The sequence below is a fragment of the Ictidomys tridecemlineatus genome, chromosome 4 (assembly GCF_052094955.1).
Source record: "Ictidomys tridecemlineatus isolate mIctTri1 chromosome 4, mIctTri1.hap1, whole genome shotgun sequence".
In the NCBI taxonomy this organism is placed as follows: domain Eukaryota; kingdom Metazoa; phylum Chordata; class Mammalia; order Rodentia; family Sciuridae; genus Ictidomys; species Ictidomys tridecemlineatus.
The window spans coordinates 87,220,178-87,281,125 of NC_135480.1; the positions used below are offsets into that span (position 1 = coordinate 87,220,178).

Below are 60,948 nucleotides of genomic sequence, written 5' to 3' on the forward strand. Positions count from 1 at the left end.
CTGCCTGGTTATATGGCTGCTATGTAGTATACCCTGTAACATTTGGCTCCCCTACTGCCTGACCTCCAGGGACTTGGGTCTATTCATGTCTCATCTTCTGCTGCACCACAGGGCTGGCTCTCAGCTGGGGCCTCTCCTCAGGCTCTTACTCAGATCCCATTTCCTCATAGGAAATCATGGACCCACCTGTTTCATGCACCTCAGCTTCCAAAGTGCCAGAGTGCTGCTCCAAGGCTTCTTGCTTCTCTTGGAGGGCACAGACCTGAGCGATGTCCAGCACAGCCTGGTCTATGTTTGCTTTCAAAATAGTGAGAAAAATCCACCCTACTTGCCCTGCAGCTTCCCAGGGTACACTATCTTTTAAGTGGGAACTCACAGTCTGCAAAGTGTCCTTTAACTCACAGGTGACCCATCTACTGTATCCCAACTCTCCTTTAGAACCTGTGTCAATAGGACCATGGCAACCATAGCAACCATCCATAGCTATAAAATAAAGGTCCATCAACAATGAGAGAGAGAGAGAGAGAGAGAGAGAGAGAGAGAGAGAGAGAGAGAGAGATTAAGTTAGAAATCAACAACTAAGATCTCCTCAAATATTTGGAAGTTAAGCTAGGCATGGTGTTGGATGCCTATAGTCCCAGTGACAAGAGGCTGAGGATCAAGTGTTCAAAGCCAATCTCGGGCTACTCTGTGGCCAGAGATTGGTGCATCTCTCAAATACACTGGATCCTGCCAACTATGCCAGTTGTGGTGCAGGGGCTCTGGCCCTGAAAACAAGGTTCAGGGATCTAACACTTGAAAGAAGATGGGAGGTATGGTAGGAATATTAGTCATCCTTTATTTGGAGCCATCCACAGCCATTAGCCAGCCCCCTTCCCCAGTCATTTTTCTAGGCTTTTAAAAAAATATACAGCTCAAATAAAGAAGGCACACCACTAATAGGTTATGTAAGGGTGGGGAATGCTCACAAGTTGTTTATGACCTGGGTCTATACCTGAATCGCAGTGTCTCTGGCCTTGACTAACCATAACATAGCTAGTTCCCAGCCCTGGCTAGACATTAAAAATATAGCAGAGCCCAATGGAAGTCTCAGTGAGGGAGCCCAACTACAGCCATTTGGGGGCCTACCTACTTCAGCATGGTGTTACTTTGACTTTAGATAAAGTAGACTTCAAGAAAACAGTATTATTACAAGCAGAAAAGGACCTTTCATAAGGATAAGAGTCAATTTATCAGGAAGTTACTACAGTCCTAGTTATATAATATAGAACCCAATGACATAACTTCATGACACACTGACAAAATAAAAAAATAGATAACTCAATAATCACATTGGATATTTTAACACTCCCCTTTCAATAAATTATAAAAGAAGCAGACAAAAATCCATGAGAATTTAAAAGATAACAACCACTTCTTTAAGCAATTTAGTCAAATTGAAATTTATAAAAACTTACACTCAACAACCATAGAATGCACATTGTTTTCAAATTCACATGAGAAATTCACTGAATTAGAAAAATAAGCCATATGTTGGGTAGTGAAGAAAGTGTCAATAAAATGCAAATGATTTAAATCAAATAGAGTATTTTTCTGCTCATAAGAGATTAAGTTAGGTTTGAGGTTGTGGCTCAGTGGTAGAACATTTACCTAGCATGTGTGAGACACTGGGTTTGATTCTCAGCACCACATATAAATAAATGAATAAAATAAAGGTCCATCAACAACGAGAGAGAGAGAGAGAGAGAGAGAGAGAGAGAGAGAGAGAGAGAGAGATATTAAATTAGAAATCAACAACTAAAATCTCCTCAAATATTTGGAAGTTAAGCTAGGCATGGTGATGGATGCCTATAATCCCAGTGACAAGAGGCTGAGGATCAAATGTTCAAAGCCAGCCTCAGGAACTTAGCAAGACCCTGTCTCAAAGTAAAAATAAAATAGGTCTGTGGGTGTAGCTCAGTGGTAGAGTGCTCCTAGGTTAAATCTCTAGCACTGATAAATAAATAAATAATCTGGAAGTTCAATGAACTTTAAAAAACCATATAGGTCAAAACATAATCACAATGGAAATTAGAAAATAATTTGCATTAAATGAAACCAAACAGATGAAATGTAAAATTTTGTGAAATGAAACTAAAAAATTAATGCTTATATGGAAATTTATAGGTATTCATGCTATACCAGAAAATAAGAGGGTTTAAAATAATAATCTTATCTTTCACCTCAAGAAGGTAGAAAAGAAGCAAAGGAAACCTTTTATAAAGTGAAGAAAAGAAATAATAAAGATAAAAGTAGAAGTTAATGAAATAGAAAATAGATAATATAGAAATATTAACCAAGTCAGAAATTGTTTCTTTGAAAATTTTGATATGTCTGAGGAAAATACAAATAAAATATGAACTGCAAGTATCAGGAGGAAAGGAGGAACATCTCTGTAAATAAATATTAAAAAGATGATAAAAGAAAATTGTGAAACTTTATTCTAATGAACTCATCAAGTGAGGTAAAATGGGTTAATTCCATGAATGCATACTTACCAAAACTGCTGCAGAAAGAACTGAGAATCTGAATATATTTATAAATTGAATTTTATTAAAAAATATTCTCACAAAGAAAACTCAGGCCTGAATGGCTTATTGGTAAATCCTACTGAATATTTAATGAAGAAATAATAATAGCAGTCCTACACAAACTCTTTCAGAAAATAAAGGAGGAAGAAACAATTTATTTTATATAATTTTATGAGACCATCCTGGCACTGATGTTAAACCACACAGGAAGGCATTAAAAGACCACTACAGACTAAAGACATAAAAATCCTTAACAAGATACCAGAAAATTAAATTCAGCAATATGTAAATAAAGATATGAAATCATGACTATTTAGGAGTCTATCCTAGGAAAGCAAGGTTAGTTTAGCACTCACAGCTCAATGAACATAGTTCTCCATATTAATAGAGTTATGGAGAAAAGCTGTGTAATGATCTATATAGATACAGCTTTCATTCATGATTTAAAACAAAATCCTTAGCAAACTGGTAAAGAAAAAAATTCCTCAGTTTGATAAAGAGTATCGGTGAAAAAATATAATTAATGTCACTTGTCCTCTAAGGTCAGGAATAACATAAGAATGTTAACTCTGATCACATCTATTCAATGTTATAGGTGAGGTCCTACCTAGTACAATCAAGGGGAAAAAATAAAAGGAATACAGATCAAAAAGGAAGTAATATAATTGCTTTTATCTCTGGATGACAGGATCATTTACCTACAGTATCCAGAAGAATCTAAGAAACAACAATAAGTGAATAGAGCAAAGCAACAGGATATAAGAACCACATACAAAAATCAATTTTATTTCTACATAGTAGTCATTACTCATTGAAAATGAAATTAAAAATACTAACATTTGAAAAGCTTAATTTTAAAAATTAATGTTTATAATAACATCAAAAAAGTGTGAACCGATTAGAAAAAAAATTTAACAAATGTAAACCTCTCCAAGAGTCCCATAGTCTTACTAGTTTCAGCATCACCCAAAAGTTTAAGTCCAAGGTTTTATCTGAGTTTCCAAGAAAACTCTTGGCTGTGAGTCCCTGTAAAGATCAACAACAGTAATCACATATACAGTGGCACAGAGTAAACATTTCCATTCCAAAAGGGAGGAGTAGGAACCTAGAAAGAAGAAATGGGGACAAAACAAGACTGAAATCAAGCTGGACAGGTCCTAGAACTCACCAATAGCTCTGTATACAGCATCTAGGACACATGGTGGTACAATGTTATTTCCAAAGAGCTTGTTGGGCAGTCCCACCCCTTTGACCTTGCCAGTTGAAATGCACAATGGCTCTCTTTTAGCTTGGCTCTCTTTGCAGCCAGAAACTTCTTGGCAACTAGTTTATGTTAACTGGCATCCTTGGTCTCCAATCCAGATTTGGCTTCATCTTCACAGCTTCATTCATTACCCTTTCAGAAACAGCCTTTAGGAACTCTGATCCACCTATACTTTGCCTGATCTCCCAGGCCTTCTTTTGAAATCTCAGTGGAAGCTTCCATGACTCCTTCACTTGAGCAGCCTGTACACCTGTGGAACTAGCACTATGTGGATGATGGCAAAGTCTTTTGCCAGCTCACTCAATATCTGGGTCTCCTAGAATAATGTCTGCAGTGTTTTTTGAGTGCCTACATGGCTCATCGTGGCGAAGTAACATCCTAGGCCCCCCTGTGCTAGCAGGGCAACCCAGTGATCTCTTTTCAAAGAATTTTTCCCTTCTAGACTCTTGATCCTGCAATGGGTATACAAGGAAATGGGTCTTGCAAATTTCTGAGATGTCCTCAAACCATCTTTCCTATTGTCTGTGAAAAGTACTTAGCACCTCTTTAGGTGCTGTAATCTCTTCAATAAGCCCAACTTCCTTAGCCCTAGCTTTACATGCACATTTTTGGCCAATTGCAAGTTTTTAAAATACTTTATCTCTGCTTTCTGCTCCCAATTCTCGAGTAAATCCAGCTAAAAGTTGCCTGTAACATCCGTGTTACTAACTGAATGCTGTGTTGCTGTGAAATATCATTCACCAGATTAATTCAGCCTCACACAAAATCTCAGGACATGGCAAAAGGTAGCCAAGTTCTTTGCCAGAATATAACATGAGTTGCCTCTAGTCCAGTTCCCAAGAGAGTCCTTATTTCCCTCTGAAACCTCATGAACACAGTCTGCATTCCTATGGATGTTCTGGACTTCTGAGCTTCCACCAGAATTGACCATTAAGCTCTGCTTACAACATTCTAAAACTTTCCCAACTTGCATCTCTAAACTTTTCAAAATCACTCCTGCCAATTAGCTCTAAAGGCTTCTGAACCACATGGTCAGATGAGTCATAGAAATAACTCCACTCTCTGTACCAGTTTCTGTTTTTTGTTTTTGTCAGCTTTTCATTGCTATGGCCAAAATACCTGACAAGAACAACGAAGAGGAGAAAAAGTTGAATTGGTGCCCACGATTTCAGAGGTCTCAGTCCACAGATGGCCAGTGTCATTGCTCTGAGCTCAAGGTGAGGCAGCATGTCATGGCAGAAAGGTGTGGCAGAGGGAAGCTGTTCCCCTCATGGCAGCTGAGAAGGAGAGAGAGAGAGAGAGAGAGAGAGAGAGAGAGTGCTGAGGGCCATTGCCAAGTAGGAATGACGCATCGAAATTTCCTTGCCAGCGTACCCCATGTTAAATGGACTTGCCTTGGACATCGCATGTGTCTTTGAGAAAGGTGACCCTGCTCAAGGACCAGGGTGGATCCAGGATTAGGGTGTATCCTGCAGGTTTTAGGAAGTATCCGGGTTTAAGATAATTTGGGTTTAAGGCGTTCCCGGTTTAAGACAATCTGGGTTTAGAGGGAAGTTCCAGGTTTAAGATTATTGCTGCTGGGAATAGGGCGTTCCTGCTGCCTGAGTTCCCGTTGAGTTCTCTCGGAATTCAGAAAGTATTTGGGACATGAATTGTGCGGGCAGATTTTAGATTGCTCCTGGACCTGTGTGGAGGCGGTGTGAGATGGGGAATAAAGAATTGCTGTTTGAACCTACAAAGCTGTGTGGTGGCTCGTGATTCTGTGCCAAGCCGAGACATTGGCATTTGGCAAGAGAGAGAGGGAGAGATAAAGATAGAGATATAAAGGGGCTGCAGAAAGAATAACCCTTTCAGGACATGCCCCCAGTAGTCTACCTCCTCCAGCCACACCCCACTTGCTTCCAGTTATCACCCAGTTAGTCCATTCAAAGTAGGATGAACTAGATTAGTTTTCAACTCTCATAATCCAATCATTTCACCTCAGAATATTTCTGCATTAACAGGAGCTTTTGGGGAATACCTAATATGCAAACAATAACATGAGATGATAGAAAACAGTTTCTGATATTGCTCCTGGTTGATAGTGACCCGAGCATATCCTCTGTCAGAATTCATAGAAATGTATACTTAAGATGTATACACTTGGCATTATGTAAATTATATTTTATTATAATACTGTCAGGATAAATTAAAATAAGCCACAATTTATAAGTGGAAAACTTCATTTTCAGAACAAGTTTGTGGCACAGCATGTCTCTTTGTAAATTTGATCTTCACTAGCACTTGTTCAAGGATGGTATAAGCATATTTTATCTATGAGACAACATGAAATTGTCAATAGACTGGGAAATTCCCAGTATCTACAATGACTCTCGTACTTTGGAATCAGAACAGAATGTTCTCTGTTACATTTCACTTTCACTTTCAGTTCTGGATTCCTGGGTAGAATCTCTCTCTCTCTCTCTCTCTCTCTCTCTCTCTCTCTCTATATATATATATATATATATATATATATATGAACTTCCAGTAAAAAAAGAACTAGGCTGGAACTGATGTCTTCGGAACATTCTTATTACATGAAATTCCCATTTAAAAGATCATGATTAGTCTCAAGGGAAAAATACTTTTGATTATTTAATAATAGGATATTGAAAATCCTTCACTATTAAAGGGTTATCAGAGTTCTAAGCCAAGAAAGAGGTGAAAACCCCTCTCACTCAGATTTTTGCTCACACATGATAGTAATAGAAAGCTGGCAGAAGAAAGCTGGCAGGCTATATGCCAACATTGTCACCTTCCCCACACTTCCTTAATTGTTTCTGTCTCTAAAAGAGTATTTACATGGAAAATATATTTAGGTAAAGGGAGTTCTTATACAAAACATTTGCAATATCAAAGGGTTAGAAGGAAACTTCCTAACCCTATACTATTAAAAATTTGAATGCTGGTTGAAAATGAAGAAAGCCTTGGTTAATTTTTGTTAGTCAACAATGGTACTATGTGCAAATGCCCTGCTAGAGAAAGAATAAAGCAGCGAACAAAATATATTCTGTCTCTGCCCATATGCAGGTTAGAATTTATCCAGGAAAACAATTGTTTTTTTTTTTAAATCAATAGTCTTGCAAAATTGCAAAGGAGATGTGTTGATCAGATACATCTGATCCTACCTCTCATCAGTTTGAAAAATTCAGAAACCTTAATTATTTCAGGGATTTCCTACACTGTGGTCTGTAAATGGGGATAAGTGTCCCCTTGGGTGGTAACACTTACCATTAGGTAAGTGGGAACTCAGGTTCACTTCTTACCCACCCTCAATTTTAAAGCAGTATATTGGCCCTGAGTGTAAAGACTTCCTGAATAACTTAAAATAATTCATGTTAGCATTAAGAAAATTAATTATGTACTCTAATATTTGGGAATAAGATAGCCAGATAAAATACAGGAATTACATTTTTATTTGAATTTCAGCTAATAATTAATAATAATAATAATTAAAATATTTAACATTGGTATGTTCCAAATACTGCAAGGCACATTCTTTTTTATTTTTTCATTTTTGTATTAGGGATTAACCCAAAAGGTGCTTTACCACTGAGTTGTATCCCAGTTCTTTTTAGTTTTTACTTTGAGACAGTCAGTGTCTTACAGAGTTTCTGAAGCTGGCCTCAAACTTGTGATCCTCTTGCCTCCTGTGTCTTAGGGATTACAGGCAGGCTGTGTTTTAATTTGCTAACTCTGGCAACCCTAATCTAGGTAACAAAAGTTTAGTGTTTTCCGAGTCACTGATTTCAACAAAACTTGAGTTCCCCATTGATAACGTTTTTGATTATATGCCACTAAATGATTTCTGGGATATAAAACAGATATTCAAAATTATGAAGAATTTTGCTATAATTATTTTTCCTGGGCCTCTCTACTTATTTGAAAAGTCTTCTTCAAGACTTATGATCTATAAAAATGCAAAAAAGGAATAGAATCTGTGCTGAATCCTGTTGTATTACAGCAATGGGTAAGATTTATAAATGCACATTTGAATGACTTATTGAAAGATAAGCTGCATCCACTTTAAAATTGCATTTGTAATAAAATTTTAATTTGTCTTTAATAGCTACTAACATTTGTAATATTTTTATATTGTTTTGACCAAATTGTGTACTTACAGTAATGAATATAAGAAGAAATTTTTTTGTTGGGTGTAGTAGCATACGCAGCTTTGGAGGCCAAGGCAGGAGGATTGCAAGTTCAAAGTCAGTCTCAGCAACTCATTGAGATGCTGTCTCAAAATAAAAAATAAAAAGGGCTGGGGATGTGGTTCAGTGTTAAGCATCCCTGGGTTCAATCCCTGGTATAAAAAGAGAAGAAAAAAAATCTATGTTTACATTTTGTAGATCCTTTGCAAGGACAGCAAGTTTTATGTTTTAATGTTAAGTTAAAAATGGGCAAGGGAGTTGGGCACCATGTCACACCCCTACTCAGGAGCTTAGGCAGAAAGATCCTTTGAGACCTGGAGTTCAAGGCCAGCCTGGGTAACATAGTGAGACTCCTGTCAACCCCCCACTAGCACAGACACAAAAAGGCCAGGGAAGTTTTTTTTCAAAATTCTTCTGGTGTAAGGGTCACAAAAATATTTCAATAATCTCAAGAGTGAGCCGGAAATGGTTTAGAAAGTCTTTAAGGCTCGAAAATGGATTGAAATCTCCATGTGACAAATGAAGTTAGTCTTTCTAATAGTTGCATATGGAACTTTAGCTGTTAAGAACAGTCAAATCGACCTTAACCAGAAGATGTCTCAGCACAGTCCAATTTTGTGTTGAATGTGCTGTATTCCATGCCCATGGGATGATGAAAATACTGCATAACCTTTATGGTTCTGTCTTTGATTGACTTTAATCCACCAGAAGACACAAAAATCAGATGAGCTCTCTCAATCCATTTGTTAACCTGGCATGTAATGTTCTTAGATAAAATTGCTTACCTTTACTGCTTAAACAGAGAATGTGGAGGGAAATATGGCAATGCAGTTAGACTCAAAGACTTCAGGTTTCTGTGAGAATGTAAATGTTATGTCCCAGAGACTTCTTTTGTAACACAAGAGGCTAAAAGGAAGATTTTTCCCCCCTAGGTCAAGCCATCCTTTATATCATCTGACAGAAACAACGCACGTATTAAGACAATTCCAACCTTTAAAACAGTGAAAATAAACTATAAAGGAGAGTTGCATGATATCTTTTTACATAATCCTATGCTTCTCCCCCGCCCCCCTTTGGTACTGGTGGAGATTAAACACTTGGCTTCACACTTGCACAAATGCTTTTGTGTTGAGCTACAAAGGGTCTCCCTCAATTGCCCTGGCTGGACTCCAATTTGAGATCCTCCTGCCTGAGCTTCCTGAGTAGCTGGGATTACAAGCTGCAGCCACCATACCCAGCTCTTAGGCTTCCTTTATGAAGCAAAACAAAAAGTGAAAATAATTAGAAAGATTTTGCAGAGTTTCAGTTTTTTTTTTTTTTATGTCGAACTTTTTGTTTAGTAGATTGGAAAAATCTAACATTTTTGTCTGTAAAGTACACGGTGGATGGAGGCTGGGAGGCAGAGGCGTTGACTTCTTCCAGTCAGGCTGACCAATGATCTCTATATCGGTTGTCAAGATTTCCTCTGACCCAAGAACAATGAAGCAAAGGTCTTTCAGTAAATGCCACACGGATATGTGACAGTGAAGTCAGGCATGTGGAGGGTCATGGAAATCCCCGAGTGGGTTTGCCAGGCCACTGATTAAGGGGAAGTGCGTGTGGTTATTACCGCTGGAGTTCCCCTAAATCTTAAAAGGAAAGCACCGGCGCACATGCAAACCACTGGGAGGACAGCAGGACGAGGGTGTGTGTAGGTGGGGGCGGGGACGTGGGGAGTCGGGGCGCGGCCTTTAAAGGCCGCACGAGACTCGGGCCCGCCCGAAACTGGCCAGGCGACTGGTGTACTGGGAAGACTTGGCTGCTCGTCGCCGGTGCGCGTCGGCCTCGGTGGCGAGGGCTGCTGTGAGTGTGCGCGTGTGCAGTGCATCCCGGCCTCCCGCGGGGGTAGGGGACGGTCTGCGGGGGCCTGGGGTCTCGGGGCTGGGCGCGGAGGACCAGAGTCCAGGGGTGGCGCGGTACCAAACACCGCCTAGAGGTCTGCTGCAGATTGGCTACGGAGCCGTTCGGATCCGATCCCGGACTAGCGAAAGAGCCTTTCCAGGGGAGCCCCAGTGGCTGCCGCGGAGACTTGGCTGGGGCTGAGGATTCCTGGGGCGTCGTTGGTGGCCGGGAGACTCTTCGGGCTGTCTCCGCTGTAGTCACCCACCGTACGGTCTATCTTGCTGCTAGGCGTTCAGTTTCTCTTTCACTTTTGGGGTGAGCCAGTTAAATGCTGAAGCTTTGGCATTTTGATTGGATTGCCAAGAGGTATCACCTGGTCTTTGGGAGTGCCAGATAAGATTCAAGACAGAGAGCCTAACGCAGAGAGCTAGCACAGTAAGGACTCAATAAGATATTTAAAAAGATCAAATGGAGGAATGTTTCCAAGTGGTGGCAGAAGGAATGCAGATTTTTGATTATTTTCCTGGTGATCAGCATAGAAATCCAATAGTGCTCTTAATCTAGTCGGTAAATCATGCAGGTATTTACCTGATGCTAAAATAACAATAATATGAACTTGCTATTTGTCACCGACATTAAATGTTGCTACCTGCTATATGCTAGGTTATCTTCTGAAGACTTTATATGTATTTGTCACGTTTAATTATGACAATCTTATGAAGCAGTTATGATAACTATCTCAAATTGAAAATGCAGAAAGTAAGGTCCTGAGGTACTTAATTGTTCAAAGTCACACTCCTGGTAAAAGGGTGCTAATTTGTTTTGAAAATCCAAGATATCCGATTCCAAAGCCTGATAGTAAATAATCATTAAGCTGCCTTTGTAGTCATGGGTGTAAAATTGATGTTTTTAGTACCATGTAAATGTGGGTACTGTGACCATATAGGACTTAGTCAAGTTTGCTAATATTTACTTCTTCAACAAGAATATTTTGGGCAAGGTCTGAGGCTTGGTAGTAGAGTGCTTGCCTCGCATGTGGAAGAACCTGGGTCCAATCCCTAGTACCACCAAAAAAAAAAAAAAAAAACCCCAGAATAAAACAAACAAAAAATCCACACCAAAAAGTCAATGTCTATGTTCTATGCTAAGTTGTCTGTGGCTGTTGAGGAACCGAGGGCTGGTACAGAAATCATAGTTCCCATTCTGAAGGATGTCATAGTCTAGGGGGAGAAAGAAGGAAAAGGGATATTAACTAGTGTCAGAGAGATGGGATATAACTGGTGTCAGAGAGATGGAAATGTTCAATGTCTGAGAGGATTGGGATACCCAACAGCCCTGGGATTAGGGAGGTTGCTCATCAGAAATGGTAGAGTAAGAAGAAGAAAGTTGGGGGACCTGAGCATATCTGAGAAGGAACCACTAGAAAGGAAAGAGGAATTTCAAGAGTAGTATCAGGGAAGTCAAGGGAATAGAGCATTTTTAAGAGGAAGTGTTCTTCCCCAGAGTCAGAGGCAAAACTTTCCATTAGTTTTGGCAAGGAAGTCACTGGTAGTGTTAATATTATTTTTTCAGTGATGCTGGTATAAGGAGTAAGTGGGAGGGAGTGAAGTGGAGACATTGATGGTAGATACATGTTCAATTCCTTTGTCCATGAAGGGAGAGATGAAGGGGAATTGCTAGAGTAAAAAAATGGGGTTTAAAGAGGATTTGTTGTTGTCATTTGTTTCCATTTGAAAGTTGAGATAGACTTCACTATGACTGTTACAAGGAAGGAAGAGAGCCAGTAGAGAGTAAGAGTTGTAGACTTGAGGGGAGATGGGATTCAGAGCTAGTGAGGCAGTAGGAGAGCATGGAATTCCACAGAGGGACAGGTCTTGCCTTGAGGCAGTAAGGAGGTTGTGAGCAAGAAGGTATGGATGTGAGAATGTGAAAGACCCACTGCCCAACAATGCCCTTTTCTTTAAGAAACAGAAGGCAATAAGTGAAAATGAGGAGGGGAAAAATTTGAGGAAGGTCTTGAAGGCTTAGAAGAGTTGCATAGGACCATGGCTAAAATGAGTTCTAAGGGACAAGAATGAGTCTGAGTGATGCTGGTCCCAGATTTTGAAATACTGTGGTCCAAGAAAAAACTTATTTTGAAATGGTGAAATTCATAAAAGGCATGTAGATTAAGAGCATTTTATCAATGTTCATTTTTTTTATTTCTATAATTGTACTATGGTTATGTAAGATGTTATTTTTGGAAAAGTTGACCACAGAGAATGTGGGAACTCTGTATTATTATTTTTGTCAGTTTATAACTGTAAATTAACTTCAAAATAAGACAATTTAAAAATTAGCAAAATATTATAACCAAATTCTATGCCAGCCAAATGTAACATGTCTACTTGACACCAGCTTGAGAGCTCTGATCATTGTATGGGACTTGTTGGCCTTGGTGATGGCTAGGGAAGCACTTTTATTTTTTATTTGTTTTATTTTGGTTTTGTGGAGCTTGCACATGCTAGGCAAGTACTCGAACACTGAACTATGTCGCCAGTCCCAACTTGTACAGCATCTTGTACATGATAGGCAATTAGTAAATACTACTGTTCTATTTTAGAGAAAATACTTTAAGAAAAAATGATTATGTTACATCTATGAATTATTTGACTTTTAAAGATCTCTCTCTCTCTCTCAAACAGGTTTACAAAGGACACAAATTGTTTTACTACTTCTAGCTTTTTTTTAGTTTCTTCTATAAAGCAAAACATCTCAAAATGGAGGCCTAAAACCCTTAAAAGGGACCCAGTCTAATCTCGGGAGGTAGTTTTGTGCATGAAATAACAAATTAATAGTTAACTGAACTTTTGGTGTAGTATCCAAAGAATGTTAATTTTTAAAAATCGAATTATATGAACTGTAACTATAATGATTTTTGAATTTGATTTGTAGAAGTAAAGAAGTTGGAAGAAATGGTTGAAGCACTCTTTTCAAAGTTGGCTAGGCAATCTCCTACTAATTGCTGTTAGAGTAGAAAAAGTACCTGTGTTTGGTCAAATTTAAAAATGAGTGACAGTTACCAGGAACCAAGAGCTGATATTTCACTATCTGCAAGATTAGAGAAATATGCAAATGAAGTATTTGACATAGACAATGACAAAGAATGTGAAAACCAAAACATTTTAATAAGTTCAACAAATTTAGAGGAAATAGGAAAGATAATCATGATAACTGATGAAGAAATTATCACGTAGAAGGCCACTGATATTTTAAAAGTCTAAATTTAAGTTTTTCAAATAGTCTCTTATCTCTGAGAATGATGAAGATAAGAATGATGGCTAAATAGTTACATATTTTTTTCAGAAAGGAAATTTATGTAAAGATAACTTTTTTTTAAATAACAATATGTAACAATTTTGACCATGGGAAGGCATAGTGAAGTTGGTCACAGTAACTTTTGAGGAAATAATCATTGGTAACAGTCTCTGAAGTTTCTTCTGCTACCTGGAAATCCCGTTCAAAAATAAGTCTACATTAGAAAACACCAACATCTGTGGGCTCAAAGAAACCATACCTGCCAACCACTGGTAAAAAAACAATCATAGAGATTGCTAGTATTATTGACAGAGAACCTATTTGTTAACAGCTTGTAAGTCATAATTGAAAACTTCTAATTTTTGAGGTTTCTGTGATAACTTTTAGTTTGGTTTTTGTCATGATAAATTCTGGTTCAAGGTACACTGTGAAATAATTTCTGACCCAAGACATATTTATATGATTTGATGATTCATCTTAGCATATAGACTTGGCATTTTGTAACTTTTGATTGTTTTCAAAATTAAATCCACTATCCGAGAAAATTTGATGTAACCTGAATATAGCAATGAACTTCAATATCATTATTGGTGATTTGTGGCAGTCTCCATTTTCAGCACCTTCTATCTACCATAATTACCAAGGGTAATTGGTTCTAGCCAATTACATCATTAGAACAAAGAAATGGTAACATTGAGTTATCTCAATGGCATGAAACTGGGTCCAAAAGACCAAATAAGCAGATACATTAGTCTCTAATGATTTATTTTAAAAAGAATGTTTAATTTTTTTAAATTTCATAACATCACAAAAATGTTCCTGATGGTCAATGAGGAAGTAATTATTATATAATAAATATTGAAAACAAGTTTTAGATGGCATTCAATTCTCTTACTACTTAATCTTCAGAGGGAAACTTCAGATTTTTGTTCTTCTTATTAAAATGATCATAAATGGAAGAATTACTTAAATGAGAAAGATTTGGGATAAACCATATTTCACTGAATCTAAGATGCCTTCACGTATGAGTCATACTATTATTTTATGTATGTCTAAGAAATAAAAATGTTGCTAACTAAAATATGCCATTGATTTAAACTACCTCTTTATGACAGATATCAAAGCAAGTATCTTTAATTAAATCAATGACCTATGGTAATGTAATCTTCCTGTGAGATATGAGATCGATTTTGTGCTATTTTTTTTTTGCTACCAAATTTTACAATTTCCAAACAAAATAAAACAAACATACACTGAATATTTTTGTGTGTGATGCTTATGGAGCATAGCTTTCTACCATGAAAAGAAGCTAGCATTATGAGGCAGACACTTCTGCAGGTTGGTGAGGCCACTGCTGTACCCTGGTGGTCTGCAAAAGCTGACCTAGGTGAAGAGGTGCTTCCTGATAATCTAAAACACTTTATGCCTCTAGGAAGGATTTTAATTTTGTCACAGGTTAGTATGTAACATCTTATTTACATTGTATGTATACAGGTTATACAAAGATGCCGTTGTAACTGTCCCTTAATATGCATCAGTGTAGAATTTAGACTCTCTCCATGTTGAAACCCTAAATGCATAGAAGAAAGAATGAAAGAATTCTCATTTTAGATGTTCCACCTAGAAGTAAAACTGATAAAATTAAAAAAAAAAAAAACATGCACAAAACTACCTCCCCAGAGAAAGGCTGGTCCCTTTTCCTCCTCATCCATTTCGTTATGAACATAGTAGAAAATAGCATCTTCTTATCAAATTTGATGAAGAATGCCAACTCGTTTAAAATGAAGTATGACTTTTCATGTGAACTGTATCGGATGTCCACATATTCGACTTTCCCCTCAGGGGTTCCCGTCTCTGAAAGAAGTCTTGCTCGTGCTGGTTTCTATTACACTGGTGTGAAAGACAAGGTCAAATGCTTCTGTTGTGGCCTGATGCTGGATAACTGGAAACAAGGAGACAATCCTATCGAAAAGCATAAAAAATTGTATCCTAGCTGCAGCTTTGTTCAGAATCTAAATTCAGTTAACAATTCGAAAGCTACTTCTCAGCCTTCTTTTTCTTCTTCAGTAACAAATTCCACACATTCATTACTTCCAAGTTTGGAAAACAGTGGATATTTTACTGGCTCTTATTCAAGCTTTCTATCAAATCCTGTCAACTCCAGAGCAAATCAAGATTTTTCTGCCTTGAGGATAAATCCCTACCATTGTTCAATGAATACTGAAAAGGCCAGATTACTCACTTATCAAATGTGGCCATTGACCTTTCTGTCACCTACAGAACTAGCCAAAGCAGGCTTTTACTACATAGGGCCTGGAGACAGAGTGGCTTGCTTTGCCTGTGGTGGAAAATTGAGCAATTGGGAACCAAAGGACGATGCTATGTCAGAACACCTAAGACATTTTCCCAACTGCCCGTTTGTAGAAAATCAGTTTCAAGATACTTCAAGATACACCGTTTCTAATCTGAGCATGCAGACACATGCAGCCCGCTTTAAAACATTCTTTAACTGGCCTTCCAGTGTTCTGGTTCATCCTGAGCAACTTGCAAGTGCAGGTTTTTATTATGTGGGTAAGGAACTTAATCTGATAATTTAAAAAGTTCAGTATGTTTTATTTTATACATTTTAGTGGGATATTATATGTATTTATAAGTTTTGGTCTAAAATAATTTTAGGTCACAGTGATGATGTCAAATGCTTTTGCTGTGATGGTGGACTGAGGTGTTGGGAGTTGGGAGATGATCCATGGGTAGAACATGCCAAGTGGTTTCCAAGGTAATTGTTTTGAAATTCTCTTTGCAAATGCTTGTGATTATCATGAAGTGGGTTTGATGTGTTTGCCCTCTAGTCAGCTGTCTTATTATTCTTTGTTCAAAAAATATATTTGTGACTAAGTTTAGAATGGGTTATTTAGAAAAATAATTACTTAAAATGCTTTAATTGGTTTAAGACAAAGAAAAAGTAGGTTTAGGATGTTTTTATGTAAAAATTTATATATTATATTAACACAAAAAATCATAAAGCATTTAAATCATATGAAAAAGTACTAGGAGTAAATCAAATTTGTGTTAATTATGGTAGCACCTTAATAAACAAATAATAAATAAAAGATTCACATGCAAAAATATGAATCCTATTATAGAATATTTATAGGTTAGTTTTATCAAAAAAAATTCAAAACAAAGAAATACAGTAGAATTAGTTCTCACTGGGCTAAGATTTATTTATTCTTCTAAGCTTATAATCAGTGATCTAAAATGATTCTGGATTTGGGATGCTTAGACAGTTTTTTAATAGAATAAACACACAGGGATGATAAATTTATGTTATTAAATTTCCTTTCACTTTTATAAAATTATCCTTCAAACTTTGTTTATATTTGAGGTGTGAGTACTTGATAAGAATTAAAGGACAAGAATTCGTCAGTCAAGTTCAAGCCAGTTATCCCCATCTGCTTGAACAGGTAGGTAGGGAAGTTTCTTTTTTTCCTTTTAAATCACTGGTTACCAACAGACAGTTTGTTTTTAATAATTATAAAGTATATTTTAGTCAAAAGACAAAAGTTTAAAACACATTTTTCTTTTTCATAAAACTTGATATGGTCCTAGAAAGTACTATTCTTTGGAGAAAAATAGATCCATAATTCATAACCCCCTGAAAAATAAGATTTGTTATCTTTGTTTTCAAGCATTCCTCCAATCAAGTTGAGGGGAAAAAATTGGCTGGAATAGTAGCATATAATAGGTTTGCTATAAAACTTTTTCTTTAGAAGATTTGAGAAAGAATGTTATTGTTCTTTCTAATCTTTCTGGGAGAGCAAATGACAACTTATATAATAGTTTGGGGGTCAAAAACTGCCTAGCTGTGGTCAACAGACTGATATAGGGTTTACTCTATCCCAAAAGAAAACCCAGGAGCATAAGATCTGTTAATGAGAGGCAAACTGATTATCTCATAGATCACTGAAGAGCTTTAGCCCTTTTCCTGCCTTCAGGAAAATAGATTTTATATGTTAGTACAAACACATACAGAGAAACTCTGTTGGTTTATGGCTGAGAGAATAGCTGGTGGATGTAAATAAAATACTTCTTATGATTTAAAAAATTATTTTGTCAGTAAACCAGTCAGCTTGTAATAAATTTTAAAAAGTAGGTCTATTGGCTCGTTTTTATTGTGATGGGCAGTATGAAGTTTATATTTAACTGATATACATTTTTTTTCTGTAGCTGTTATCCACATCAGATACCCCAGAAGATGAAAATGCAGAGTCACCAAGTATGTATAAACATAATTACTTCATTGAGATAGACACATTTAGCATTATTAAGATTAAAAGGTGATAATAACAATATACGTTTGTATTGATTTATCATTTACAATGCATTTTCAAATATATCATGTTGGTATTTCTCAAACTTCAGTGCATATCAGAATTACCTGTAGAACTTTAAAAACTAGTGCAGATTTCTAGTTTATGCCTTCAAACCTACTGAATTGAATCAGAGTATCTAAGGGTAGGACTTGGGTATCAGTAGTTAGTGGATTTGTTTTGTTGGTACTGAGGTTTGAATCCAGGTCCTTGAGGATGCTAAGCATATGCTCTTCCACTCAGCAATATCCACAGCCCTGGGCATCTAATTTTAGCAAAATACATACTTCTAGTCTAACCCTTATTCTTGGACCAGTATGGGAAGAGGTGTACTGTGATATTAGATTGTTCACATATGCTTTCTGTGAAATAAAGGAGAGTAGAAAAATAGTATTCCCATCCTTTAGTAAAGACCCCAAAGCTCAGAGAAGTTGAATGACTTGACCCTTACCTTAGAACTAAAAGGGGGTAGATCAAATGTTTGAACAAGTGCTTCTATTTCATTTTATAGCATAAAATAAAATAAATATACACGTATTTACTATTCTTAGGGAAGCATAGGAAGCAGGATAAGCATGACTCCTGCTCTCATGAGCTAATGATCTTATGGATAAAAACAATACACAGATAGGAGAAAGGGATTTGGTGGGGAAAATAAAGTGTGATATGAGAGTGCCTGAGAGAACTAGAGGATCAGAAAAGGCTTTCTGGAGGAAATACTCATCTTGTCAGAGAACTCAAGGAAAAAGGAGTCAACCAGGTGACAAAGGGAAGAAAAGGACATTCTAGACATAGGGAACAGCATATGAAAGGCCTGTGTGAGATAGAACAAGCTCATTTGAAGAACTGAACAAAATTCTATATGGTCAGAAGTAGGAGTTGCAAACAGATGAATACATGAAGCAGGCTGGCGTAAGGGGTCAGCACTGCAGACAGAATTTGACCCAAGACCTATCGGTTTGTGACTTCTGTCCTAGAGAGCAGAATGCAAATAATTGACAAGGGATGAAGCTGAAGAGGTAAACAGGGTACAGATTGTATGTGTGATTATAAGCTACAATGAAATTGTTGATGGAATTTAAAGAGTATAGCACAATCAGATTTGCGGTTTTTTTTGTTTTGTTTTGTTTTTTTAAATCACTCTCGGGCTGGGGCTGTGGCTCAAGCGGTAGCGTGCTTGCCTGGCATGCGTGCGGCCCGGGTTCGATTCTCAGCACCACATACCAACAAAGATGTTGTGTCCGCCAAGAACTAAAAAATAAATATTAAAATTCTCTCTCTCTCTCTCTCTCTCTCTTTAAAAACACACACACAGGGGCTGGGCCTGGGGTTGTGGCTCAGTGGTAGAGCGCTGGCCTAGCACGTGCAAGGCCTTGGGTTCAATCCTCAGCACCACATAAAAAATATATGAATAAAATAAAGGTATTGTGTCCAACTACAACTAAAAAATAAATACTTATAAAAAAAAATCACTCTGGTTGTGGCATTGAGAATGGGCTGGAAGGGAACACTATTGTAGGAAGCCATTGCAGTAACAAAAGTGAGTGACGACAAAGATCCCTTTTGAAAATATGTATTTGATTTAGAAAGCTCATTTGTTAATCCAACACAGGGAAAAGGGAATCTCAATTCTTTGATCTCTGACATTCTGTTTCCTTCTCCTTCTTTTATATGTATATGGTATGACAGATAGCAAATGTTTTGTATCTAAATACAATCTTCTATATTCTTATTTTGGTAACTGAACATATATATCATTTTAAATATAACAAAGTTTGTATAAAATAGTGCCTCTACATTTTCTAGTGTTTTAGGTTTGTGATATTTTAATAACTTTCAATTTTAAAGCATACAGACTATCCTAATGTGTGTTAAATTCTTTGTTCCACATAGTTGTTCATTTTGGACCTGGAGAAAACCATTCAGAAGATGCTGTCATGATGAATACACCTGTGGTTAAAGCTGCTTTGGAAATGGGCTTCAGTAGAAACCTGGTAAAACAGACAGTTCAGAGTAAAATCCTAACCGCTGGCGAGAATTATAAAACCATCAGTGATCTTGTATTAGATTTGCTTAATGCAGAAGATGAAATAAGGGAAGAGGCAAAAGAAAGAGCAACTGAGGAAAAAGAATCAGGTATGTATTTTTTTAGTATAGTCTCTCTTTCCATAAGAATGTGATATCACTCTATGTATCTTACTGAAAATATACTAATTGATCAGTCAACCCAGTCATATTTTTTGTATGTTTAGTATTCTGAATTCAAATTCTGAAAAAAATTTTTTCACACTAAGATATATAGGAATTGCTGCTTAACTTGAAAATGTGTACGTTAAGAGGAAATATTTTTTTCCTTCTTTCCCTTATTTCATATTTTACTCTGAATAGTTAACTTTGTTGAGAATTTTAATATTTATTTTTTAGTATTTGGTGGACACAACATCTTTGTTTGTATGTGGTGCTGAGGATCCAACCTGGGCCGCACGCATGCCAGGCGAGTGCGCTACCGCTTGAGCCACATCCCCAGCCCCTGAATAGTTAACTTTGAATGCAATTATTCATGGCACATTTTTAATCACTGGCTAGTTGCTCACTCCCCTTTTCTGTAAATCAGGGTGGAATAAGGGGCAATTATTAATTTTAATATTAGCATAACAGTATGTCTCATCCTGTGACTAAAAATGAATACACAAATTGTGATTAAGTGTCCTACATGCCCATACAAGAATGGAGTTCCCTTCCAATGACTTTTATTTAGGCAAGTCCTAGGATACTGTTTCACATTCATTCAGGCAAGCTACCATGTCCTCCCATGATAGCTAGCCTGTTAGCTACTCTGTTCTCTATTGCTCTGCCCAGAAACTGTCTCCCTTGGGGGGACACACTGCATCTGGTTGCAACTTCTGTTATCATTCTGACTAAGCAAAGAGAAATGCTGATCTCTCTTGCTGCTCTTTCCCAAGCTTGGACCAGACCCTGTCTCTTCAACACAGTTGAAGATAATAGACTGCCACTCTTAACAATCTCTTACTGGAGATTTAGGAACAGGAGGAAGAAATTATATCTCAGATGGCAATTTACAACTGGAAATAGATGTGGCCTCATTCTCATAAATCTCTCTACCTAGTGTCTGGTCCATCAATGTGTAGCTCTAGCCAGTTTACACAAAAAACTAGGAAAGTTACGAACATGGTTTCCTTTATAAGGGCTCCAAATATTCAATACTCAGAGAGAGCAAAAAGCTTGCACTTGTTTTTGTTCACAGCCATTTGAGATCTATTTCTTTCCAGGATGATTGACAGAGTGTCCACCCCATTTAAGGATGAACCTATTCCACGCATGAAGATAAATATGTCTTTTGCCCAATTCAGACAAATGTATCTGAACATAGTAATACAGCATCACACATTTATCAACGTGTGAATTACTTAGTCTACACACCACCAGTACAGCAGGAACACAATCCAAGTCAATATCTGTCCTGCCTAGTCAAGTTCTTCGCTTTTCATTGTGAAGTGGACATTAGGCAAGTGTGTTTTTTCTGTAGTCATCTCAGTTTTTTTTTTTTGTTTGTTTTTGATACTGGGGATTGAACCCCTGGGGTTCAGACTTCTAAATCACTGGGATTATGGGCTAGTACCACCATGTCCAGCTGTCATCTGAGTCTTAATCACTGGTCATCACTCAACAATTGCCCCCAAATCTTCACATTTGTTGAGAAACCCAATGATGTCTAAAATCATCCACCTGTAGAAATGCTTATATTTCTTCCAAATAAAATTAACAAAGTCTCCAGAGATGACTCCAGATTGACAATGTACCATGATTTACATTGTCAAAAGGAGCTCTTAATGTCACCCTTCTATGTCTACTACTTAGCAGGCTGTCTGCACATAGCCTGTGCTCAAGAAAAAATTTTTTTGAATGAGTTAAGGAAAATACTTGCATTTAGGTTATTGATTATATTATAGTATTCCAAGAACAGTGGCAATTAATTTCTTAAATAAAGAGGCAATTTAGGAAATTTTTTTCTCAGAAAAAATAACGTTTCAAAGATATATTCAAGTCTTCACTTGTTCCAAATGTATATTCAAGCCATAATACAGTCTACGACTTTGAAATAAGAACTTTTCCCAAATACTAGCAATAAAATTTTAGAAATCTTAGGAATTTCAAAGAGGCTTGGGGTATTTCTCAATGGTAGAATGTTCAGGTAGACTGCTTGCCTAGCATGCACAAGGCCATGGATTCAATTATCAGCACCAAGAAAGAAAAAAAGTAGTTCAGAGAGTTTATTAGGCTAAGCAAACTGTTATTAGAAAAATAAATGTTATTTTGAAAAGTTAATGTACTTCAACACCAAGTATAAGTTATATTTTATTTTCTAATATATTATTACTGGTCTAATATAGATAATTTAATGGTATAGTTTGTTCTGAATCTTCTATACCTCTATTACTTTTTTTTATTCCTACTCTTTAAATTACTAAGGCTATTTTTAAAATTTCTTCAATAGTTATTTATAAAGTATCTTTGTAAATATACTATTCTAGTTTCTGGTCCTTTTCTCATTTATTCTCAAAGCTTCAGTTATTATATTCAGAATGTATATCTTCATCCTTGACTTTTTTACTAAGTATCACTTCTTATTCTTTTAGAGATGGTTGTATTTATGTGTCCATATTAAGTCAATATGTCTTAAACCTCACAATCATCTGTCCTAAAATAATTATTCTTCAGACACCCAGCTTCTACCATTAGTTATTTTATAAACAGCTTTATAGTAGAAAAATAAATAAATTATAAAAAGAAATAGCTTTATTGGTTATGGTAAAGTAAATAATAAGCTTAGGTTCTTAGTTCAAAGAGATGATAAAATCAGAGTTTTTTTTTCAGTACTGGAGGTTGATCTAGGGGTGCTCTACCACTGAACTACATCCCCAGCCCTTTTTATTTTTTTTTTATTTTGATACAAAGTCTTACAAGTAGTTGCCCAGGCTAACCTCAAACTTTTTATCCTCCTGCCTCAGCCTCCAGGGTAGCTGGGATTACAGGTGTGCCTCACGGTACCTGGCAAATTGAGGTTTCAATCTACATAGTTTTTTTTTTAACCAATAAATTCAAATTTAGATCTTGAAGGAAAATAAGATGATTGTATAAGGTCAAAAGAAGGCAGTCATTGACAAAGAGGATTTACTCTTCAAAATGCTGTGAGTTTTTTCCTCATTATACAATATTTAGGTAATGGCCATATATCTGATTTGAGAAAATAATTAAAATTTCCACTTAAAAATTTTAATCTTATTGAGTTAACAGCTTAGCTGGATCACAGAATGAATGAAAGCACAAATCATGATGCCACCCTGTCTCAGTTTGACTTTGCTAGTTATGTGTCCTTTGGCAACTTATTTGCCTCTTCGTGGCTTTGTTTTCTTGCCAAGGCCAATGTCTCGGCTTGGCACCAGAATCACGAGGCACTCACAGCTTTGTAGGTTCAAACAGCAATTCTTTATTCCAGCTCTCACACCGCCTCCACACAGGTCCAGGGGCAAACACGTTCTGCTGTCTCCCGCACCAACCACCTACTCCACGAGGCTATCTCCAAATCCCATTTTAATCTCACGAGAACTCAATGGGAACAAGCAGCAGGAACACCCTAATCCCAGCAATAATCTTCAACTTCCAACTTCCCTAAAACCCATTATCTTAAACTGGCAACGCCTTAAACTCAAGGAGCCGGTTACTTCCTCAAACCTGATCAGCTCTAAACCCAGATCTGCCTTGGTCCTTGAGCAAGGTCACCTTATTAAAGCATGCATGCAATGTTCCATCAAATGTCCTCTAAGCAGCATGGGGTACGCTTGGCAAGGAAATTTCGATGCGTCATTCCTACTTGGTAATGGCCCTCAGCATCTCCCCCCTTCTGATTAATTAAACAACAAGCAATGCGGCTTAGGACCGTGCCTGGTAGGTTGTCCAATTCAACATATGGTTCTTACCCGTCATCGGATGAACTGACCTCTAGGCGTCAGTCCCCTGTCTTAGGTTGAATCCACTGCAATCAGATCAACCCGTCGCTGACTACCGGTCCAGCATTCAGCCATGCTTGTGGATAGGCCTAAGCACCAGTGGGGGGGTGAGGTTCTTGCCTCACCTCTGTTGGCCCCCAAATTTAACCTTGGTGCCAGTGGGGGGGTGAGGTTCTTGCCTCACCTCTGTTGGCCCCCAAATTTTAGACCATCACTAGTAGAAGGGAGGAAGATACAGAAATGCCACGACACCAAGCCAATTGACGGCTCCTTTGGAAAAATTGCGTCACTGGTGACACCATCAGCAAAGATGTCAGCATTACCACAATTAACATGGGGTGCGCTGGCAAGGAAATTGCATCACTGGTGACACCATCAGCAAAAATATGCCAGCAGTACCACAATTCGCTGCACCAGACGATAGTTCACAATGCATGCAACTGATAAATAGTCCAGGCAAGTTCTGCAGGCAGTTCAAAGTGGAAGAGTCTATCAATATGTCCATTTCCTCCCAAAGTAAATCAAGTCCTTGATTGAGCATTACTTGTTGAGTTATATTCATTGATGCATCAGTTTATACAGTTTACTGTGGTAGCTATCATAGAAGCTGTAGTTTGGTTTTCTTAGTCTTCACCGGCACTGGGATGGAGATGGGAATTCTGGCAATGATGTTAAAGAGACATTATCCTGAACAGAATTATTAAATATGATGAAAAGGAAAAGTGAAAGTAAACAAACAGATCTGTTAATCACCTTTAAAAACAATAGTAAGCAAACAGATCTATTAACCACCTTTGAAAACAATCATTAACAGCTGTTTACCTAATTAGATTAAACCACTTAAATCACGTGAATAAAAAAAAATTCGGATCCATTTTTTCATGAGCGCTCCTCATATAAAAATATGGACATACACACATACTGACATGCAACACAAAACAGGGCACACATAACATACAACATATAAGACAATAATAACGGCCTTGTAGCTTTACCTAGGTAAAATCTCCATTGCAATGTTTAAAAACTCCACAGTCAAAAAATAAAACACAGTCAAAAAACAAAACTGATCAGAAAAACATTAACCTAGGTTTGTATGAGCTCAAAAATAAAATAGAACTTTATGATGTGGGAGAAAGCAATAATAAAATAGATATTGAAAAAAGCACCGTGGTAAATCACTGTCGCAGATGTAAGAATAGCCAAGCTGGAGCTCTGGATTTCAGCTGTTATGGATTTCAGTCAAATCATCTTCTTTTTCTGTAGAAATTGTTTTGGTTAACCTCTCTGGAATCCAAATCGGCTGCTGTTCTCCCTGTGGGAACACACAAAGGGAACCCCGACTCCAGACAATAACTGGGTCGGGACCTTTCCATTGTCCTGTTAGAATATCTTTCCAAAGTACCTTAGGCTTATGTACATTTTTCGGATACATATGTCTTTCCGCAGCACTAAGTCCTGATGAATCCAAATTTAGAAAGTTTAGAGTAAAAAGGGTTATTTTAAGTTTATCTTTGGGGGATATATACCCCTTAAAGATCCTTTTAAATTTAAGTCTTTCAAAAGCATTTTGTCTTAGTTTTTAGAATTACTTTAGTCCTTTTAATTTTTAGATGTGGTTTTAAACCATAGTTGTCTTAGCCTTTTGTATTTTCTATCTGAAATACCTTTACTTGACATTTTCAACCTTTTCTATCTTATTTCTATCTTCTAGTTTTCTACTAAGGTTTTTATATTTACCCTTAGTAGCTTTTTTCTCTCCTAGTTTTCTTTTGTTTCCTATTTTGTGGGTTAAAAATTCTTGTCTTTCTACATCTTTTTTATCTTTCTACATCTTCTCTCTCTCTCTCTTTTTACCTTCCTGTACTTCTGCTTTTGAAGTTTTCTACTTCAAATTTTTAATCTTCTTTATCTAAATCTTTTATCTTATTATCTTCCCATTTTCATGGGTTATGTTTTTTCTCCGTCATGAAGGCATCTTAACCACCTTCAATTTAACCTTTTAAAGCCTTTTGCAACTTACTTAGACATTTTACAACTTTTTACTTTACCACACAGATTATCTCATCTCCCTCTTTTTGGTTTAATAAGTACATTTTAATAGTTTGATGAGTAAAGCAATCTTTTATTCGCCATGAAGGTATCCCAACAACCTTCAATTTAACCTTTTAAAGCCTTTTAATTATCATCTATACTGTACTTTTAAATGTACTTTTCACCACCTACCGCTTCACTCTTTTAAACGAGGCTTAGATTCTGTTTAAATCGCTTTAATGTTAGTTTACATGGCTGACCTTCAACCAAAGGCTTTTTACTCCATTAAGAAGCTTTGTCTCAATCTGCCATGTACAAATACCTTTTTTTCTTCTTTCTTCCTTTCTCAAGCTTTTAAAGTAAGTCTAGTTTCCTCAAAATCTTTTTAAATGACATTTACAACTTTTTACCACACAGAGATTATCTCATCTAGAAACATTTCTTTAACCTTTAACCTTTTATATTAAAATATATTTCCACATCTTGAACCTTTTTATATCCCTTTTTTAACCGTTAACCCTTTTATAAATTCACATTCTGAAACAACCCTTATACAATTTTTGAATTTAGACAAATTACTCCACTTTAATAAGATGAAATATTTTTATGTTTTCTAAGGTACTATTATACTGTAATTGAAACCCAACTGAAACTTCTTATACTCTTTGTATATAAATTACACATGATAGAATCTTAACTCTTAGTAACCTTGTTTCAGCAAAGACACAGACCAAAGCAATATTAAACCTTTTTCCATTCACCAATTTATGAAAACACACATAATGTTTAAATATATTACCTTATGGAACTTAATAAGTAAAGAGTACTTGATTTCATATCTAGTGGTTGATATTTTAACACTTTAGCTTTGTAAATTAATCAGATGTCTGTAAAAACCAAAATCTTAAACAAGTCTGGTAAACAGAACTAGCCATCTCTTTCTTGTTGAAGAAAAATCCTTCTACAGGATACCATGATGGTCCTATTGATATACTTAATAACCTGTCTTTAAAAAGCCATGGGCTACATTTTTGTATTGTATCAACATATGCCCTAGTTGTTCTTGGTCTCACTGGGGTGCCTCCTTTCTCTAACAATTTCTCTTCCTTGGAGGCAAACAACTTCAAACCTCGAGTCAACCATTTTCCCCAGTTTGCCTGAGAAAGTTCTAGGAACAGGCAACTTGAAATAAAAACAAAATAAATCAAAACAAGAACACGTTGGTTTTTGAAATGGTCACCCATTTTTTTGCTCTCCTTCAGGATCAAGCAAATTCACTTACCCCCAAGCTTCAGACATCCCAAGTACGGGCCACCAAAATGCCAAGGCCAATGTCTCGGCTTGGCACCAGAATCACGAGGCACTCACAGCTTTGTAGGTTCAAACAGCAATTCTTTATTCCAGCTCTCACACCGCCTCCACACAGGTCCAGGGGCAAAACGTTCTGCTGTCTCCCGCACCAACCACCTACTCCACGAGGCTATCTCCAAATCCCATTTTAATCTCACGAGAACTCAATGGGAACAAGCAGCAGGAACACCCTAATCCCAGCAATAATCTTCAACTTCCAACTTCCCTAAAACCCATTATCTTAAACTGGCAACGCCTTAAACTCAAGGAGCCGGTTACTTCCTCAAACCTGATCAGCTCTAAACCCAGATCTGCCTTGGTCCTTGAGCAAGGTCACCTTATTAAAGCATGCATGCAATGTTCCATCAAATGTCCTCTAAGCAGCATGGGGTACGCTTGGCAAGGAAATTTCGATGCGTCATTCCTACTTGGTAATGGCCCTCAGCATTTTCTCATCTGTTAAACGAAGGAATTAGTACTTACTTCAAATGGCTATTGCTTTTGCCCTCTCATATCTGCTCCCAGCTGCAGCTGTTAATTAAGGAAATATGGGACAAGAGTCCCATATTTCTATTTGTCTTTTCCTCATATGGAGAATGAGGAAAAGACAAATAGACACACATAGAGAGAAAACAGTGGGGCTAGGTGGACAGCCAAACTCTGATGCAGAGTTTGACTAACCCTGAACTAACTCAGCATGTTTATTGTATAGGTTTCATCAAAAGGTTATTTGTGGGAAAGTTTTAGCAAAACATGCAATCTGAAGGATGCAGGACTGGGAAGACATTAAGGTCATCTTGTTTTGCTCAGAATTCTCTATTCCTGGGAGTTGGTGTCTGAATTCAAGGCCTCTGCTGATAACTCTGAACCTTTACAGAGTTTCTTCAGGCTGGTATCACCATAGCAACAGAGCCATCTTGACTTGCACTTTTGCACAGGCAGTTCCCAGTGCAACACAGCCACAAGAAAGTTGGAGCATGATTCATATAACTGTTCTCCACAGGCTATTATGAGGATGAAATGGGGTAACATGTGGGGTACCTAATGCAGTGCTCAGTGTCATTTCTCATAATCAGCGTTATCATCAGGCACAAGCAGCAGATACCCCAACCCTAGCAATCAATATCAGAGCCTTACTAATGGTAAATTGAAGATGGTTTTCATTGACTTGTATATATAAGTGTGGAAGAAAGTTTCTGAGCAGAGTTTGAACATCTTTGTGTTTGTTTTCTTTTTTATAAAGGAGATCTATTATTAATTCGGAAGAATAGAATGGCACTTTTCCAACATCTGACTTGTGTAATTCCAATTCTGGATAGTCTACTAATTGCCAGAGTGATTAATGAACAAGAGCATGATGTAATTAAGCAGAAAACACAGACTTCTTTACAAGCAAGAGAACTGATTGACACCATTTTAGTAAAAGGAAATACCGCAGCCACTGTATTCAAAAACTCTCTACAAGAAACTGACCCTATGTTATACAAGCATTTATTTGGTGAGTGCAAGAAAATTATTTTTGGGAAGTTCCTAGGTCAGTTCCAAAATACTCTCAAACAATTGGTGATTATTGAAAAGAATTCAACCTAATTTATTAAACTGCACAAAAAGATTAAAGACTTTTGTTGCCTTGACATTATGAGTGTTTGGCCAAAGTCTAAACTACTAGTTTGAAAAATATATTCTTATTTGTCATAATAATATTTTTTCTTTCTTTTATTCCTTTAGTGCAACAGGACATAAGGTGTATTCGCACAGAAGATACTTCAGGTAATAATATTAACACTTTAAGCTGCTAGAAAATATTGTCTTTATTTTCTTGTTTTTTTCTAAAGGAGGAGAAGCAAATTGCCTTTTATTATTTTTTTTTCCCTTTTTCTCAGATCTACCAATGGAAGAACAATTGCGGAGACTACAAGAAGAAAGAACATGTAAAGTGTGCATGGACAAAGAAGTGTCCATAGTGTTCATTCCTTGTGGTCATCTAGTAGTATGCAAAGATTGTGCCCCTTCTCTAAGAAAATGTCCGATTTGTAGGGGTACCATCAAGGGTACAGTTCGTACATTTCTTTCATGAAGAAGGTCCAAAACTTTTGTCTAAACTCTGAAATTAAGGGATTAAGTATATTATGATTTTAACTTTTACATTCATTTGCTTTCCTTAAATTTATTTATTTATTTGCAACTTGAAAAATTTTGTTTTATATACATATGTTTATGTAAATATATATCTAAAATACACAAACAATAACAAGAGAATGATGGGCTTTTGTTCATGGAAACAAAAAATAGGAATAGCACTACAAACACAATAATAAAGTTTCAGCATCATTGAAATTATAAATGAAGTAAGATTTAAGATATATATATTTGTCAAATGACTTTTTTACGGACATGGCATTTTTGCAAATAATTTTGTGAGGAACAATTTAATAAAGCAATGAAAATTACTCTTATTCTTGGTATCTTGATTTCTATGATATTGGATAGTTCAGTCACTCCAGATTCTTTCTGTACCTCTTTAAGGCCTTTTGAATGTTGGACTGAGGTCTAGTTCCCTTCTGGAAAGATGCTTCTTCATTTATACTTGTAGAGCACAGTACAAATGTGCTTTTTTTTTTTCTGTAGGATATTATGGGATGCTTTAGACAAATGTCAAGCAGTCCCCTCAGTAAGTTTGTTTTTTCACTTGCTTATTGATTCACCTAGGAAGTCATGTGTGCCAGTCCTACCCACTGGGGGAAGCCTTTTTTTTTTTTTTGGCACTGAGGATTGAACCCAGGGCTGCTTAACCACTGAGCCATATCCACAGCCCTTTTTATATATTTTATTTAGAGACAGGGTCTCACTGAGTTATGAAGTTCCTTGATAAGTTGCTGAGGCTGGCTTTAAACTCATGATCCTCCTGCTTCAGCCTCCCAAGCTGATGGGATTACAGACATGCACCACCGCACCTGGCCCTAAGTTTTTATTCATACCACTCAAGTATTAATTCCAGGAACTTAGAAAGTGGACTGACTAGCAACCCTTATGACCAACAGCTTGTTCCTGGAAGTAAACTGTATTGTCAGTGCAGCAAAATTTCCTTTTCTTAATTTTTTTGGTACTCAACATGTCCAACTCATAATTCTCTATCCTTTGTTTCCTACAGGGATTTAAAGCCAGAAATAAAACTGTAATAGGGAATAAAAGCCAGGCAAAGGCTTTTTAAACTAGTTCTAGAGATCTGCTAGAAAGATTGGGAACTATGCAAGGGGAAGGAGGGAAGAATCCATCTCTTCATTCTGGTGCTGGATGACCATTTCCTTGGGATGAAACCAATCTACCTCTGCTAAAAGGCTCAGCTGGCTAGCTACACTATAACCAGTGACCTCCTGGCGTACTAGGATTCATTAATTGTAATATTGCTTGGATGAGTTGTTACTTAGCTATAGGATATATATTTAGACACTAGACCTTTTTTTGTAACCTCTGTTTTTTTATTTGGCATACTACAGTTAATATTTGAACTTATCTTGCCACATCCATATAAAACTTTTGTTCATTTCTCATTTTTTTATAATAAATAGCAGAAATAACCAACTTATTTATTCAAATGTTATTTCTCTGTTAAATTAAAAATATGTTCTGAAAAAAATATTTTAGATTATAAAAATGGTAACTCCATTTGCTGACCATATGTCAGGCCATATTTTGGGGTGCTTAAGTGTTAATCCCTTTGACTGCTTCCAGCTCCACTCCCCGCTTAACCAGTCTTCAGTGGCCATAATTGGGTGGATTACTTACACAACATACACTGTATAATAAGTATTATAATAAGTATTATAATTATATAACTGTATAATAAGTATTATAATTCAGAACTTTGCAGTGGGTTTAGTTTCATAATTAGGAAATATTAGGTAGCTTCTACCTTTTTTATTAATTCCCTTATATTGCTTGATGCAATTGCCTATTAAGTTCTTTTGTGGTTACAGGACATGTAACCATCTCCTTTCCATGAAGGTGCTATCCTTTGGTTTTGTGAACATCAGAGTGGACAGTGTAAATATGTACTAAGTACATTGCAGGCAAAGCAGACAGGTGTGATGTTTAAGAAATTTATTATTTCAGCAGCAACACTAATACTCTTGAAACAGAATATCAGTGGATTTGCATTTCTTTCTACCCCTACACCTCTAATCAAGGAGATTTTGGTGAAGTCTAATTTCCAGAGTTTATACCATACAAATAATTGGCATTTTTTTTACAAAACTGCTCCCCACCAGATTATCATGACCCTGCAGAATCTTCAGCCTCATTTCCTCCACTTTCTCCACTGCTTACTATTTTCCAGTCACCTTTCTTCAACATGGCAAAGTGCTTTTTGTTTCAGGGTCTTTGTTTAGGGATAGAAAAGGGAGTCATCATTTTCCTGTTCATCCAAAAGGGTCATTACCAACATTCCCTAAAACAATAGGTCAATAAGAAAACCAAGACAAATTTATTTTATCATAATTTTACACGACATAGAGGCCCTCAGGTTGAAGACGGCAAAGACCTAGGGTGAACAGTCTGTTTTCATGCTTAGGTTCTGTGAAGCAGGGACAGCTGTGTAGGAATATGATTGGACAAAAGGGTCTGAGCAAATGGGAAACCCAGCAAGGCCAGTCTATTCAGAATCCTATTGGCCCCTTAGTTGGGTATGGGCAGGGCCGCTGTGGAATGAGGGTCCTAATTTCTTTATGACTACATTTAACACAGAAAGGCAAGGGGAAGTTTGGAGTAATCATTCTAGTTTTTATGGCTGGATTTGGGGAAAAGGGGTACTTGTTTCTATGACCCACCTTGGGGAAGAGGAATTCTGGTTTCTATGATTCACTTTAAGGGAGAATGAGGGAAACAAGATCAGGAGGTCAGAGGAAAACTTTGCTTCTAAATCCTTAATTTTGCATATAATTTTCTGAGCAACAACAAGTACTCTTCATTTCATTTACCCTTTCCTTGGCAAATTCCTACTCATTTTCCAGCCTCAGCCTAGAAGCAACTTCTTAGAGGCTTTCTCTCACTTCCCCTTTTTCTAAATTATATCCTTTTGGTTATGTCTCTAATAGACTCTTGTTCCTTTTTTAAAACACGTATCTCAACTTGTATTTATACATTTATTGTTTAGAGCCATGTTCTATTGTCTACATTTCTATAAGGACAAGACCCATGTATTTTGTTCGCCACTGTATATCCAGTACTTAGCACAGAATCTGACAAAAAATCCCTTATTGAATAAATGAATGAATGAACAACTTCCTGAATGCAGCTGAGATGTGATGGGGATTTCTTTTTTCTTTTTGTACTGTGAATTGAACCCAGGGGTGCTTTCCACTAAGACACATCTCAGCCTTTCTATTTTTTTGAGACTGGGTCTCCCTAAGTTGCTGAGGATTTTTCGAAGTTGCTGGGCTGGCCTTCAACTTGTGATGCTTCTGCCTCAGTCTCCAGAGATGCTGATTACAGACGTGGGTCACTACACCTGGCTAGGGGGGTGGATTTCTTTTTCCTTAAATGCAACTGTTGGTAAGTACTAAGGTCTATTCATTGATAGAGAATCATATGTCAAATTCTGTACTTCTTTTTTTAAATATTTTTATTTTTTAGTTTTAGATGGACACAATATCTTCATTTTATTTATTTTTTTAAATGTGGTGCTGAGGATCGAACCCAGTGCCTCACGCATGCCAGGCGAGCATGCTATCACTTGAGCCACATCCCGAGCCCCCAAATTCTGTACTTCTTTACATATCAAAAGGAATCTTTAGAAGGGAAAGATCAGTGTAGTTAAAAGAATTTGTGTAAGAAGTGGAATTTAGAACATTTTTCTCAATGATGAAACATGGCATTTCAACTCAGGAAAGAGCACAAGAAAAGACAGACACATAGCTGGGTGCAATGGCGAGGCCTGTAATTGAGGGGACTGGAAGGGTGAGGCAGGAGGACTACAAGTTTGGGGCAAGCCTCAGCAACTTACAGACCCTCTCTCATAATTAGAAAAAAAATAAAAAGGACTGGGGATAAGGAGATATAGATCAGTGGTAAAGGGTTAGGGATGTGGCTCAGTGGTTAAGTGCTCCTGGGTTCAATCCCAGGTATGAATAAAATAAATAAATATACAATAGATGCATAGGAAGAGTTTTGATCTCATTCATGATAGAGCAATAAAATTAAAACTACAGTGAGGGACTGGGGTTATGGTTCAGTGGTACAGCGTTTGCCTCACATGTGCCATCCTCAGCACCATATTTTAAAAAAATAAAGCTACTGTGCCTATCTACAACTAAAAAATATTTTAAGAACAAAATAAAACTACAGTGGACACTATTTCTTATCTAACAGTTGGAAACAATTCAAAAGTTGACAACGTCCTTCCCTAATGAAGTTATGGGGAAAACATGCATTCCCATTACATTGCCAGTCTGATTGAAAAATGTCAACATTCCCACAGATAAGCATTTAGCTATATCCAGCAAAATTACATATGAACTGACATTTGAATTAGTAATCCAACTTTTGGAAATATATCCTAAAATAAGATACATGTCCATGATCCTTCATTACAACACGATTAGTAATAGCAAGAATGGAAACCATCCAGATGTCCATCAGTAAGAAAGCCGTTGAATATACTATGGTACCAGTTTTGTCTCAGACCAGGGAAAACTTCTTCAAGTTGGCTCCTGAGTCTTTGACATTACCCAAGTAGTCTTAAGATTGCTTTTTGGTGGGAAGGAGAGGTTGAGAGCTCAAGGGACTCTCAGTGGGGTGAATGCCCTCCTCTGGGGTTTCTAGCTACAAAGATTGTGCTTATGTACAGATTGGTGCAGAACTTGTTCTTTCAGACCAGGAGCCTGACACTGAGGGCAGCCAGTGTGAATTCTCATTTATGGTGGTCCACTTGTGAGGAGTAGAAAGTTTGGTGGTCCATTTTCAGAATACTATAGTTAGCTTTAATTGGGATATGAGATCCAATTGTAGCTGTTTTAACTACAGTCCTTCCCTTAGCCTGCCTCAATTCTAAAATTAGCTAATCATGAAGATTATATCTCCATTTCCTCCTATCAGGGCAGGGAAAGCTCTGCATAAGGTATAAAAACAGGTGAACTGCCTGCCCAGATGTGCTTGCCAGCCAGGTTTGGTAGCTCACACATGTTTGATCTCTATGGGCACCTAAGTATTTCTAAAACACAGGAGGGAGGAAGTTGCCTGGCCAAAGGTTTGCTTCATGACCACTACAACACCTTTGCTGCCGGCCGCCACTCCACCCTCATAAGACTTGTGATGAGTCAGGGGTGGAAGGAGTGGTGACCCTTCAAGTTATTGGGCTTAGTGCTGTGTGTCTGCTTATTCCTCTTTTTTTTTTTTTTTTTTTTTAAGAGAGAGTGAGAGAGGAGAGAGAGAGAATTTTTAATATTTATTTTCTAGTTCTCGGCGGACACAACATCTTTGTTGGTATGTGGTGCTGAGGATCGAACCCGGGCCGCACGCATGCCAGGCGAGCACGCTACCGCTTGAGCCACATCCCCAGCCCTGCTTATTCCTCTTGATTACCGACTGCAGCTGTGTTCTACAGGACAGTCCATGGCAGATGCACAATATGGCTATGTCTTCTTTCCCTGCTGCTGTGACCAAGACAGAAAGAGGCCTTCGACTGTATTTTGAATCAAATTGTTCAAGTTAAACATATTATGGTGCTTCAAACCAATGAAATACTAAGCACAAAGTAGAAATATTTACATCTACTAGTACTGAATGATTTCCAGAATTTGAGAAAGGTAGAGAAGTATGCTATTTATTTAAGAAAAAAGGATATGCAAATATACATGTTGTATTTATAAAGTAAATACATGAATCATAAAAAGTGTTTTAAGTTATTACTTCCAGGCAGGAAGAGAAGAGAAGGGAAAATAAGGATTTTTTAGAGTAAAGAAAGAGAGTTACGGATGTATGAAAAGGTTTAGGGACTGGGGGTGTCAATCAGTGTTAGAGGGTGTGCTTATCATGTCTAAGGTCCTGGGATCAGTCCCCAGAGGGGGCTAATTAAAACCTTGAATTCCTAAATTTGAATTGGAAGTATCAGTATGAATTAATGATACATTTTGTTAAAAAAAAAAACAAACCAATATAACCTATCTCTGTCTAAAGACATGTATAGAAACCACAGAACTCCTTAACAGTATGACACAGGTTATGGTCTTTAAGGTTTGCTGCCAAAGGAAACAAAGTGCTATAGGTAAATGGCTTATGAGGGGAATGAGGTAAGAAATGTACAAAATGAGCCTGGAAAACAATAAAAAGACTACTAGAGTTGTGTCAAAGACTCAGGAGCCAACCTGAATCAGCCCCTACTGACCTAACATAAAACAATTTGGGTACCAATAGTAAAAATAAGTGTAATGGATTACATTGGATTCATAATGATAGCTACTCATTTGTAAAAGTTTTTGTCTAGCAGGAATGTTTTTAAAGTAGTATAAGATAATGATCTAATTTTATTTTCCACTAGAATAGCCTACTAGTCATCTTTTTTCACTAATATGTAATACAGTGTCATTCTTTACTCTAAAAAACCAGACTACTATGTACATATATATGAGTCTCTCTTTTTTTTTTTGTTCTTTACCTGCTTCCTTGTACATTTAAAAATGTGTCTTAATTACTATGGCTTTATTATATAACATCTTTTTATTTTCAATTTTTTTTTAGTTGTAGATGGATGCAATACCTTTATTTTATTCATTTATTTCTATGTAGTGCTGGAAATTTAACCCAGTACCTCAATATGCTAGGCAAACACTCTACCACTGAGCCACAATCCCAGCCCTATAACTTACCTTGTAGAATGTCTTTTCAATCCTATTTTTCTTCAAAATTGTCTTGAATTCTCTAAATAGTTTTTCTATATAAATATGAAATATGTTAGGATAGCAACCTCAGAAAACATATATAGCCTATTTAAAAAAAATTACCAGCTATGCTATATTGGCAATATGGGAAACAAATTTATTGAATAAATATGTAACTAAATAAATGAAAAACTAGACTCCATGGACATATAAAAGTAATATATATGTAACAGCATATAAGTAATACATATAAAAGTTATAGCACAAATAACAGTGATATTTATTATACCTGAATGATATTACATATTTTTTTGAGGGGATATCTAAGGCTTTTGAGTTTTTGAAATGCAACATCTCCCCTATTATAGTATATTCATTATTTTACTTTTTTGGTCTGACAAGAACTGAAAAAAGAGAATTAGTCTCAAATTCAGAATGAACAATTCTTGCTATCTATATTTTCCCACATATGTTACAAATGCACTGTAACTTTCCAAGACAAACAGCGACCTGAACTAAATATTGAATCACTATCAAGACTCATGTACATTTTTTTAAGTTTTTGGTCATAGGGAATCATGGTATTTCTTTTCTCTGAATCACAGACTGTCAGAAATACTTTCCTTTTCCTATTAACATCGGAACAGAAGATGTCCTATTCTTCGACTGACTGGGGTAGAAATGACACAGACCAGAAATGGGAAATGGTTCAGGGTCCTGGAATTCCCCTGGCTGCCTAATCAAGTGGCTTTTGAAATGTTTGCCCCCTGGGCTTCGCAAAAGAAAAGAAAGCATCTCATTTTATTGACATAGACTGCCTCGCAGAAATTAAAATATTGAAAAAGAGAAAAAGACGTCCCCTACAACAAACATTGCATGCCATTGGGTTGGCACACTGCTAGAAAAGGGTAAGACAAAAGGTTAAGCCAAGGTTAGGTTTTTTTTTTTTCCACCTACTATTTTCTGTCACTTAACTATTTAAAAGGGGTTTTGATAATGGCTTCTTCTGTGGTTCCACGAGTGTATATACACCATTTTATCCAAATATTCGAAAAATGTTGAGTGTGAGGCCTATTTCATGTTGCTAGAGATTAGTTTTGAAAATAAAGACACTTTTCACACAATACGGAAAACCAAAACTTTAAAAGTAAACAAAATGTGATCAATGATAAAATGCACCAAGTCTAAATTAATCTGCTGCTGCTGTCATTTTCAACTTACACAGGCGGATGCGGCAAGCTGATGCTACGTAGATGCACTGAGCTCAGAAAAACGGTTCGAATAATTTACTTTATTGAAAAAAAAAAAAGGGAAAAAATTCACTAAGACGGATTCATCCGTCACCTTAGACCAAAGGAGGCTTCACACCGTGGCAGTTTTGCCCGGGGCTGGATCCTAAACCAGGCAGCCCGCGGGAAGGTCGTGAAACTTCCGGGGCAATAATAAATATTCCCTCAGAGTTTCTCAAGATTCAAACGCAACGCTCCCGGCGCGCACGTTTCCCTCACAATACTGTTAGGACAGAGAAGGAGGAACGTTAAAGATGTATCGCCAGGTTCAAGACCGAAACACTAAGTCGTTGCGGACTGCCGCCTTCCCGCGCCAACCAGCCGTTAAGTCCAGCAGGGTAAACACACAGCACCCCGCCCGCAAACATCCTTCCGGGTTGTTCCTCTTCCGGAAACAGAACGCGCGCTTCACCCAGCTCCCGTGCCGTAGACGTCACGTACTTGCGCGGCACGTGATTCACGTCCCACGGCAGGACGTACTGACGTCACCGTGCGTCAGCGTTGGCCCAGCTGGGGTTTGGGGTTTGGGTTTTGGGGTTTGGAAACGGCAGAACGCCGCGGAGCTGGTCGTTACCTGGCTCTGTTTCGCTTAGACGCAGTTGCTTTCCTGGTGTGAGGAGGTCTCCCAGCAGCCGCCCTGCTTTAGTGCTTTCAGCGCTGGTACTGTGGTGAGTGCACCCCTTTCGGGGCCGGCGGGGACCCACTGCCCCGAAGGTGCGACCGGGTGGAAAACTGGGCCTGGGGCCGCTCCCCCAAACGTCAAGGGTCGCTTAGGGCACTCTTTCTAATCTCGCTGTAGCTTTTTTTTCCCGGAAACCTCAGTTGCAAGACTTGCAGTCGAAAGGGATATATTTTTAAATGACTTGTTTTCAAGCTGACTCAGCCCTTGGACTTTGACCAAAGTGTTTTCTGTAAGAATTTTTGCAAGATTTTAAACTTGGCCCTCAGTATTTAATATTTTGAAGACAGTTGTATGGCGGCGAGATATCACATTTCAGATAGTTGTAACTGTGCTCTGTCACCTAAGTAATCATATTCTGGGTTCTGAGAAATAACTCGGGGGAAATTAATGGGTAAATCCCATAGTTTCTTTTGTTTTCCCTTCCACTCTATGCCCCACCCAGCTACATTTTGCATAAAGAGAGCAAAATCAATACGGCTCTGTGTAAATAAAAATCTATAACTTAGAATATAAGAAAGGATCAAGAATGTAGCTCAGGGGTGGAGCGCTTGCCTAGCATGAAGGAGGTCTGGGTTCCATCCCCAGTACCTCAAAAAGGGAAATTTTCATACACACACACACGACCTGGTGGAATTAAGACAGTTTTATAAGTGGTCATATGGCCAAGGCCAATGTTTTACAGATGATTGTATTTTTTGTTTTTGAATTGCTTTCTGTGGTTGTTCCTTTGGAATTGCGAGGCAGTGTTAGTGTTTCAGGATTCATTAGGTTAATGAGCCTCTCCTGATGCCTTTTACCCTGAGTGGACTAGGCTGTGACTGGGCATTGAAAAATAATATCTGACTTTTTTCTGTGCTGTCACTAAACAGGTGTAGTGGTATCTCTTATTTTTCAACACTGTTCCGTTTTGTCTCCAACAAAGTGCCAGAGATATTATCTTTATGAAAAGGGAGGGAGACCAAGGACAAAATGTTTTTCTGTGAGGAAAATGTGCTTCTGTCTTTAAAATTGTACATTTAAAAAGATATCTAGTTCATGGTGTGGGGTAAATTGCATGTATCTATACAAGAGCTTTTCTAATTGGAAAGTTTTGGTGACAAATTGCTGGAATTCAGATGTATTATATAAAGTGTAGATCATTCTTAGACTTTACTGAATAAATTGAAGAGTGTCTAAGTTCTATGTGCCATGCAATTATAGTTTTCTAAAATACCTTTTTTGTTGTTCTTTTCAGATGTACAGCCCTGAAGAGTTCCCCCCTATTCATTTTTTCCCCTGCAGAAATGAATCTCATTATGGAAAGTGCAAAGCTTTATAAAGGGATAAAGTTTGAATTTTATGGAGTGTAATTTTGTGTATGAATCACATTTTTAATATATAGTTTTCATAAAGAAAGCTAGTAAATTCTGGTACATTCTGTGTAAACATTAATTTTATTGGTAATATAGTGTTAGGCATTTGTGATAACAAAAGAGTTGTCTTGGTAAATTGATTCCTCATTTATCATGACTGATACCATATCTGAATGGTCCTTAAATGAAAATCAGCTTATTTAAAATTTTTAATGCAATATAGAAAGTGTGTGTTGTGGAAATTTTATGGCTGATTTTTTGGAGAAAATACCGTCAGTTGACCAGGTATAATAAAGAGATATGCAGAGTTAAGAAGAAAGACAACGTGATACTGCAGGAAATAGAAACAAAATAGATAATGTTTAGCAAAGGTAGACAAGTTAACAGTGAGCTTTAAACAATATTCATTTGACATCTCTTATAACAGGTGTAGGACACAATAAGGCTTTGGGTGTTGACGTCCCCAAAAGTTGTTGGCTGAAGCTAATATAACCCACTTAAGTCAATTCTGTGATAAGTTGTGTGCAATTAGCTTTTAAATAATGTGACCCTTTGAAAATTTTAATTACTTATTTGCTAGAATAAGATGGGATTATTTTGGATTTCACAGTAAAGTGCTTGTAAAGGGAAAAAAGCCTAAATTTAACTTTACTTTTGTGGCATAATCAGTAATTGTCCTTATATCTAGACTTTATAGCTTGTAACCAAAAGCAAATTAAAAAACATAATTTAGGTATTCTATAGTTACTTAGAATTTTGAGAATATAAACTTCTTTGAAAAATAGTTTTAATATCTTTATAAGTGTGTAAACTCTTTTTAGGCCTTTAAGTCAGTTATTATACCAAATTGTGAGCAAATAGCGTGTAGGTTACTTAAAAGTGTTAATAGAATCCCAAAGTACTCATAAGTATCTTGGTAATTTAGGAGAAATATAAATCTAGTAAAGAAGGTATGGTGGTTCAACTAAATAGAAGTCTTTGATTTCTTTTTGTGGCAAAAAGTGACAAGAAATTGTATGTGAAAGTTTTAGTCATCAAAAAGTACTTCTTTCTACTCATGCACAAAACTACCTCCAAAGAGTTATCCAAGATCCCTTGCATCAAAAAATAAGGAGTATAATGGAAGACAGCACAATCTTGTCAAATTGGACAAATAACAACAAACAAACAATGAAGTATGATTTTTCATGTGAGCTCTACAGAATGTCTACATATTCAACTTTCCCCATCGGTGTTCCTGTTTCAGAAAGGAGTCTTGCTCGTGCTGGTTTTTATTACACTGGTGTGAATGACAAAGTCAGATGTTTCTGTTGTGGCCTGATGCTGGATAATTGGAAACAAGGAGACAGTCCTATTGAAAAGCATAAACAGCTATATCCTAGCTGCAGCTTTATTCAGAATCTGGTTTCATCTAGTCTGCAAGCCACCTCTAAGAATACCTCTCCAATGAGAAACCATTTTGCACATTCATTATCTCCTAGTTTGGAACGGAGTGGCTCATTCAGCGATTCTGTTTCCTGCCTTTCACCAAATCCTCTTAATTCTAGAGCTGTTGAAGACTTCTCTCCTCTGAGGACTAACCCCTATAGTTATGCAATGAGTACTGAAGAAGCCAGATTTCTTACTTATAATATGTGGCCCTTAACCTTTTTGTCACCATTGGAATTGGCGAGAGCTGGCTTTTACTATGTAGGACCTGGAGATAGGGTAGCCTGCTTTGCCTGTGGTGGGAAGCTAAGTAACTGGGAACCAAAGGATGATGCTATGTCAGAACACAGGAGACATTTTCCCAACTGTCCGTTTTTGGAAAATTCTCTAGAAACACTGAGGTTTAGTATTTCAAATCTGAGCATGCAGACACACACAGCTCGAATGAGAACATTTATGTACTGGCCAGCTAGTGTTCCAGTTCAGCCTGAGCAGCTTGCGAGTGCTGGATTTTATTACGTGGGTAAGAAAAAAATAGCTATATGCTTTTCTAATTTTTTTCCCCTAATTTGTTTTGACTTATGTATTAGAACATGTGTATAGTCGATTTTTGGTCCTTTTTTTCCATTTAGATCGCAATGATGATGTCAAATGCTTTTGTTGTGATGGTGGCTTGAGATGTTGGGAATCTGGAGATGATCCATGGGTAGAACATGCCAAATGGTTTCCAAGGTAATATATATATATATTTTCCTTCCTTTTCATTGCTGGGATACAGGGTCTTTGAACATGCTAGGTTTACACTCTACCACTGAGCTTTAGCCCAAGTTTCTGTCAATGTGTTTTGAATATGCATTCCTACATAAAACCCAGGGCTTGATTAAGTTTACTTTTATATATAACAAAGCCTCATCATGGGTGATTAGTCTTTCAAAGGACCAAATTAAAATGTTTAATCTTTCTGTGTACTTTTCTTCTTTTGTAAGCCATGCACTCTGGATATCATTTAACTTATTTTTGTGACTCATTTGATAGAGCACGAGCGAGCTACAGTGACATACTTCCTTTAGCTATGCTTACTGTCCATAGTTACTACCCAGGAGTCTATTCAGATTATTAAACAAATGGATTAATCCACTTATGAGGTCAGAACTCTCAATCCCAGTTTTTTGCCTTTGAACATGCCTAACATGAATTTTGGGGGAACCTTTCATCCAAATCACAACAGTACCCCTTATATACTGACACATCATTATCTCCTACTCCTGCCAGTTACCTGCTGGCAACTTCTTTCTGTCTTTATAAATTTGACTATTCTAGGTACCACCTGTAAGTGGAATCATGTGATATAGATAATGTTTTCACCTGTGAATGCGTTTCACACTAATGAAGAATATCTTGCAACATTTCAGCAAATTATCCTTTTTGTCATTTTTGTATGATACCTGATGAAAAAGAAGTTGAGGGCTGTACATATAGCCCAGTGGTGGAACTCTTGCCTAGCATGCTCAAGGCCCTGTTTAGTCTGCCATGGTACCAAAAAAAGAAAGAAATATTTGATTATGCATCAGTACATTGTTAAAAATTGTACTTTGTGTCATCACTATTCATTATATATGATGTAGATTTTTATTTTTGACTCTGAAAAATGATAGTTAAAATTATAATGTAAGACAAAACACTTTAATTTGAAATTTACTGATATTATAATATCAAAAATTGCTTTCAAATTCCAGTGTTTGAATTGCTACATTTTGTTCTTTGTAAAGCAAAACAAAATTCTTAAATTTGTAATTTGTGTTTAGTTTTAAATGGCTAGCAAGGGAGAAGACTTGAGAGTGCTTTTTGATAAGTACTTTCCTGAAAACAACAGGTTTTAGTTGTGAATAATCTTTACTCTCAGTAAATGAAAAACCATAATGGATAATTATTATCACTGTAGTTTAGCACAGTTCACTTACTCATTTGTCAAATTTTAGGTACTGTTTAGAACTATTTTAGATGCCAGAGATTTATCAGACAAATTTCTACCTTCATGGAGTTTATTGGAGAAGGGAGAAATATAGGGCAGCAGGGTTAATTATACTTCATGTCTTTAACCATTAGAAATATACAGTAATCAGTTCAACAGTAAAAATAAGTTAAAGTTATATGAAGGTCAGGCATATAAGACAATTAGCTGTGTCGTCTAAGTGATGAACTTGAATCTTTAGTGTGTTTATATGTTCTCTACTAACTTCTAGTGTGTTGCTAATACTTTTCAGAGTATTCTGTTTTAAAGGGGAAGGAAATTTTTGTTTATTTTTTAAAAAGGTTTGTTGAGTTATAATTTACACATAGTTCACTTTGAGTTTTAATGCACTGAGCCATATAATTAGTACTGCAGTTAGAACATATAGAACATTTCCATCAACCCATAAATTTGCTGAGTAGAACTTCAGTGTTCTCATGAACAGAGTTTTGATTATTGACTTAATTTCTTTACTAGTTGTAGATGCATTCACATTTCTACTTCATGATTTTAATCATGGTAGGTTATAGTTTCTAGAAATTTGCCCATTTCTTGATTATCCAGTTTTTTGTTGTATAGCAGTTTATAGCAGTTTCTTATGAGTTTTTATGTTTCTGTGATAGCAATTGTGATGTCTCCTCTTTCTGATTTTGTTTGGGTCGTCTCTCTTTTTTTCTTAGTTTAGCTAAAGCTTTGTTGATTTTTTTTATCTTCTTAAAACACCCATCTTTTGTTTTCTATTAATTTTAAAATAGTCTGTTTATTTTTATTCTGATCTTTTTTATTTCCTTTCATCTGTTAATTTTGATCTGATTCTTTTTCTAGTTCTTTGAGATATATGGTTAAGTGTTTTTTTTTTTAATATGGGTATTTATTTTAGAACTAGTTTTTTAGTGAATCCTATGAATTTTGGTATATTATATTAGAATTTTTGTTTTTATCAAGATTTAAAATTTTTTTCCGTTTCTTCTTTGATCCATTAGTTGTTGAGGTACAAAGAGTACTGGCTTTTGTCCTCTTATTGATTATTTCATACTAGTATGATCTGTAAAGATACTTGAAATGATTTTAATCGTCTTGAATTTGTTGTGACTTGTTTTGTAATCTAACTTATGATCTGTCCTGGAGAATTTTCTTTGGTTGAGAGGAATGTAGATTCTTTTGCTGTTGGATGAAGCCCTCTGTATGTCTATTTGGTTCTGTTTGGTCTGATGTGTAGTTCAAGTCCAACATTAGCTTACTGATTTTTCTCTCTGGAGCATCTATCCATTTTTGCGAGTATGGTATTAAAATCTCCTACTATTGTTATATTGCTATTTCTATTAAGACCTTTGTCTCGTGTTACAGTTTGTTTAAATATAACTATCCCTGCTTTCTTTTGATTTTTATTTGCACAGAATTTTTTTTCTACCTTTACTTCCAAATTGTGTGTTCTTATAGGTAAATTGAGTCTCTTGTAGATTTTTATCCACTCAGCTACTCTGTGTGTTTCGATTGAAGATTTTAATCCATTTACATTTAAACTAATTATCAGTATGTAAGGACTTACTATTGCCATTTTGCTAATTGTTCTCTGACTGGTATTTCTTTTATTTCTCTGTTGGTGTCTTTCTTTGTGATTTGATGATATTCCACCATGTGCTTTGTTTTCTAACTGCATCTTTTGTTACCAACTGTAGGTTTTTGCCTTGTGATTGCTGTGAGACTTATGTAGAACATGTTATAAACATAACAGTCTATTATAAACCAACAGTTTAATTTCAATTGCATACAAAAATTCTCCCCTTTTGCTCTACCCCTTCCCCCTTATGTTTTATGGTTTTGATATGTATTACATCTTTCTTTATTATATATCCATTAACAAGCTATTGTGGCTATAGTTATTTATATATACATATATGTTTATATATAAATAACTTTGGGCTTTATGCTTGCTTGCTGGGCAAGCACTCTATCACAGCCATACTCCCAGCCCCTTTTTTCTTTTTGACCATTATATATTAAAGTGATTTATATATAGTCATTACACATTTTGAGTATTCTGAATTTTATTGCATTATTTATCTTTTTTTAATATATATATTTTTAGTTGTAGTTGGACACAATATCTTTATTTTATTGATTTATTTTTACGTGGTGCTGAGGCTTGAACTCAGTGCCTCACCCATGTGAGACAAGCACTCTACCGCTGAGCTACAACCCAGCCCTGCATATTTATCTTTACCAGTAAATTTTACACTTTCATGTGCTTACACGTTACTAATTAGTATCCTTTTCTTTCTGCTTGAACTCGTGGACATTTCTTAAACCATTGGTTTTGTTTTGTTTTGCCTTTTTTTCCCTCCCTCTCTATTTTTTATGGTGCTGGGCATTAAACCCACAGCCTCATGCATGCTAAGTAAATTACCTGTAATTGAACTACATCCTTAACCCTCTAGTATTCCTTGTAAGGCAGATTTAGTGGTATGAATTCCCTCAGCTTTTTTGTCTGGTAAACTGTATGTCTCTTTCATGTTTTTGAAACAGACATTTGCCAGGTAAAGTCTTGATTTGTAGGTTTTTATTTCCAAACACTTTAAATATATCCTTGAACTCTTTCTTGACCTTCAGAGTTTCTGCTGAGAAATCTGCTGGTAGCCTTTTGGGGTTCCCTTGTATGAAATGCGTATCTGTTCCCTTGCTGCTTTTAAAATCCTCTCTTTTAGCTTGACATGGTGATATTCCCCTATAGTTCTAGGTGTTGGAGGCTGAGGCAGGAGAATTGCTTGAGTCCAGGAGTTCAAGGCCAGCCTGGGCAACATAGTAAGATCTCACCTCTACCAAAAAAACAGTTCTCACTTCATTTTTGATTTTTGACAGTTTATTTTAACATGCCACAGTCCTCTTTGGGTAGAACGTGTATGGGGACCTTTGAACTCCCTGTGCCTGGACATCCATCTGTCTCCCTAGATTTGGGAAGTTTTCAGCTCTTCTCTAATCTTTTTGCCCATTTTGCTTTGAACTACTTGTGATCCCCCTTCCTCAGCCTCCTGAGCCATTGGTATAACAGGCGTGCGCCACTGCACCCAGCCTCTTTTTTTTTTTTAACTACAACTTTTTTTGGTGGAGAGTAGCCTTGCATGTGTCCTGTGTGTTTTGTTTGTTTGTTTCTTTGCTTGTTTTGTTTTAATGGTTTTTTCTTAGTTGGATTGGCCACAATACCTTTTTATTTATTTATTTTTATGTGGTGCTGAGGATTGAACCCAGTGCCTCACACATGCTAGGCAAGTGCTCTACCCCTGAACCACAACCCAGCCCCATGTCCTGTGCGTTTATTGGCACAATTAACTCTTGTAGACTTTCTGTACTGATTTTGTTGAGGAAATATTTTTATCTAGGGTGAGTGTGATAGCATTGACTCTGTAGGATGCCTAGTGGCATAGTCTCTATATGACTCTGTTAGCTGAAGTCATTATGAGTGAGGAGTGCAAGGATCCTGTATCCAAGGAAGCAGCAAGGGTTGTTTGGGTCTTTGGTGGCAAAGTTGCTGGAGACTGGATTTCTTTTTCTCATGGGAAGTATCATGGCCAGTAGCATCTCTTGTGGCACCAATTCTACTCTCTTGGGCAGATTAAAATAATAAAATAATAAAACCTTTTCATTTACTTAACAGTGGCTTTTGAAGAGCAGATGCTTTTAATTTTATTGGTGTCATTTTTTCAATTTGTTTCTTATGGATTATGTTTTTGATCTTTTATTAATTTTTTTTCTTTTTTTCATGCTGGGGTTTTTCTGTTTTCTACTAGAAGTTTTATTGTTTTAGGTCTTTCATTTAGAAACTTGATCTATTTTTAGTTTATTTTTGCATATGATATGAGCGCCAGTCAAAGTAGGGTTTTTTGGCATATGGATATCCAGTTATTTAACACCATTTGTTTAAAAAAGAAATAGAATGGTAGTAGATGTTAAATGAATTGCTTCCTGGAACAACTTTGAGAAGCTGTAGTAATTTAAAGACAAGTGTTTGAGAAACACAGTGTATGTAGATGAAAATATTTGATTTTATGTTTTCCAGAGGGAATATGGTAGATTGTGCTTCAAATATAATTGAAGAGTAAATGTTATCGAAAGTTTAGCAGTTAATATAATATGAAAGATAAAATTTTAGGAATACTGATTTACAATTTCTGTAATACTGTTAAGCTTGATAAGTAAATTGTGTTTAACAGTTTTTCAGCTTGTGCTCCTTTCTAGGTTGATATCTCTGTTGGTGTGTTAATTGAATGTTAGAAAATATCGAATATATCACATATTAAGAATGTGTATGCTTTATGATAATATTGTTTCTCTAAATGTTTTTGCTATGAGTTGTTATCAAGTAGGTTTGAAAGCTACTTTTCTAGAATAATCAGATTATGCTATTGGTATAATACAATATTTAAACATATTTTTCTTATGTTTTAGGTGTGAGTTCTTAATACGAATGAAAGGGCAAGAGTTTGTTGATGAGATTCAAGCTAGATATCCTCATCTTCTTGAACAGGTAGATATATTTCTAAAATTAATAACATTGAATTCTGCTATGTGATAATTACAGAAATATTATTAGAAGTGATATTTACTTCTGTTTGCTTATTAATTCTAGTTACATAGTTTGTGTCTGTATTAATAACACCTGATATTTAATTTTGTTACCAGTGTGTTTGTTCAGGGCTCTTTAAAAAATATTGTTTTTATTTTTTTGAAAAATTGTCATCCTACCACTGAATAAATTTGCAATGGGGTTGAAGAAGGATTTTAGTGGCTTTATTTTTTTCCGGGAAACAAACAGAAAAATAACTTGTTAGAAGTTGAGATCTTTTGATAGTAATCCAGTTCAAACCTTACTGTCCAGTAGAATGAGAAAACATTACTATATCTTCTTATTCCTGAGGTGGAAAAAATACTTGAATTCTAATTTGGAATTGAGTGAAGTTTAAGGAAGGATACATAATTATGGTAAAACAAAGCAAAGTGAAGTATGTGAATTACCTGATTTTCAAAAGACCATATACATTTATTTAAAGTAAACTTATTGTAGTGCTACTGTTCAGATTGTTTTTGAGATTACTGATTTTACCTTTTAACTTTTCTCCTGTTTCATAGCTGTTGTCAACTTCAGATACTACTGGAGAAGAAAATGCTGAACCAAGTATGTGTGAAAGTATTTCATATATAGAATGAGAATGTTTATAAGAATGTTAGGAATGAAAATATGTTTAAAAAAAAAAAAAAGAAAAGAACAAGGGGATGTTTCTGAAGCCATAGGAAAAAATGCTGGGAAATTAACAAATATTATGTGCATACTAAGATTCATGACATATTAAAGGATTATAGAAAGTTTTCCAGTATTTAAAGTACTGATAATTCCAACTGGGAGACAAGACACATGCAAACAACAACAATAAAAAACAGCTCAAAGCAAGGTCAAATGAGAGGTACAGATATGTCCTCCGAAGAGGAAAAGATTGTTGTGACTACCATGATTGAGAAATGGCCCAGTTTACATTTGAAGTAAGAATCAAGTTAGATGTTAGGTATTAAATCAGATATATAATTTTTCAGTGCAAGGATATCTTTGAATTAGAACTTAATTTTAGCCATATCTGTTAGTATTTAAATGTATATATGTACATACATTATGTGTCCAAAATTATTAAAATATATACCGTTTTATGTACTAATTACATCTGCAAAGGGGTGCACTCTGTTCTTCACACAACATTTCAGAAGGAATTTGCAGATTTGTAACTGAAACAGAGAAAAGTGACCAAGGTATGTGAGTACTAGAAACTGACTTAGAAGGACTGGATAAAGGATTAGGTAATATTTGAACAGAAGGAGTATCTTGGTACATGGTAACTGTCTCCTATAATGGAGCTGGGAGAGATCAGATAAGTCATGGTACTCATTGTTGTTATTTAAAATTTGTAAACACAGCTGTCAAGTGGACTGCCCTGCAATCTTGCTGCAGTTCCCTAATAAAAATCACTTTGCCAGTCTTCAAAATGGCTATCTCACAAACAGAACCACCAATCTACATTATATATCTATATTTTTCTTTCTGTTCTTCTATAAAACATGAATTGTTCTTCCCCCTTCCTACCAGTACTGGGGGGATTGAACCCAGGGTACTTTCACCACTAAGCTGCATCCCCAGCCCTTTTTATTTTTCATTTTGAGACAGGGCCTCGCTAAATTGCTGAGGCTGGCCTTAAACTTGCAATCCTCTTGCCTCGGCTTCTCATGTCACATGGGGTTACACTGCACCCCTGTGCTGGCCTCATTCTCTGGATTCTGTTATGATGTTGCTTTGGTAGTGATTTGCCTTTGTCATAATCACAGAGAACTGCTGTTAGCAAGTCTATAATATGATCTGTTAGTTAGCTTTTGATGTAGTTGAATGCTTTATCCTATTTTTTTTCCTTCCTGTTTTTGTTTTTGCATCCCGCTGCCCCTCGTAACATTCCACATACTCTGCCCACATAGCAGAACCTCAGCCTGTACCCGCCCTGTGCCTGTGCTTTGCCCTCCTTAACATACCCTCTTTCTTAGCTTCCTTGATATTAAGACTCTTGGTTTTCTCCTATTTTCTTCATTGATCATGAACAGTTTTCTTTGCTGCTTGCTTTTTCTCATTTCTAAATGACGGCGTACCCTTCCTGTTTAGCCCAAATTTCTTTCTTTTTCTTAGCCCCAGCCTATAATGTTCAACCATCTGTTTAAATTGCAAAAATACTTCCCTTCTTATAAGTTGTATCAGAGTTAATATTGCAAAGCAAACATTTCTCCTCATCCTTTATTCCTCAGATTTGCTCCTTTTCTGGTCTTCCCCATCTCAGTTAATTGTACTTAATGGTATTTGCTAAGGTTAAAAGTTCTTAGTTTGTGTATTTAATCTATTAGGAGTCCTTATTTCTGTCTTCACAACATATTCCAAATATGATTGCTTTGTAACCATCTCTGCCACTATCAGTCTAATCCATAATATCATCATCTGTCATAATATTTTAATAGTTTTTCCTGTTATTCATTTTTCCTTATTTTCCACAAAGCAACCAGAGTCACTTTTTGAAAACAAAACAATTTTATCAATCCTCAGCTTAAAGCCCCCCTGGAATATTCTAACAAACTTAGAAAAAAACAAAAGATAAATTTCTTACGGGCCTCTATATCATCTGGGCATTGTCCTCTCTGATCTTCTACCAAGCTTTTCCCTTGTTTTAAGGCTTTACACTTGATTCTGTTGAGAGACTTCTTTTCAGGTATTCCAGTAGCTCTCTCTTTCCTATCATTCAGGTCTTTTGTTTTGTTTTTATGGTGCTGGGGATCAAGTCTTTGTTTTGAAGTTTTTTCTTCAGATAGGGATTCCACATGGATTTGAACAAAGTTGTTCAGAATGCTTTTTTGACAATGTATGTTTTATGTTTATTGGAACAATTTTCCAGCAGATGGCAGTACAGTTTCTCGAAGAAATATGGCTGTAATTTCACAAAATGCCATATGAACTAGCATTTACCCCGTTACCAGAAAATGCTTCCCCAACTACCCTCTCTAAATGACCTCCTGCCTCCTACTTTCTTCTCTTTTTTTTTTTTTAAAGAGAGAGTGAGAGAGGAGAGAGAGAGAGAGAATTTTTAATATTTATTTTTTAGTTTTCGGCAGACACAACATCTTTGTTGGTATGTGGTGCTGAGGATCGAACCCGGGCCACACGCATGCCAGGCAAGCGCGCTACCGCTTGAGCCACATCCCCAGCCCCTCCTACTTTCTTTTTTTTAATCACTTATTTATTTTTTCCTTCAGAGAATCTGTTTTTATATAAAACCATATTACTTGCTTACTGTTTTAACCACATTTTTTATTACTACTTTACATACATTTTTGGGTGAACCAGTCTTCTATTTTATTATACTTTTTCATTTTATATTATTTGGTTCCAGCTATCCACAAGCTAGATAGTTTCTTTTTATTCTTCCTGTGCATACTCTTTTTTTTGCGGGGGGGGGGGGGTGGTCGGGATGCTAAGGGTTGAACGCAGGGCCTCATGCATACTTGGCAAGTGCCTGGAGATAATTTTTCACTTTTGTTTTTATAGCATATTGTTTTCCAAAAATGAATATAAGAATCATTTGGGTGAATTTTTAAACCGTAAAATTCCTTTCTCAGGTATGGTGGCAGAGGCCTGTAATCCCAGTGACTCAGAAGGCTGAAGCAGGAGGGTTGCAAATTTGAGGCCAACCTGGGCAACTTAACCAGACCCTCTCTCAAAAAGAGCTGGGGGTGTGATAAAGTGGTAGAGCACCCCTGGATTCAATCCTCCATAATGGAAGAAAACAAAAAAGAAAAATTCAAATTCTTCAGCCTTTTTTCCTAGAGAGTCCTTCATTAAATAGGTCTAGGTTGTAGTCTGGGAAGTGGTATTTTTAAAAGGCATACCATATTAATTAGCCATTATCGAGTTCAGATTTTTAATAGAGTTATAGGTAAATTGATGCATATAATTCATCTTCCTGACCAGGATGTGAGAATAAAGGTTATGTCATAGTCATTTTTTCCCCCATAGTTTATGGAATTTAATACCTTATGTGGAATTTAATATTAGCAAATGTCTTTTCTAATAGTTGTTCATTTGGGACCTGGAGAAAGTTCTTCAGAAGATGCAGTCATGATGAATACACCTGTGGTTAAATCTGCTTTAGAAATGGGCTTTAGTAGAAGTCTGGTAAAACAGACAGTTCAAAGTAAAATCCTAACCACTGGAGAGAATTATAAAACAGTTAATGATATTGTATCAGCACTTCTTGATGCTGAAGATGAAAGAAGAGAAGAGGAGAAGGAAAGACAAGCTGAAGAAATGGCATCAGGTATTTTGGAATGTTAATTATCTACATTATTTTTCAGTGAAGTTACTAACTCATGTTGCAGGACAGCATCCTTTTCTCGTACCCACTTACTGCTGGTAACAATTCTTAGGCGTTTCTAAACTATATCTTCTCTACTACCTCTCTCTTGCTTCTACTTGAGAACCACTGAGTATGGCATTTTTCTGTATGATTATTTCCTGTTAAGATTCTCTAAGTTATACTAATCAGAATTTTTAACAAAAGTTCTTTTCTTGAGCAATATTATATTTCTTCTTCATACATAACAAATTTTAATCATTTTTAAAGGCAAGATTTTAAAATTGGCTGCAGATATTACTTCTACTTTTAAAAAAAGTTCCTTCAAATAATATTTTTAATATATTTTTCTCACCAACCCTTTACATATGAAAGGATCTCCTAAACAAGGGAACTTAGAATGAAATCCTAGGGTTTGATGAGAACCCTCTGCCCAACCGGAGGATGGTATGGAACTGATTTTGGTATTCATCTAGATTGTTTTAAGTCTCAGCCTCTCAGAACAAGTAATCATATATTCCTTAAACCAGTATTTGTTGCATATAAACAGCAGTGCTAATACTGTGCTAATCTTGATGATTGTTCTCAAGGAGCATGTAGATTAGCTGGGAAGAATCATATGCAAACGACAGGATTAAAGAGCTAAGAAAGATAAATTTTGCATAATGTAGTTTAAATTGCAGTATTGGGTTGTAAGAGACTGTTCTTTTTAAGCTTGTAAAGTAGTTAGGAATAATTTAAGACACCCTTATTGTGTGGCCATGGAGCAAAATGTTTAAGACCCGTGGATTGAAATAGATTTGTGTTTAAATTCTGGCTTTTTTCAGTTACTAGGTTAGCAGTTTGTTCAGCTATAAGTCAGCTTTCTGATCTGTAAAATATGGACAGTAATAGTACCTATCCCACAGGGGTACTGTAGGAATTAAATGAGATATTTCTAGTAAAATACTTGAGCACAGTGCCTGGCACATAAAATTTCTTTTCTGTTAATTTTTTATTGTTGTTTTGGTGCTAGCAATTGAATCCACAGCTTCATGCATGCCAAATATACAACACTACCACTGAAGTGCACATCTAGCCCACCTTTTTTAAGTATATTGATTTGGAAAGTACTAGTGGCTGGTAAAATAAAGGATCTGAGGAAAGTGAAAAGATTTAAGGATTATAAAGCAGTTAAGCTCATGTAGAATTACTGTTGTCAGTGTACTTACCTTAATTTTGTGTCTCCAACTTTGTGTATGTTTCAGAATAGTCTTGAATTATGGATATGGGAAGGTTAGTATGTGAAAGGTCAAATAAGGAACAGGGTAAAGAGCTAAGTATGCTAATCAGAGAGCATCATTGGAATAACCTAACTGATCTGTAGATTGGAATGGGAAATAAACAAAACCAAGAGACAGCTCTTGTGCTAGTAGAATTGGGAATGATGTGGGGATTTTGAAAACATAAAGAACAAATTTGTTAGCAGTGAGGCACAGGTTGTGGTCAGAAAAGGAAATTTCATAGTTTTAAAATGAATAGAGCTGTTTGTTTCTAGAAAGTTGTAAATGGGGAAGGAAACTGGACTTTTTATAATTTATTTCTAATGAGATTTATACCTTATAGCAGTGTACTTTAAAAAAATGTTTTAAGTCTGAAAGTAAGCAGCTTTATAGTGATTGGGGCTGCGAAAGGAAGAATTATGAATAATACCATAGCAACTTATATTCCATAATAGTAAATTACTTATGAAATTTTATGTGATTTGAGATTAAAGGAGAAACATTTGCTTTTTAATAAAATCAAGCTTGATTCATACGTAATTTATTTTAAAATTGCTATAAATGTAGACAGTTTATTTAAAAAAAAAAAACAGCCAACTATGTGCCAGATATTGTACTAAATTCTTTTTGTACATTAATCCTCAAAACAAACTCCAATAGACCGTTATTTGTATTTTACAGATGAGGAAATTGATTGAGGTTTATGGATGGGGATGTTAGAGAACTTGGCCAGTAAGTGGCTAAGCTTGCATGGGAACCTAAGTCTTATCTTGACTTTGTAGCTGAAGCTCTGCAAAATTATAGTTCTGCTTTCTGAGTATAAGATGTTTAAAAGAACCACTGGTCTAAGACACCTGGTTTTGCAGCTTATTCTGGACAAGCCACTCATTCTTTTCTGAGTCTTTTTCTCTATCTAAAAATGGAAGGCAGTAATACTTGCCTTGTTTGATTGTTAGGGTATATGTATTAGATGAAACAATTGATATGCAGATGCTTAAAAAAAGTAAAGTGATATAATGTAAATAGAAGTATTATTGATTCCATGGTGAGTCAAATTCAGAGGTGAGAAACATTTACTACCTTTATATTTGCTGCTTACTGTCAACAGAATAAAGAAAACAGGGTTCTAATATGTGTTAGTATCTCAACTTTAAAATTATAGAAATAGAGACCCTTATTTTCTCTACTGTTTTATAATCTTCTGGAAGTTTTCCAAATGACAGACTTTAGAATGCAAATAAGTCATTTTGTTCTTTTTCAAGCCCTGTTCAGTAGGGTTAGTTGTTAATGACTATATGATTGTAGTGGAGGAGTTTAATGGATTTTTTTCTTTCTTTTTTAAAATAAAGATGATTTGTCATTAATACGGAAGAATAGAATGGCTCTTTTTCAACAGTTGACATGTGTCCTTCCTATCTTGGATAGTCTTTTAAAGGCCAACGTAATTAATAAACAGGAACATGATATTATTAAACAAAAAACACAGATACCTTTACAAGCAAGAGAACTGATTGATACCATTTTAGTTAAAGGAAATGCTGCAGCCAACATCTTCAAAAACTGTCTAAAGGAAATTGACTCTACATTATATGAGAACTTATTTGGTGAGTTTGTTGGGAAAATCATTTTAAGAAATCCTTAGCATTATGTTAATGTTTCTGACAAGCAGAATAAATCCAATTAAAAAATTTAACTTCTGCACCAAAGGGGGTGTCTTTTGGGGCTGGGGATGTGGCTCAAGCGGTAGCGCGCTCGCCTAGCATGCGTGCGGCCCGGGTTCGATCCTCAGCAGCACCACATACCAACAAAGATGTTGTGTCCGCCGAGAACTAAGAAAAATAAATAAATAAATGTTAAAACTCTCTCTCTCTCTCTCTCTCTCTCTCTCTCTCTCTCTCTGTCCCCCTCTCTCACTCTCTCTTTAAAAAAAAAAAAAAAAAAAAAAAAAAAAAAAAGGGGGTGTCTTTTATTGTCCAAGTAATATACCTAAATGTAATAGTTCTTGATAATATATAGCTTTCTGTATTGATATTTGTATCGTTCATTGGATAGTATGTGAAAAAAATTCAACAGTTTTGTATTTACCTTCATAGAATGATGATTTTTGTATGCTTTTCTTTCCTCAGTGGAAAAGAATATGAAGTATATTCCAACAGAAGATGTTTCAGGTAAAATAGATTTAAGACTTAAAACCAATGTGAAATATTAACCTTTTTTTTGTATCAGATGTAAAGTGAAAACTGAATTTCACTAAAGTTCTTTTTTTTTAATTAGGTCTGTCACTAGAAGAACAGTTGAGGAGATTACAAGAAGAAAGAACCTGCAAAGTGTGTATGGACAAAGAAGTTTCTATTGTGTTCATTCCTTGTGGTCATCTGGTAGTATGCCAGGAGTGTGCCCCATCTCTAAGAAAATGTCCTATTTGCAGGGGTATAATCAAGGGTACTGTTCGTACATTTCTCTCATAAAAGAATAGGCTATATTTTAGTCTTTACCAAAAAGCCTTTAAGGTGTTGTTGAACATTGCAAGCCATCTAAAATTAAAACAAGGAATGTTTGGTTCTTTATTTAGTAACATTTATGTTCTATTTAGGTATGAATAATCTTATTTCAAAAAGAGATAGTATTGTATATTTAATCTTAATCCGTTTAGTTTTAAGAGAAGACTTGTTTTTCATGAACTAAATCAGTATGTAAGTGTGAACACAGGAAGAATTAAAGGAGTAGTGTCAGTGTTGTTATGGGTCATTTCAGGAGTTACTGGATTTGGTATTTATGAAAGCTTTGAGTACTACATTACACTATAGTTGAAAAACTAAATTAGTAACACTGGAATTCATCACAGTTGTTGACAGAGTCTTTGGTGCTTTTACTTGTTTTGTTAAGTAAGGATTTTTCTGTTACTGATAAACAATATTTCCCCTAACCTGTGAGAAACAATAAAATGCTTTATAATTATTGTATCATCAAAATTTATTTCTTTTACCCTATTATAAAAAGTAATTTTCATCTGTGTTTACTCATTTGCTATGAAGTAAAAAATTGAATTCATGAAACAAATAATTGTTTTTTAAATATGATTCATGGGAATTCCCTTAAAAGACAGTATAGTTGCTTTGTATAATGTAGATAAAATGTTGGATTAAAACTGAATCATTATCAAAAACTCTTAGTAAAATTAGATAAATCTACATTTATTTTTTTTAAATAAAAAATAGCTTTGTTGCATAGGTGTTGATAGGGTGAGCAGATAGGAAGTGGACAACTGTAGGTACCTCCTTTTTGGCACAAGCCTATTTGACCTTTCTTACATCTAACTCTGGCAGACTTTGGAGGTGAGGTAGATAGGAGGTTTAGTGTTTAAAAACTCCATTTTCCTTTCTCCACTAGTCTTTTAGATTTCTTCAAATGGAGAGTATGCTGAGAAGGGTGGGTGAAAATTTCTCCATTCTCCAGTTTCTTCTCTTGCATTTGTTTCCCTCTTAATGTTCTGATACATGTCTGTAAATGCAGATGCATACATCTAGGTTCAAGACCTCATATCCAGTAAAAGAGAGTCTGATTATATAGAAGGAATGTAAAGTGAATTTTTTACGCCTTAAGTTTTATTTATTTATTTATTTTTGAGGTACTGGGGATTGAATTTGGGTCCTCTACCTCTGAGCTACATTCCCATCCTTTTTTACTTTTTATTTTGAAACAGTATCTCACTGTGTTTCCTGTCAGATTTTGCAGTCCTCCTGCCTTAGCCTCCTGAGTAGCTAAGTAAGGATTTTTCTGTGGTTATCTGGTAGTATTCCAGGAATGTGCTCCTTCTGTAGGAAAATGTCCTGTTTGCAGGAGTATAATTAAAGGTACTCTTTGTACATTACTCTCATAAAAGAAAAATAGGATATATGTTAGTCTTTGCCAAAAAGCCTTTAAGCTCTTGTTGAACATTGCAAGCCATATAAAATTTGAAAAAGGAATGATTGGTTCTTCAACACCTGTATCTCAGACCTAGAACTACAAGAATTATAGATGTATCCTAGAACCCCCTAAAATTTAATAGATACAAAACATTGTTAATTTTTCTTTTATTCTGAATGTTACCATACCTGAAGAGTTAATCAGCTCTTTTGAGGAGTCAGATGAAGTTCTTTAGTCAAATAACCAGTGTATCTAAATCATAGAACTAATCTTGAGTTGGGATATAGCCAGGTGGTAGAGAACTTGCTTAGAATGTGCCAGGCCCTAGGTTTGATCCATAGCACTACAAACAAAACAAAAATTTCCCCACCCTTGGAAAAACAATCCCTCTTGTTATTATAAAATGTTATTAAATCTTTTATTTTGCTTTTTGCTTAATATAATAGCTGCTATATATCAAGGAACCACTGTGTGCCACGCAGAGTCAGAGGTGTTTTAAAAAATTGAAATGTGCTCTGGGCTGAATTTTACCCCTTTGAAATTCTTAAGTTCTAATCCTCAGTACTTCAGAATGAGACTGTTTTTGGAAATAGGGCTCTAAAAGAGGTAATTTACTAAGGTGAAATATGATAATATAGGTGAGTTCTAATCGACAGCCTCAAAGAAAAGGAGATTTAAAAACAGGCACACAAAATGAAGACCACCTGAAGATATTGGAAAAGATGGCTACTTAACAAGCCAAGAAGAAGCCTTAGAAGAAACCAAGCCTGCCAACACCTGGATTTTAAAACTTATAACTACAAGAAAGAACTATGAGAAAATTTCTGTTATTTAAGCCACCCAGATTGTGGGACTTTGTTATGGTGACTTAAAACTAATATAAGGTGGTTGGTACTTTAAAGGACATTAGCTCTAATCTTTTCTGCAACTCTACAAAATAAAATTTGAACATGGGTCTCACCTGACTTCTTAGCCTATGCTTTCTGAACTGTCCTGTGAAGCTGTATTGATGTTTTTAAAAATTGCATGAGCTTTTGAGTTCTACTTAAGTGCTTATCTTATTTGGTTTTTATTTAACTAACTACATTTAAAAATTGCCATAATTTTGATCTGGAGTGTCACCCTAAGGCCCACATGTTAAAGGCTTGGTTGTCAGCTGTGGTGCAATGAGGAGGTATGTAGAAAGGAGGTTGGTCCTAGAAGAAGGAAATTATCTCACTGGGAGCATGCCTTAGAAGGGATATTGGAACTCTGGCTCCTTCCTCTTTTGTTGCATCCTAGCTACTATGTGGTGAACAGGCCTCATCTACCATGCACTCCACCAAGATGTATTGTGGTGCCACAGGGCCAAGCAATTTAGAATTGAAACCTGTGTGACTACAAGCCCAAACCTTTCCTGTTCTTAAGTTGTTTATGTTGGGCCTATTGTCACAACAACGAACTATATAAATGATGTCGTTCATATTTTATCCATGGGCTGAATCCTCACACATGCCTACATCTTATAAGGTTTTATTCTCTTACCCCTTTTGTACTCTTAATGTTGGTCTGTGTCCTAATAGATGCTCATCATGTTGAGCAGATAGATGCTTTGTTAGGTTTATATATTGCCTTATTTAATTATTAAAGCTAGGGGCTGGGGATGTGGCTCAAGCGGTAGCGCGCTTGCCTGGCATGCGCAGGGTGCTGGGTTCAATCCTTAGCACCACATAAAAATAAAGATGTATCCACCAAAAAATAAAAAAAATTATTAAAGCTATACAAGATACAATATCCCTTTTTATAAATTATAAACATGGAAATCAAGACTCAGTGAAATGATGTAGAATGCTGGAGATGATAAGTGGCAGACTGAATTGTGTATGGTCCATGTAGGGGAGCCTCCAGAACATGTATCTTTTTCTTGATATTATGTCAGTTGTCTACTTGTGTTTAGAAAGAATGTTTCTTCACCCTTTTAACCTAAATAAGGGGAACCATGTAATCATTTGTTAGACTTTTGTTTTTGTTTTCCACATTCTTTCTGAAAAGAGCTCAATTTCTGGGTCTAAAGTTCTAAGAAACTACCTGTTGACTGATACTGAAGCCAGAATTAGGCAGTCAGTATAGATAGGTAAATTGAGTCAGGTTGGATCAGGAAGGACAATTTTGAGTCATTCTGGGAAGTCTATAATTTAATGAATGTGTCCTGGGCTGCCCTTCCCTCTTTAGCCTACCTTTTCCCACATTTTGGCTAGCCCACCAAGCATTTCCTATGAGCATTTCCTAGGCCTAGAGGGTGTGTCTAGGAATGAGGCAAGGAGAGGAGAAAGGGCAGGAGAACAAAAGAAGGACATATAAAAAGGGCAGAACACCTTGCTTCTTGGGATACCAGGACACCAGCTATGGCGCCGAAGGGGGCCTTTTCCCTTCCAGGAGAAGTCTGTTACCGCTTTTTAAATAATCCCTGCTTTATATGCTTGCTTTGGCATGCTTCTCTAATATTCAAACTTCAACATGTGAGGAAGCAGAACTTGTCACTGATAACCGGAGGTATCACTATTCCATAAGTCAAAGGAGACCATCAACTTTAAAGATGGATCTCAAAAATTTTTCTAGAACTATTAACATTTTAGTGAATATCCCCTACAATATATAAAATCAATGAGTGCATAATAACAATTGAATTTGTTGATCTCAAAATCCCTTTTACAATTCTAAAAATTAAGGAACCCAAAGAACTTGTGTTTATGCACGTTTAACATTTTGTTACCATGTTAAAAATTAAAATTGTAAAACATTAAAACATTCATTTAAAATAATAACTATATACTATATATATATATATATACACACACACACTATGTAGTGTATATACACACACACACACTATATGCTAGTGTAACACCTCTGAAAAATAAAATTTGGTTAGAAGAGTGTAACGGTTAATTTGAATTGTGAATTTGGATTAAGAGATGTCTAGGATTGATTTATGGGTGTGTCTGGGAATGATTGGTATGTAGGATAGCCAACTGAAATGGAGACCCTTCCTAAGCGTGGGCAGCACCAACCAATAAGATGACGACTTGGATGGAATAAAAATTGGAAGAACAAGGAAGTAGCAGCAGATGCAAGCTGGGTTCTTGTAGAATGGATTCTGATTGCTGCTGTAATGGTCCGAGAATATTGGACTCTTCTTCACTCTTCTAAAGTGGACTCGGACAGTGATTCTTCAGAAGCCTTTGACTAGGGTAGCACAGTTGAGCTCTCTCGTTCTGGGGCTTCAGCTTCTTGGATTATGCAGCTCCTGGTTCTTCTAGCTCTCCAGCCTGCAGATGGCCATTATGAACTATCCAGCTTCTGGTCACGTAAGCCAACCTAATAAGTCCCCTTTTTATAATTATACTTCCTGTGGATTCTGTTTCTCTAGAAAACCCTAATACCAAGAGTGACATTGTTTTAGTTTTAGCTCAATAGAAGACAGCTGGATTCTCATGTGCTTATATGTCTTAATGAAATGTTTTTGTGTGTATGATGAAAATTCAGCCTCTCAGAGGTATACATTTGGCAAAGGAAGAATTTTTAGATAATTGTAGGTATTATTTCTTGATGTAATGCCAAAACTTGACAAGTGGTAGTTTCTTAAAGACATTGGAGAGCTGGGAGCTATGGCACATGCCTGTAATCCCAGCAGCTGGGGAGGCTGAGGCAGGAAGATCATGAGTTCAAAGCCAGCTTCAGCAAATTAATGAGGCACTAAGCAATTCAGTGAGAACCTATCTCTAAATAAAATACAAAAAAGGGTTGGGGATGTGACTCAGCGATGAAGTGCCCTTGAGTTCGATCCCTGCTACCAGGAAAAAAAAAAAAAAGATATTTTGGAGTATAGATTAAAAAATGTCAGTTATCGTTTTAGAAGGTAAAATTTTAAAGAGCCATGTTAGATTTATTGCAAAATGAGTGGAAATTACAGATAGTTCTCATATACCTCTGTGTGTCTACACATGCACATCCTCTTCCACTGATAACATTCCACACAGTGGTGGTTCATTTATTAGTTAATGAACGTACATTGACACATTACTGTATTTTATCAGTTATTCTTTTAAAAATGATGTTCCATGAACAGAGAGCAAATTCAGCTTAACAGTTCAATCACAGAAGTGCCTTTCTTTGAGAAAATCTTTGTACTTTGGTTAAGTAGAAGCTTTTTATGTGCCCTTCCCATTTTGTCACATATTATTCATATTATTACTC

The 60,948-nt window shown here is 36.2% G+C and overlaps 2 protein-coding genes and 1 long non-coding RNA gene across 11 annotated transcripts; 2 read left to right on the forward strand and 1 right to left on the reverse strand.

Moving 5' to 3' along the window:
• Window positions 1–9,548: 9,548 nt before the first annotated feature.
• On the forward strand, window positions 9,549–29,435 carry Birc3 (baculoviral IAP repeat containing 3). 6 transcript variants are annotated; one of them, XM_078046929.1, is made up of 10 exons: window positions 9,715–9,866; window positions 12,590–15,186; window positions 15,724–15,773; window positions 15,879–15,978; window positions 16,588–16,666; window positions 17,430–17,478; window positions 19,466–19,708; window positions 28,229–28,483; window positions 28,714–28,755; window positions 28,869–29,435. In XM_078046929.1, exons 2-10 carry the CDS (start codon window positions 14,777–14,779, stop codon window positions 29,060–29,062), a joined length of 1,422 nt encoding a protein of 473 aa, XP_077903055.1. In that variant the 5' UTR covers window positions 9,715–9,866; window positions 12,590–14,776; the 3' UTR covers window positions 29,063–29,435. The 6 variants fall into 6 exon arrangements, with proteins under 6 accessions (XP_077903053.1, XP_077903055.1, XP_077903052.1 ...); XM_078046927.1 differs by lacking the exon at window positions 9,715–9,866 and adding an exon at window positions 9,549–9,708 and having other exon boundaries at window positions 12,590–15,773; XM_078046926.1 differs by having other exon boundaries at window positions 12,590–15,773.
• A 4,978-nt stretch (window positions 29,436–34,413) lies between these two features.
• Window positions 34,414–37,646, reverse strand: LOC120889686 (uncharacterized). 2 transcript variants are annotated; one of them, XR_005733718.2, is made up of 3 exons: window positions 37,080–37,646; window positions 35,847–35,911; window positions 34,414–34,631 (listed from the first exon to the last, which is right to left on the reverse strand). It is a non-coding gene; the product is annotated as an uncharacterized LOC120889686 (long non-coding RNA). The 2 variants fall into 2 exon arrangements; XR_013437860.1 differs by having other exon boundaries at window positions 34,414–35,911.
• A 10-nt stretch (window positions 37,647–37,656) lies between these two features.
• On the forward strand, window positions 37,657–55,761 carry LOC101958300 (baculoviral IAP repeat-containing protein 2). Of its 3 annotated transcripts, none has more exons than XM_013360237.4 (9): window positions 37,657–37,815; window positions 39,064–41,132; window positions 41,242–41,341; window positions 47,064–47,142; window positions 47,745–47,790; window positions 51,263–51,505; window positions 54,153–54,407; window positions 54,930–54,971; window positions 55,078–55,761. In XM_013360237.4, exons 2-9 carry the CDS (start codon window positions 40,301–40,303, stop codon window positions 55,269–55,271), a joined length of 1,791 nt encoding a protein of 596 aa, XP_013215691.1. In that variant the 5' UTR covers window positions 37,657–37,815; window positions 39,064–40,300; the 3' UTR covers window positions 55,272–55,761. The 3 variants fall into 3 exon arrangements, with proteins under 3 accessions (XP_013215691.1, XP_013215692.1, XP_013215693.1); XM_013360238.4 differs by having other exon boundaries at window positions 54,330–54,407; XM_013360239.4 differs by lacking the exon at window positions 54,153–54,407.
• The last annotated feature ends 5,187 nt before the right edge of the window (window positions 55,762–60,948 follow it).

Coding starts and splice junctions, on each gene's coding strand:
- Birc3 (XM_078046927.1), top strand. CDS start 14,777: ATGCATAGAAGAAAGAATGAAAGAATTCTCATTTTAGATGTTCCACCT. Junction 28,484..28,713: donor GTTATACAAGCATTTATTTG/GTGAGTGCAAGA, acceptor TTATTCCTTTAG/TGCAACAGGACATAAGGTGT. Junction 28,756..28,868: donor TCGCACAGAAGATACTTCAG/GTAATAATATTA, acceptor CCTTTTTCTCAG/ATCTACCAATGGAAGAACAA.
- LOC101958300 (XM_013360237.4), top strand. CDS start 40,301: ATGGAAGACAGCACAATCTTGTCAAATTGGACAAATAACAACAAACAA. Junction 47,791..51,262: donor AGAAGAAAATGCTGAACCAA/GTATGTGTGAAA, acceptor CTTTTCTAATAG/TTGTTCATTTGGGACCTGGA. Junction 54,408..54,929: donor ATTATATGAGAACTTATTTG/GTGAGTTTGTTG, acceptor TTCTTTCCTCAG/TGGAAAAGAATATGAAGTAT.